The 72,089-nt window shown below is 39.7% G+C and overlaps 1 pseudogene; it reads left to right on the top strand.

The window, feature by feature from the left end:
* Positions 1-22,281: 22,281 nt before the first annotated feature.
* LOC128636501 (4-galactosyl-N-acetylglucosaminide 3-alpha-L-fucosyltransferase FUT5-like) lies at positions 22,282-63,089 on the top strand (annotated as a pseudogene).
* The last annotated feature ends 9,000 nt before the right edge of the window (positions 63,090-72,089 follow it).

The following is a 72,089-nucleotide window of genomic DNA, read 5'->3' as shown; positions in this document are numbered from 1 at the left end:
GAAATCCAATCAGTTACTATACGAGCGAGAAAACTAAGATTGTATAATCTTATATCAGGTAGCGCAAGTTCTCCATATTCCTTCGGTGCTGAAAGTTTGGTAAGAGAGATCTTTTATCTTTTCTCCTGCCAGAGAAATTGTATAAGTGAGCTGTTAATTGAGCGAATATCTTTTTCTAATAAAATTATCGGGGTGTTTTGAAGGATGTATAGCAGCTTTGGAAGAAGAGCCATTTTAAATAACGTGATTCGACCAAAAATCGATAGAGGTAGATTTTGCCATATCTTAAGTTTTTCTTTAATATGTTTCAATATTGGGGAAATGTTAAGATTATATAAATCTGCAGGTTTAACTGGGATGTAAATCCCTAAGTATTTAAAGGAATCCGTGACCTCACGAAAAGGAATACTTGAAATAGAGTTGCTATTTTTCCTAAGCCAAAATATTTCAGATTTCATCATATTCACTTTATATCCAGAGAAGGAGCCAAAATGGTCCATTATCTGTAACAACTTAGGGATATTTGATTTGGTGTTGGCCAGGTAAAGAAGTAGATTGTCCGCATATAGCCCAATTTTTATCTCGTGATTGCGGATTTTTATGCCATCAAGGCATTACCTTATCTTGATTGCCAAGGGTTCAATGGTGATATTGAAAAGGAGCGGGGAGAGAGGGCATCCCTGACGCGTCCCTCTGTCCAATGAGATAGGGAGAGAGACATTGTTGTTCACTATCAATCTTGTAGATGTTTGACTGTATAAATTCCCTACAAATTCAGAGAACTTGCCTCTGATGCCAAATTGCATTAATGAGGTATTTATATGTTTGTGGAAAATTGAATCGAAAGCCTTTTTGGCATCAATAGATAGAATGGCGAGATCAGGGAGACCCTCTCCCCCGTCATCTGAACCTGACAAGTTCCCAAAATATTCCGTCACCACCAGGACCTCTCTAATTTTTGCTGCAGAGTTGCGTTTTTTTAGAAACCCTGCTTGATCAGTGTGAGCGATTTTTACGTGTGCTCCCTGTAGCCTAGAAGCTAAGATTGCAGTTAAGATTTTGTAGTCTGAGTTCAGGAGGGCTATTGGTCTATATGATTCCTTGCAGGTGGGATCTTTCCCTCCTTTAAGTATTAAGGTCATGAAGGAAGAAGAAAAGAAGGTTGGAACCGATTTGCTGTTTATATAGAAATCGTTGAAAAGAGTACATAAGTGGGGGGAAATTTCCGTAGATAATATCTTATAAAGCTCACTGGGAAATCCATCAGGGCCAGCTGCTTTATTTGAAGGTAGTTTAGAAATTGTTTTCTCGATCTCTTCAATGGTAATAGGAGAGTTGAGGTTGTCGGACGCTTCTGATGTCAGTATAGGATACGTAATTTTGTTCCAGAAATCTATAGATTTCTCTGTGTGATATATTTTAGATGCATAAAGCTCTTGAAAATATTCAAAAAATGCACCCGAAATATCATCGGGTTTGAGCAGTTGCTTCCCTTTATACTGGAGTTTTTCTATAACTGATTGCTTTTTCTCACTCTTGACTAATTTAGCCAACATTCTGCAGGATTTATTGCCGTATCTATACATTTTGGCTTGGATTTCAGCTCTTTTTGTGATTCTTGGAGCAATACAAAAGTATCCCTTTCATTTTTGGCACGGACATATTTTGCCCAATTTAAGGGAGTTTTGTCCAATAGATATTGATTATAGGAATTGATAAAAAATGTGCATGTTTCCCTTTCTCTTGACCTCATCTTCTTAAGTAATAAAGCACTACTAAAGCAAGTTTTTCCCCTCTCAACGCTGCTTTCGCAGCTGCCCAGAATATTTCAGGGCGATCCAAGTGTTCGCCATTAAAGTGTAAATATTCCTCAAATTTATTTTTAAGCCATCTTTTAAATTTTAAATCAGACGCCATATAGTAAGGAAAAAGAAAACGTGATGGGGTAAATTGTGAATGCGTATGCTGGAGCTCAAGGAAGATAGGTCCGTGGTCTGATAATAGGATCAGCAATATTCCAGATTTCACCCGCGTTGTAGATAAACGTTCATCAATCAGGAATATATCGATCCTTGAGAGCGTTTTATGGGCTTTGGAGAGACAGGTAAAATTCTGAACAGCAGGATTCTGAACTCTCCATATATCTAGTAGTGCTAAATTTTGCATGATTTTTTTGAACATCTTAGATTCCAAATTATCTTTTTTTTGTTTCAGCTGTTTAGTGTTCCGTCTTAGCCTGTCTTTTGGGCATTGTGGCGCCATATTAAAATCTCTGCCGATGATCAGGTGGCCTACAGTATAAAGAAGAAGTTTAGACTGGAGGGTATTCCAAAATTCTGGATCAAGCACATTAGGGCCATATGTATTGCAGAGTGTGTAGATTTTTTGGGCAATTTTGACCTTCAGCAGGACATATCTCCCCCTGGGGTCAGCCTCGAAGTGAATGATTTCCAGATTGATCCTTTTCCCTATTAATATGGCTACCCCCCTCTTTCTCCTTACACTAGGCGCAAAATATACTTCTTTTACCCACGATGCTTTCAATTTTAAAGATTCCTCTGCAGTTAGGTGAGTTTCCTGAATAAAGCCTATGTCAGTTTGGGCTTTCCATAGCTGGGCAAGAATTGCCTTTCTTTTAATGGGTGTTGAGATGCCCCCTACATTCCAGGACACTATCTTGCATTTATCTACCCTTGTGGCCATTTATGTGGAGGAGGGGAAGGGGAGGAGGAATGAGAAGAGTAAAGAGGGGGAAAAAAAAAAAAAAAAAAAAAGGGGAGCCCGTATAGGGGGAAAGTTAAACCCTGGCCCTGTGCTTCGCAGCTGTCGAAGATTACGGGGCTGCCCTACATTCAAGACCTGCATTTTATTACTCATGTTATTTACATAATTCAGATATCCTGTTACTGAGCTGGTAAGTCTAGTGTATTAAAAAAAAATTCAGCCCTTTGGGCTTCATCAAACCAATGTGTTACCTCCTTCACTGTAACTTTAAGCTTAGAGGGATAAATTATAGTGGCTCAATAGCCGTGTTGTATAAGCTTAGAACAAATAGGGGCCAACTCCCTTCTATTTGACGCTGTATCAGCCGAGAAATCTTGGAATATGAGAATTGTGGCCCCTTCAATACTAATTGGCTGGTGTTTGCGATAGTGTTGGATTAGAGTGGTCTTATCTTGATAATTTAATAACCTTGCTATTACAGGTCTAGGCCTGCTTCTGCCTTTGTTATCTGCGCGAGGTGGGCCGAGCCTATGTGCTCTTTCAACTAGAATAGGTTGGTAGGCGGATGGGATCTTAAGAATTTTTGGTAATGTTTCTGCTATAAAGGAAGAAAGGTTTTCATATTGTTGTTCTTCTGGAAGACCTACAATTCTAATATTGTTTCTCCTGGAACGATTTTCTAGGTCTTCTAATTTACTTTGGATTTTTTTAATATTAATATTTGAAGCTTCCATTTTAGAACTGTATGATAGTGTTAAATCTTCCAGGTCCGACACTCTTTGTTCGACTTCTTGTAATCTATTAGAAAACTGTCGGACCTCCTGGGTTAATGAAAGAATATCTTGCTTGATTTCAGCTCTAAGGGCATCGAATTTAGGAGAGAGGGCATCCGAAATACTAGCAACCAAATTCTGAATGTTGGTTGCTTCCTGCATTGCTGATATATTGAGTATAGTTGGTTGAATATCAGTGACTGCCTCTGGAGTACTCTTGGGTTTCCTATCCCTGTGTCTAGCTGCCATGGCTGGAGAGGGAGTCTTGGATAGGTTGTGAAGAAATGTGTCCATGTGCTGGAGGAGAGTTGAGGCGCCATGGCGTGTGAGGAAAATCAAATAAAAATATAATAGTAGGGTTGTGAAAAGTGAAGAAAGTGGATCAGAGCCCCCGGAGGGGGGATAGCCAGAAAATAAAAAGTGGGGGTAGGGATGTGACAAGTGAGGACCGTGCGTGGAGTGCTGGAACAATGGGGGAGGGGAGGAAAAAAAAAAAAAGGGGGGGGGGAAGGAAGAGGGAGTGATTTAATTAATTATGTGCGAGTCCAGCCAAGGAAGCAAAGAACAGGGAATATTCTTTGATTAAGTTTATGTAGGCGGTGAATGCAGGAGTACGCGAGTAGGTCAACGAATAGATACTTAGAACTCACCTAAGTGATCCTTCTAAGATAGGCTTAATAGGTTGAAAGGTTAAATTTTTAAGAGAGTCTGGAGATATTATATTTACAATTTTAGTTTTAAGTTTGCTGTAATAGTTTTCTTTCTCTTCCTTCTCCCGTTTCTTCCCTCCCTTTCCTCCTTTTGATTATTTGTTTTTTTATATTTGTAAGGAGCTATGTCTCAATGGAATTGTATATTTAGATATATTTAAAAAATATTTTATTTACCTGCGCAGCTGGTGCAAAGCATCTATATAATAAATAGAATGCTAAGCTACATAGGGCATGGCTCTGCAAACTCCATAGGCTATGTTTTAATTGCCTGTTCCTTTATATAGGACATATCCTAATATGTTCTGGAGAAAGGCTATTTCTAGGATACAATATTAATTCAGTGACACCCTGAGAAAGGATGGGTTAGGTTATAGCAATGTCCTTGAAATGCCTAAATATTTTCACATGTAACAAATCTTAATCATTTAACATCATGATATAGTACATTTCAGTGTTCTCTATTAAATATGAAGAAAACTTCTTGGATTTAGTCTGTATAGAGGGTGTAGCACTGGAATGCGTGAATGGGCCTGCAATTGAGAGTTTACAATTCACCTATGGTATCGTTTATATATAAAAAATAAAAAATAAAAAAAAAAGTTTAGCAAGTTAGGTTTTTTTAACAAAGTCTGGGAAGTTTTTCAATTACAGTTCTACGTTAGATAAACTACATTAATTAAAAACTATGTCTCAGAAATGTAGATATTGGGGGAATGTTTTAGAGATATTTGGTTTGTCTTATCAAATGCTAAAAAAAATCTATACAATATATCCCTTCAGACGGAGCATAGCACACTGCAATATACTTAGGTGAATTTTTGTATAGTATATTCTTACATATTTGATTTTTTCCCAGAGGTAAGGAAAGACAGATTCTCTTAGCAATACAGAAGCAGTCACCGCCACTGCAAATTTTTGCTCATAAATAACAGGGAAAGGGACAGTGTAAAAAGTTCAACAAAGCAAAAAGAGGATAAATTATAGCATATCTATCTCCTCAGAAAACACAAATATTTTCAAGTGCAAGAAATCATAAATATTTAACAACTGACATAGTGTGTTTGCAAAAAAAAAAAAAAAAATCTTTTTCTTTTTAGTAATAAAGAGGAAAAAAATAGAAGATAAACCAAAAAAAAAAGTTCCCAAACAGTTGTAGTGTGGATAGACAGGCAGTTAAGTTCAGCTTACAACTGTATCCTTTTAGGTGCTGTTTGAGGAAAAAAAAAAAAAAAAAAGGTTCAGCTGGCATCCAAATGCTACTTTGTATTTAAATGCTTTGAGGAAGGGGAAGAAGCAAGTTGGAGGATACAATGGCCTCTATTTATCAAGCGGTCAACCGCAAATACGCTGGAATTCCGCAGCGTATTTGTGGCGAGCCTGATTCGCCTTAGTTATCAAACCCTACAGACCGGCAAAAGTAGAATATAGTGACGTAACATACGATCCGCTGGACTCAGTCCGACACAGATCCTTGCTTACATCACTATAGATGACTACTTTTGCTAGTTATCAAATAACTAGCAGGTACGCTCGCCACTTTTCCGGCTCAGCGTACCTGGTTTTCAATCCGCCGCCCTAGAGGCTGCGGATACCATAGGAATCAATGGGAGTCGGAAAGCAACGAAAGCTCATGTTCGCTGCTGCCCGATATCCCATTGATTTCTATGGGAATGTCTACACCTAACACCCTAACATGTACCCCGAGCCTAAACACCCCTAATCAGCCCCCCCCACACCGCCGCACCTACATTAAATTTATTAACCCCTAAACCGCCGCTCACGGCCCCATCCACAACTAAATAAAGTGTTTAACCCCTAAACCACCGCTCCCGGAGCCCACCGCCACCTACATTATATTTATTAACCCCTAATCTTCCCCCCCTACACCGCTGCCACCTACATTATACATATTAACCCCTAATCTGCCCCCCTACACTGCCGCCACTATAATAAACATATTAACCCCTAAACCTAAGTCTAACCCTAAACCTAACACCCACTAACTTAAATATAATTTAAATAAATCTAAATAAATATTCCTATAATTAACTAAATAATTCCTATTTAAAACTAAATACTTACCTATAAAATAAACCCTAAACTAGCTACAATATAACTAATAATTACATTGTAGCTAGCTTAGGGTTTATTTTTATTTTACAGGCAAGTTTGTATTTATTTTAACTAGGTAGAATAGTTACTAAATAGTTATTAACTATTAAATAGCTACCTAGTTAAAATAAATACAAAAGTACCTGTAAAATAAAACCTAACCTAAGTTACAATTACACCTAACACTACACTATAATTAAATTAATTTCCTAAATTAACTACAATTAATTACAATTAAATTAAATTAACTAAAGTAAAAAAAGCAAACACTAAATTACAGAAAAAAATAAAATAATTACAAGAATTTTAAACTAATTACACCTAATCTAATCCCCCTAATAAAATAAAAAAGCCACCCAAAACAATAAAAAGCCCTACCCTGTACTAAATTACAAATAGCCCTTAAAAGGGCTTTTTGCGGGGCATTGCCCCAAATAATCAGCTCTTTTACCTGCAAAAAAATTACAATACCCCCCCAACATTAAAACCCACCACCCACACACCCAACCCTACTCTAAAACCCACCCAATCCCCCCTTAAAACAACCTAACACTAACCCCTTGAAGATCACCCTACCTTGTGAAGTCTTCACCCAACCGGGCCGAAGTCCTCAACGAACCCGGGCAGAAGTGGTCCTCCAGACGGGCAGAAGTCTTCATCCTATCCGGGCAGAAGAGGTCCTCCAGACAGGCAGAAGTCTTCATCTAGGTGGCATCTTCTATCTTCATCCATCTGGAGCGGAGCGGCTCCATCTTCAAGACATGCGACTCGGAGCATCCTTCCAGGCCGACGACTACCCAATGAATGAATATTCCTTTATATGACATCATCCAAGATGGCGTCCCTTGAATTCCGATTGGCTGATAGAATTCTATCAGCCAATCGGAATAAAGGTAGGAAAAATGCTATTGGCTGATGCAATCAGCCAATAGGATTGAGCTTGCATTCTATTGGCTGTTCCAATCAGCCAATAGAATGCGAGCTCAATCCTATTGGCTGATTGTATCAGCCAATAGGATTGAACTTCAATCTTATTGGCCGATTGCATCAGCCAATATGATTTTTCCTACCTTAATTCCGATTGGCTTATAGAATTCTATCAGCCAATCGGAATTTAAGGGACGCCATCTTGGATGACGTCATTTAAAGGAATATTCATACGTCGGGTAGTCGTCGGCCTGGAAGGATGCTCCACGTCGGATGTCTTGAAGATGGACCCACTCCGGATGGATGAAGATAGAAGATGCCGCCTGGATGAAGACTTCTGCCCATCTGGAGGACCTCTTCTGCCCGGATAGGATGAAGACTTCTGCCCATCGGGAGGACCACTTCTGCCCGGCTTCGTTGAGGACTTTGGCCCAGTTGGGTGAAGACTTCTCAAGGTAGGGTGATCTTCAAGGGGTTAGTGTTAGTTTTTTTTAGGGTAGGGCTTTTTATTATTTTGGGGGGCTTTTTTATTTTATTAGGGAGATTAGATTAGGTGTAATTAGTTTAAAAATCTTGTAATTATTTTATTATTTTCTGTAATTTAGTGGGGGGGGGGGTTTTGTACTTTAGTTCATTTTATTTTATTTAATTTTAATTGTAGTTAATTTAGGGAATTCATTTAATTATAGTGTAGTGTTAGGTGTAATTGTAACTTAGGTTAGGTTTTATTTTACAGGTACTTTTGTATTTATTTTAACTAGGTAGCTATTAAATAGTTAATAACTATTTAATAACTATTGTACCTAGTTAAAATAAATACAAACTTGCCTGCAAAATAAAAATAAACCCTAAGCTAGCTACAATGTAACTATTAGGTATGTTGTAGCTAGTTTAGTATTTATTTTATAGGTAAGTATTTAGTTTAAAATATGAATAATTTAGTTAATTATAGGAATATTTATTTAGATTTATTTAAATTATATTTAAAGTTAGTGGGTGTTAGGTTTAGGGTTAGACTTAGGTTTATGGGTTAATATGTTTATTATAGTGGCGGCGGTGTAGGGGGGCAGATTAGGGTTAATAAATATAATGTAGGTGGCGGTGGGCTCCGGGAGCGGCGGTTTAGGGGTTAACAACTTTATGTAGGTGGCGGCGGTATAGGGGGTTAATAAGTATAATATAGGTGGCGGTGGGCTCCATGAGCAGCGGTTTAGGGGTTAATACATTTATTAGAGTTGCGGCGGGGTCCGTGAGCGGCGGTTTAGGGATTAACAACTTTATTTAGTTGCGGGGGGGTCCGGGAGCGGCGGTTTAGGGGTTATTAACTTTATTTAGTTGCGGGGGGGTCCGGGAGCGGCGGTTTAGGGGGTAAAACAGTTAAGTATAGTGTGGATGCTTAGTGACATGGTAGGAAGAAAGCTGTGAAAAAGCCGAAGAGCAGCGAGATCGATGACTGTTAGTTAACAACAGTCTGCTGCTCATCGCACCGTACTTGGTGCGCAGCTTTTTGACAGCTTTTTTGATAATTTTGGAGAACGTATTCAGGTCCACGGCGGCGATGTTAGGCGATCTTAGGCGAGCGTATTGGTGCCGTCGAATGCAAGAAAGTCGATGGCTTGATACATAGAGGCCATTGTCTTAAGTCATCTTGTGTGAAAAGATAAAACTTTTTCTCTTTCCTGTGCTCCTTCCCTTCTCCTTCTATTATACCCCTGATGTTAAAGACAGAAAAAAAGGGGGTAGCTAAAGACTCACTGTACGATGGGAGAAGTCCAAGCAGCTCTGTTTGATCCCAGGTCTCAGGGATTACAGATGCAAGTAGATCAGTAAATTTATCAGCCTTATGCCGTAGCTGACAGGGGGTCTTTATCCGGTTATACTCATAGCGTTTCCCTCTTCTCTTACGACTCGGTACAGCCCAAGGTAGAACCAAGCAGATACAAGAGTACAGCTGACCTAAAGGGGCAGGAAGTTGCTGCTGCTTTACTCAAGCTGGAGATGAATGCCGCCAAAAGAAATGTGTCTGATAGACATTGTGGTTTAATCTTCTAAATTTGGTTCCTAGATAGAGGAGGATCTCCCAGGGCAGCCGTCGCTCCCGCTCGCTATTCAGCCCACCTTCCCAGGCTTTCCCTTCAAGGGGAGGCTGCTAACAGACTACCAGATGAGTGTCCAGGAGGGTCTAGGCGCCTGCCGCAGGACTCCAAAGATGTGTGAAGATAGTCTCTGCCTCCCATGCAGCACCGGTGGGGGAGGGAGAGGAGCTGTAGACCGCCTGTAAAATTCTCTCAGCTTCGGCGTAGGTATTCTGGCAGGGCTTCAATCTATGCCAGAAACTTCATAGGATGCCTGTCCCTCCTCTCACGCAGCATCGGGGGGAGAGGAGGTAATTACAAGTAAGATGTAGGAGAGAGTTCTTAGTAATTGCCGGGTGTTTGTAGATAGTTTAGATAGGAATACAGGTCCTTCATAGCTGACTGTGGTGTCAGCGCAGTGGGATGGGTGTCCACTGCAGGGTTCCAGGAGCGATATAACAGGTTGTCCAAGTAGCTGCCCTGAGTTCAGGGCACGGCACGGGAAAAAACTCCGCCAGCAGCTAAGGGACTGGAGAGTAGCCTCACAGCAAGATTGTGGTTAGCTCCTCCTCCGGAAACCCAGAGCATACACTTTTAAACAACTTTCTAATTTACTAATATTATCACATTTTCTTGTTGTGCAGGAAGGTAAGCTCAGGAGTGTGCACGTGTCTGCAGCACTATATGGAAGCAGTTTTGTAACAATGTTATACATTAGTAAGAGCACTAGAGGGCAGCTTTATGTCCTGTCATACAGTGCTGCAGACACGTGCACGCTACCTATCTAGATATCTCTTCAACAAAGAAAAGCATAAGAATAAAGCACATTTGATAATAGAAGTATATAATAATAATCCTATTAAAAACAGGGGCACTTTCATTCATTAAACTTTACATTTCACTGGTTTGGTTAAAATATCTTTTCTTCATTAAAGCCGCTCGAGCGCTTCCCCCGCCTGTCACAAGCCTCTTCCTATGCCAGAAATGACTATCCCGGGCCTTCCTCCAATCACGGCGTTGCTTTAGGCAATGATTCCCCCATGGGGGAAGCCGTGATCGGAGGATGCCGGAATCATCATTGTTGACGTATGAAGAGGCTTGCGACGGGAGGGGAAAGCGTTGTAGCGGCTTTCAAGAAGAAAAGGTAAGTATTTGAACAAAACCAGTGAAATGTAAAGTTTGGTGAATGAAAGTGCCCCAGTTTTTAATAGGATTTTTAAAAACCAGGCACTCATTCCACAAATTTTACATTCACTTTAACTTTCAGCAACCTTAGAAGCTGAGGAACATGAATAGTGCTGTTCAGTGTCACTATCTGTGTGCTGTCCATGGTTTAAATTCATGTTCCGACCTGCACACCCTGCAGCATGTATAACTCATAAGTGTCCAGGAAAACATGGCTGAGGTGGCAACCTTAACTGCACCACCTCCGAGTCCTGGGTCAGCAGCCATAATGAGTCCCTAGGGAGCTCAGCAGAACATAACCTCTCAGGTGTAAAACACAGGGAAAAGCAGGGAACACCCCTATGGAAGACAAACTGTTCTCAAACTAAAAGATGCCTTTAAAGAATTTAAAGGGACAGTATAGACCAATTTTCATTTAATTTCATAAAATAGACACTACTATAAAGAATAATATGCACAGATACCGATCTATAAATCCAGTATAAAACCATTTAAAAACTTACTTAGAAGCTTTAGCTATGTTTAAAAGGTTAGCTGGAACACCCACTGCAAGTGGTTCTATAGCAAAAAAGCAGACCCCCCCCTTCCTCTGCATATGAAATACTCTTTACACAAACAGGAGCAAGCTGGAGTAGGTATACACAGGGGCGGACCTACCAGTGGTGCAGATGGTGCCATTCCACCTGGGCCCAAGGGCTGGAAGGGGCCCACAGAAAGTTCTACTTTTTTTGTAATGTATTTATTTATTTTTCATCTCTAACCGCTCCTGGTCTGCTCCTCGCCCCGCCCACCTCTTAACTTCCATGCTATATTATCATGCCTAGTGTGCATGTGACTGAGCACTCTCACCCAAATGGACACACAGCCATATTGTTTAGACATTGCGGAACCCGCTCTGCTAACCACAAACATTTGCTTGACAGATGTTTAGACAGATTATTTCTGGAAGTGGTGGCACACACCCGGCTTGCTTACCTTACCTAAACTTGCTTGTTTAATATCACAGCTCACAGGGATTTACAGTGGGGAAGATGTTATACGTTTTGTGAGTTGGGCTGAGTTCAGAACCCGGAGTCACTAATAGCAGAATAATCACACAGAAAACCACCTTTTCTTACAGGGCAGAGAGCATTCAGGGGCCGTATGTATAACCCCTTTCCCCTATAACTCCAGCTCACTGACTAAAAAGGACAAAAGCTACTTGACATAGGACATACATTGTTTTGACTCTTTTCTCTCTCTGCCCTTGTGTCTCCTCATAAGTTTGCCTGTAATAAATCTCCTCCCTGCCCTTTACCCTAACGCTGAACTTGCACTGTGAGCATGAAGAATAAGCTGTGGGACAAACAGGAGCCCCAACAAGGTTAGGAGTAGGAGGGTCAGGAAGGTCTTGTGCTTGATTTGTGGTGCTTTGTAAGTGACCTTCCAGTCTGCACTGAGATATTATCTCTCTACTTATCAGCTCTGTCCAACTAATTATAATGTGACCAGTGCTCTCTCAGCCATGAAGTCCTAGCCGGTCCCTTAATCCTTTTAGTTTAAAAGGTCTGTTTTCTCATCAAATTTCATCCCTATTACTGCTAGATTTGTTGAACTGGCAACTACCACACTATTGAAGTAAACTTTTTATTGTATTGAATTTAATGCTAATAAATATGTGTATAATATATAGACATATACCTGACTGCTACCTAGATTTACTACAGAAAATGTGTATGTATATATATATTTATTTCCTGTAATAAATCTAGGAGCTGGGTATATGTTTATATATTATACACATATTTATTAGCATTAAATTTAATACAATAAAAAGTTTACTTCAATAATGTGATATATATATATATATATACTGTATATATATATATATCGTATTTTCCGGCGTATAAGACGAATGGGCGTATAAGACGACCCCCTACTTTTCCTGTTAAAAATATAGGGTTTGTGCTATACTCGCCGTATAAGACTACTCCCTTACCCCCTCAATGAATGCAGCAAGCACACCAAATAAAAATTAAAAACATCTGAACCTACTGCCATCAGATTTAATCTATTTACCCCTCTCACCCACCTGAGCCTACTGCTCTCAGCTTTAATCTATTTACCCCTCTCACCCCGATCCTACTACCCTCAGATTTAATCTATTTACCCCTCTCACCCACCTGAGCCTACTGCTCTCAGCTTTAATCTATTTACCCCTCTCACCCCAATCCTACTACCCTCAGATTTAATCTATTTACCCCTCTCACCCACCTGAGCCTACTGCTCTCAGCTTTAATCTATTTACTCCTCTCACCCCGATCCTACTACCCTCAGATTTAATCTATTTACCCCTCTCACCCACCTGAGCCTACTGCTCTCAGCTTTAATCTACTTACCCCTCTCACCCTGATCCTTCTGCCCTCAGATTTAATCTATTTACTAGATTAAATCTGAGGGCAGTAGGATCAATATTCAGAGAGGAACTTATTGGATGTAAACTATCATCATCACTACTTACTCCAAGAGGTGGAAAAGCACATTAAGACATCCTCTTTTATATTGGATACATCTGCTTCATTACCCACAACCCCTTGCAGTGCGGCTACTTATCTCATTAGATTAAGGTCAATTCTGGTAAGGGGATTCACATTGCCACTATTACTACAGTGGACTAATTATATTTATAATTTTATTTATTTTCATCTTTAAGATATTATTTTTGTCCCAATTCATTACCATCTATGTTCTATGTTAGTTTACAAATTTATGGCTAGATTTAGAGTTCTGCGGCCAAAGGGGTGCATTAGCTACGCCGGCTTTTTTTCTCCCGCACCTTTTAAATACCGCTGGTATTTAGAGTTCACAGAATGGCTGCGTTAGGCTCCAAAAAAGGAGCGTAGAGCATATTTACCGCCACTGCAACTCTAAATACCAGCGTTGCTTACGGACGCGGCCAGCTTCAAAAACGTGCTCGTGCACGATTTCCCCATAGGAAACAATGGGGCAGTTTGAGCTGAAAAAAAACCTAACACCTGCAAAAAAGCAGCGTTCAGCTCCTAACGCAGCCCCATTGTTTCCTATGGGGAAACACTTCCTACGTCTGCACCTAACACCCTAACATGTACCCCGAGTCTAAACACCCCTAACCTTACACTTATTAACCCCTAATCTGCCGACCCCGCTATCGCTGACACCTGCATATTTTTTAACCCCTAATCTGCCGCTCTGTATACCGCCGCAACCTACATTATACCTATGTACCCCTAATCTGCTGCCCCTAACACCGCCGACCCCAATATTATATTTATTAACCCCTAATCTGCCCCCCACAACGTCGCCGCCAGCTACCTACAATAATTAACCCCTAATCTGCCGATCGGATCTCGCCGCTAGTCTAATAAATGGATTAACCCCTAAAGCTAAGTCTAACCCTAACACTAACACCCCCCTAACTTAAATATAATTTAAATCTAACGAAATAAATTAACTCTTATTATATAAATTATGCTATTTAAAGCTAAATACTTACCTGTAAAATAAACCCTAATATAGCTACAATATAAATTATAATTATATTGTAGCTATTTTAGGATTAATATTTATTTTACAGGCAACTTTGTAATTATTTTAAACAGGTACAATAGCTATTAAATAGTTCATAACTATTTAATAGCTAAAATAGTTAAAATAATTACAAAATTACCTGTAAAATAAATCCTAACCTAAGTTACAATTAAACCTAACACTACACTATCAATAAATTAATTAAATAAACTACCTACAATTACCTACAATTAAACCTAACACTACACTATCAATAAATTAATTAAATAAAATACCTACAAATAACTACAATGAAATAAACTAACTAAAGTACAAAAAATAAAAAAGAACTAAGTTACAAAAAATAAAAAAATATTTACAAACATTAGAAAAATATTACAACAATTTTAAACTAATTACACCTACTCTAAGCCCCCTAATAAAATAACAAAGACCCCCAAAATAAAAAAATGCTCTACCCTATTCTAAATTAAAAAAGTTCAAAGCTCTTTTACCTTACCAGCCCTGAAAATGGCCCTTTGCGGGGCATGCCCCAAAGAATTCAGCTCTTTTGCCTGTAAAAAAAAACATACAATACGCCCCCCCCCCCCCACATTACAAACCACCACCCACATACCCCTAATCTAACCCAAACCCCCCTTAAATAATCCTAACACTAAGCCCTTGAAGATCTCCCTACCTTGTCTTCACCTCACCGGGTTCAGCGATCTGTCCAGAAGAAGGTCCAAATAACCCAAATAAGGGTTTGGGTTAGATTAGGGGTATGTGGGTGGTGGGTTGTAATGTTGGGGGGGGGGGCGTATTGTATGTTTTTTTTTACAGGCAAAAGAGCTGAATTCTTTGGGGCATGCCCCGCAAAGGGCCCTTTTGAGGGCTGGTAAGGTAAAAGAGCTTTGAACTTTTTTAATTTAGAATAGGGTAGGGCATTTTTTTATTTTGAGGGTCTTTGTTATTTTATTAGGGGGCTTAGAGTAGGTGTAATTAGTTTAAAATTGTTGTAATATTTTTCTAATGTTTGTAAATATTTTTTTATTTTTTGTAACTTAGTTCTTTTTTATTTTTGTACTTTAGTTAGTTTATTTAATTGTATTTATTTGTAGGTATTTTATTTATTTATTTATTGCTAGTGTAGTGTTAGGTTTAATTGTAACTTAGGTTAGGATTTATTTTACAGGTAATTTTGTAATTATTTTAACTAGGTAACTATTAAATAGTTATGAACTATTTAATAGCTATTGTACCTGGTTAAAATAATTACAAAGTTGCCTGTAAAATAAATATTAATCCTAAAATAGCTACAATATAATTATTATTTATATTGTAGCTATATTAGGGTTTATTTTACAGGTAAGTATTTAGCTTTAAATATGAATAATTTATTTAATAAGAGTTAATTTATTTCGTTAGATTTAAATTATATTTAACTTAGGGGGGTGTTAGTGTTAGGGTTAGACTTAGCTTTAGGGGTTAAAAAATTTATTATAGTAGCGGTGAGCTCCGGTCGGCAGATTAGGGGTTAATGCTTGAAGTTAGGTGTCGGCGATGTTAGGGAGGGCAGATTAGGGGTTAATACTATTTATTATAGGGTTATTGAGGCGGGAGTGAGGCGGATTAGGGGTTAATAACTTTATTATAATAGCGGCGCGGTCCGGTCGGCAGATTAGGGGTTAATAAGTGTAGGCAGGTGGAGGCGACGTTGAGGGGGGTAGATTAGGGGTTAACAAATATAATATAGGGGTCGGCGGTGTTAGGAGCAGCAGATTAGGGGTACATAAGTATAACGTAGCTTGCGGCGGCGTGCAGACGGCATATTAGGGGTTAAAAAATTTAATTAGAGTGGCGGCGATGTGGGGGGACCTCGATTTAGGGGTACATAGGTAGTTTATGGGTGTTAGTGTACTTTAGAACACAGTAGTTAAGAGCTTTATAAACCGGCGTTATCCCAAAAGGCTCTTAACTACTGACTTTTTTCTGCGGCTGGAGTTTTGTCGTTAGATTTCTAACGCTCACTTCAGCCACGACTCTAAATACCGGCGTTAGAAAGATCCCATTGAAAACATAGGATACGCAATTGACGTAAGGGGATCTGCGGTATGGAAAAGTCGCGGCTGCAAAGTGAGCGTTAGACCCTTTCCTGACTGACTCCAAATACCAGAGGGCGGTAAAAACCAGCGTTAGGAGCCTCTAACGCTGGTTTTCACGGCTGCCGCCCAACTCTAAATCTAGCCATAAGAAACTGGCACAAGAAATAGTTAAATTAGGAATAGATAGATATGTAATCCGGTGCTGACCCTAAATACATATACATACACTGGGGGATAGGTAAGAGAACCAAAAAAGGTATAGGGTTTAAATAGCACTCATCCCTAAATAAGTATGCGTTAAAAAATTGAATTTTTGATAAAGACCAAAGTTAAAACAAGGATATACCTTGATAGAGTACCCACACTAAAACTGTACACCTAGCCCCCCTGTTTCCTGGCCGATAGCAGCTCCCTCGGCTTCAGGTGTCAGGGACTAGGGACAGTGTTAAAACCAACAAATTGTGCACAAAAATGTGCTTACTGCAAGCACAAACGCATTTCGGCTGTATTATTCAGCCTTTCTCAATGTGATCGTTCAAGCCGAGGCCCAGGTGCCACCCTCTTAAGTAGTGCATGTGTGTAAGTTCTTAGCCAATCCCTATCCTGTGTGACAAACCGCCCAGTCAATAGCCAATGTGAAGCGGTATGTAATGGGCGTAATGGCCGGTTGCGGTCTGATTGGATGTAACTACTGCTTCAAACACCAATCGTAAGCCAGCAATGTTAGAGAAGGGCTCACTGAAATATTGTGAATCAGTTTCTTGTAAATCACAAACCGTTAAGTGACATAAACATAGCAGATCGCTGTTAACGATCGGTTACTGAATTGTATGTAGACCTCTAACATTCATTGCATCATATGCACACTTCCGATTAGTCCGTTGCAATCTGAGGTTCACAACTTTTATCACATTGTGTGTCAAGCTCAAGTGTGTTCTCTACATCTTGTGTGTGCCGCAATCAAGTGGCTAAAAGGCTACACCAAATTACTGCAATAAAAACCACCTTGCGAATCATGCGTCAACTTTTATGTGTGATCCCGATGTGGAGGCTTACTAACATATTGTCATATGGTTCATAAGAACCTGACTCTCGCTATGTTAATCTTGTTCAGTGTCCGTTGCGTTAGCACGCTGTGTGTTACATTTGGGCTCACCTTCAATTGTCATATATTTGCCGTCGATAACAGTTGGATGATTGATATGAGATCCTGTCTCCAAACACATTTTACAATCACTCTCATTGGTCACCATATCTTAATAGGATTTATATGAACATTAAGGTGTTTATATTAGCCCAATATGTGATAGCAAAAAGTATTGTATGGGCAGTGTATTCACTTATAAGCAGTTATGTCATATCCATTTAGTTCATAGTTTGTATTTCTTTCAAAAAGTATAATATGACATATTTTTCTGCTCAAATGAACTCCAGGGTCGTTACTCACAAAATGAAATTACACAGGGCACTGTGTAAGTTACGTATATTGCACCCTATGTGATCACATTGATTATTAACCCATGTGAGTACACTACTTGGAACACTTGTAAGTGGTAGCTATAAAAATGCATCTCCACATTAATATTTTTTGTATTTCATGCAAGTTGATATTTCATGCAAGTTAATATTACAAATGTTAAAGCTCAATAGTATCCTATAGTTAAGAGTGTGGTGTGTTATGCATTACTATGCCATTGATTCATTATATGAACCTGATATTCATAATCTATACTCTAATCTTCTGGCTTGAGCCTAGTTAGGCAAGTCTCATGGTAGAGTGTTGCTCATTTTATTGCATTAGTATGAAAATACATATGCATTAATTATGAAAACATTATGTATAATTTATGGTATATGGTATATACCTGAGGTTAGTGATGTGTATGGGAGTCAATAAAAGTTAGAATCCAATTTTAGCTAGCATAGGAAATGGCAACAGGAACCTATTAAAAATAGCACTACGGGCGGCACTTCAGACAATGAGCTGTCATTGTGTTTTGATTCAAAGATAAATATTGATAAATATAAGGATAGAGCCCCTATGTGATTAAGACTTCTAAATATTATCAAACATTTATTCCTTGATATTTGCAACCTAAAATGTTGCCTATCATAGATAACACAAATTAAATCATTATCAGAGACTCACTCAATTCTGATTTATTTACTTATATTAAAGGAATACCCAATAATTATTAGCTTCATTCATTCCGTGTGGCATGACTGAATTTAGTGTAAATATCCAGCCTGTTTCCTTTTGTAACAGAACATTTTCGGTGTTACCACCTCTAATACCTGGTTTAACTCTTTCAATGCCCCAATATGTGTTTTGATTTTCCACTTTTTGCTCATAAATTGGCAGGTTTTACAATGACCACAGGGTGTGGAGCCTTGATAGATTGGTTTTTTATTCCTGTTTCTGTCAAAGTGACTTTGTGATAAGCTGTCATTAATATTCCTGGCACGCCTAAAGGTGAAAGATGGCTTGTCAGGTAGTAATCCCTTTAAACTTTCATCACTTTGAAGAATATGCCAGTGTCTTTTCACTATTGAGCTTACATGTTCACTTTGATTGCTATAAGTATAAATAAATCTTAGAGTGTTTTCCTCTGATACACATTTTTTGTTTTTAGGTATAAGAAGATCAGACCTATCTTTGTTTAGGGCTTTTTGATATGCCCTTGCTAACAGTTTGTTTGAGTAGCCCCGTTGGAGGAGTATATCACGTAGTTCTGATGCTGCCTTTTTGAAATAATTTATATCTGTACAGTTTCTCCTTATTCTAAGGTATTCACCGTATGGGAGGCTATTAATTGTGGAAGGATGGTGATTGCTCTGTGCATGTAAGATATTATTAGTAGCAGTTGCTTTCCTATATGTGTCCGTTACTAATCTATCATTACTTTTTGAGATTGTCAGATCCAGGAATTCAACTTTATTATAACTTACACTGTGTGTTAAATATAATCCAAAGGGATTAGTGTTAAGTAGTTTAATTAATTCTTCCCAAATTTCTAACGGGCCTTCCCATATCAGGAGAATGTCATCTATATACCTGGACCAGTGGGAGATGAATTTGGTGTACTGGTTCATGTGATTATTGAACACTATCATCTCTTCCCACCAGCCCAGGTATATATTGGCATATGTGGGCACGCAGGATGTGCCCATTGCGGTGCCACAAATCTGTAAGAAAAACTTATCATCAAACACAAAATAGTTATGTGTAAGCACAAATTTTAATAATTTGAGGATAAATTCTTTTGTGTAGTAGATCCATATTGGTGTCCTTTTCCAAGAAATGAGCTACAGCTTTAATGCCCCAGTCGGTTTTAATGCTTGTATAGAGGGAATCTACATCACATGTTATTAAGATAGACTGTTCTGTTATGGAAATATTTTGCATCTTATTTAAGATGTGCATTGTGTCTCTGGTATGTGACGGTAGGGCGTCTACAATTTTCCTTAGTCTCGCGTCAACATATCTGCTGGCTCATTCTGTAAGTGATCCTAGCCCTGACACTATTGGTCTCCCAGGAGGATAAGAAATATTTTTTTATGGATCTTAGGCAGTAAATACATAGTGGCTACTTTAGGATTAGTAACTGTTAGATATTTGTACTCTTTTTGGTCAATAATATTATCTTTGAAAGCTGTGTCAATAAGTTTCTTATACATTTCAAAAAAATTCTCTGTGGGGTTCCCTAAGAGTTTTTTATAATTAGAGTGATTGGACAGTTGTTTCATGGCTTCTGAGATGTACATTGTATTTGGCCATACCACTACATTGCCCCCCTTATCACTATTTTTTATTTGGACATCTGTCCATTGTATAATTTCACTCATAGCATCACTTTCTGCTTTGGTCATGTTTCTCAGGCACCTTACATCCTCATACAGGGATATTATGTCTTGACAGACTAAATTTAAAAATGTGACTGCTTGAGGGGATATAGTGCTTGGGGGGACAAATTGTGACTTTGTTTTTAAAATATCACGCCAATCTTCATGCTGGTTGGAGCTCCGGTTACAAGTGAACGGCAACTACAATTCAGAGTTGCATACAGCAATCACGTCATAGAGAGTCGACATACACAAGGAGCTATGCATCGTCAAGCACAGAGCGCTCAGAGCCGCATGAGTGGCGTCCCGGAAGTGTTCGGGGAGGTAACTGAGTGCCGAGGAGATGGCGGTTGTTCAAACACAACACACACTGGAGGTAAAGACGGATCCGTAGCGAACTGGCCTGGGACCAGAACTACCAGTTTATGGTAAGAATCGCTTATGTCTAAAAGGACCGCTTTATGAAGACAAATATTATGTGTTGTAGTAACTTGAACATTTACTATCTCTCAGTAAACGGAACTCTAAGAGACTGACATAATTGGTTTACAGAAAGCCTTGAGACCACGAGCAGGGGCATTGTTTGTTTTATGATCAACTAATCAACATTTCATTAGTAGTTATATCGTTATCTTCAAGTAAAGATATTAAGTCATTTAGGGCTGTTCTGTCTATTGTGTCAATGGTAGACAGATTATCAGGTTCATTAGTATTAGAGAAATATTTCTTGAGTAACACCTTTCTTACAAATAAATGTGTGTCTTTGATTGCCTCGAACTTATCGATGCGGTTGGAGGGTACAAAAGATAAACCTTTTTTGAGCGCTGATATATGAACAGGGGTTAGTGTTTTGTCAGAAAGATTGATGATATTGAGATTATCATCTCTATTAATATCATCTATTTCTGTTTGTGTGGTTGACTCTTGTGGTGCTGTTGTTTCTGATTGAACCGAACATGTCGTCTGGTTTGGGGATACCTTGCCTCGCCCTCTGCAGGTTTTCCGCCTAAAGGGATGTGTTTGATATTTATGTGTGGTTTGGTTGCTTAGTGAGTATTGATCTGGTAGCTATTTCATTGTCTGATGTTTCAGCATCACCAGATTCATATTCTATGTCTGTACCCTCTGAGTCAGAGATTAAATTAACACTTTTTTTCCAGGAGTATACTTTCCCTTGAGAGTAATCATTTAAATCTCTATCAATCTTTTTTTTCTTTTTCTCAGACACAAACTTAGCAAACCTTTCCACATCAGTTTTAATTTTATTGTATGATTTCTGAAAATCATCCCTGGTTTCATACACTTTCAGACTGTCACTTAGCTTATTAATTTCAAGTGTTACAGAATTCAGTTTATCTGTTTCATGTTCTATGAGATAGCTAATCAATTTTAATGAACAGTCAGTTAGGGCTTGTTCATATTTCGTCATCAGTTCAGGTTTAAGGTTGTAAAAAGAGGGAAACATTTTCAGGCGTAGGCCCCTGGGTATGATACTATTCTTTTGATAAAAGTCATACATACCCAGGTTCCACTGGCCTCTAATTTGTTTTTTTCTAATCTTTTTAAGACCTTTTAATGATTGTGACCACTCTCCCACAACTTCCCCTTCTACAGAGTTTTTATTTTTAAGATCAGATGTAAGTTTGTAAATGTCATCTGACCATCTTTGCATTTCAGCGCTTAAATCAAAGGAAGCCATATTAATAACTGTGCTCTAGTTTCAAATAGAAAAAGAAGTAGTTAAAGCTACTTCAAAAAAGTTATAAGTTAGTTTACAAATTAAGAAACTGGCACTAGAAATAGTTATATTAGGAATAGATAGATACTGTATGTAATCCGGTGCTGACCCTAAATATATATACATACACTGGGGGATAGGTAAGAGAACCAAAAAAGGTATAGGGTTTAAATAGCACTCATCCCTAAATAAGTATGCGTTAAAAAATTGAATTTTTAATAAAGACCAAAGTTAAAACAAGGATATACCTTGATAGAGTACCCACACTAAAACTGTACACCTAGCCCCCCTGTTTCCTGGCCGATAGCAGCTCCCTCGGCTTCAGGTGTCAGGGACTAGGGACAGTGTTAAAACCAACAAATTGTGCACAAAAATGTGCTTACTGCAAGCACAAACGCGTTTCGGCTGTATTATTCAGCCTTTCTCAATGTGATAGTTCAAGCCGAGGCCCAGGTGCCACCCTCTTAAGTAGTGCATGTGTGTAAGTTCTTAGCCAATCCCTATCCTGTGTGACAAACCGCCCAGTCAATAGCCAATGTGAAGCGGTATGTAATGGGCGTAATGGCCGGTTGCGGTCTGATTGGATCTAACTACTGCTTCAAACACCAATCGTAAGCCAGCAATGTTAGAGAAGGGCTCGCCGAAATATTGTGAATCAGTTTCTTGTAAATCACAAACCGTTAAGTGACATAAACATAGCAGATCGCTGTTAACGATCGGTTTCTGAATTGTTCTATGTTCTATGTCTTGTATTATGAATTTTTGAGTGCTGTTTACCCTTGTACCTATATATATATATATATATATATATAAATATAATAATATACCATAAAAAGAAAGGACTAATGCAGATTTATAACAAAAGCCAAAGTGTGACACAGGCTGCACCAAAAATATATACTAGAGAGATAGAGAGATAGAGAGTATATGATTGTGTATGTAAATAAATATGAGTGTGTATGTTTTTATAATAATTATTATAATTTTATTAATGTTATAGTATAACATTTTTAATAAACTAAATAATAGTAATATATGTGTGTTTGTGCATATCCTTGTGAGCGTATATATGCATGTGTATGTTTGTGTGTGCTTGCATCGTGGGTATGCTGTTGCACCATTGAGTTACCTTTTTTTATAGGGTTGAACGAAAAAAAATTCTTGCAACAGGGCCCGGTGTTCATTAGGTCTGCCACTGGGTATACATCAGTATTCTCCTAAAACTTTGGGGCTTGGTTAGGAGTCTGAAAATCAGCACAATGTTATTTAAAAATAACCAAAACTATACTTTTTTAGCTGTATGGGCTATATAAATGGATCATCTACAAAACATTTATGCAAAGAAAAATCTAGTGTATAATGTCCCTTTAAGCAGGGGCTTCATAATACTGGTAAGATTTCTTACACAATCTCAAAAGCTCAGAGAAAGTTGTATAATCTTGCCCTATAAGTTTAGTCCCAGCGAGAGGAAAAACACAAAGGTAAAGTACAGCTCAGGATCTACACTGCATTACTGGTCCAGAACAGGACACAACTAATGAGCAAATAAAGAGAAGCACCAATCACATACCAATACTGGCAGGCAGTTCTCTACTATCCGACCTCCAGATGTTAAAATGCCTGAGGCTTTCACTTGGGCACTACTATTTTACTTTCAACTTGTAATCTGAGTGGATAAATAAACCTATTTGTTAGACTACATTGTGATAATAATATAACACCAATATTCAGCTTGTTAATATTGCATTTTGGGGTTGGGTTTATTATATTTTGTAGCTGTTTTAACTCTAGGAAATGCCGTGGGGACTCTTCGAAAGCATTTTTGCATATTATCTAAATACTTCATTTTGTTTATAGATTAAAGTTATGAAATGTATGTAAATAAAGGTTATGTTTCTCTTCCTCATAATGTCTGTACTATTGTCTAATACATTTGTATTTGTTATGTGACTCAGACATTCTGAGGTGGCGGACTGCAGTAATCCCGATCTACAGCGAGTCATGTCCGCCCACCATATAATAAATCGGCCCTATAGTATTAAATCTTGCAACACATGTAATCCACAGCTCAGTCTGGTATTTCTTGTCTATTTAAAGTGACTATAAAGTCAAAATATCATTTTTATAACTTAAATAGAGCATGCAATTTTAAGCAACTTTCCAATGTACTTGTTATCAAACTTACTTTATTCTATTAACATCCTTTGTTGAAAAGCATAACTATGTTGGCTCTCGAGCAGCAAACCACATATATGCCACAATGCATATAGGTCACTTGTCATTGGCTCACCAGATAGTAACATAGTAACATAGTAACATAGTAGATAAGGTTGAAAAAAGACTGAAGTCCATCGAGTTCAACCTATACAAATCTAAAATACTTACAAAAAGCTCCAGTTAAGCTTAAATAACCCCATTAAAATGTGACCCATTTAATACTAGCAATCATATCCATGAATTTTGTTTATATACAGAAATTTATCCAGACTATTTTTAAATGTATCTATGGTATTGGCATTCACTACCTCCTTTGGTAATGAGTTCCACAATTTTATTGCTCTTACAGTGAAAAAACGTTTCCGTTGCAGGAGATTAAATCTCCTTTCCTCCAACCTTAAATTATGACCTCTTGTCAGAACCAATTTTCTTGGAATAAAAAGAGCTTCTGCCATCTCTGTATATGGGCCTTGAATATATTTATATAAAGTAATCATGTCACCTCTCAAGCGCCTTTTTTCTAAAGAGAACAGACCCAGTTTGGCTAGCCTCTCCTCATAGGTTAATTTCTCCAATCCCCTTATTAGCTTTGTGGCCCTTCTCTGAACTTTTTCTAGTTCTGCAATATCTTTTTTAGCAATCGGTCCCCAGAACTGCACTCCAAACTCAATAGATGTGCTCAGCTAGCTCCCAGTAGTGCATTGCTGCTTCTGAGTCTACACAGTTTTACACTTTAAACAAGGATACAAAGAAAACAAAGCAAATTTGTAAGCAGAATTTAATTGGGAAGCTGTTTAAATTGCATGGTCTATCTGAATCATAAAGGAATCATTTAGACTCTGCTTTTCATTTAAATTACATCCATTGAAGACAAATAGTAATTGGGATGATATTAACTATAAAGTCATAAATGATTCAGACAAACCACACACAAGTCAGGAACACTCAGTGACAGATCTCTCTGTAATCTTTAAGCATCACTAGATACAGAAGGTAAGTGGTCTTCAAGCATTACTGTTTGATGATAGAAAAGAGTTTATTGCTGTGCAGGAGAGAGACAAAGGAAGAGATAGGGAGGTAGAAAAACAGAACTATAAAAAATAAGAAAATCTATAGTCTGGAATTAAGGTTTTAACAGGGAAGAATGTCTGTATCTATCTAACTATCTATCTATCTATCTATCTAACTATCTATCTATCTATCTAAATCTATCTGTTAATATCTATCTATTTCTCTATCTAAATCTGTTTATCTCTATCTATCTATCTATCTATCTATCTTATCTGTTTATCTCTCTGTCTATATCTCTCTCTATATCTATCTGAATCTTTCTTTCTATTTCTATTTATCTATATATCTATCTGTCTATAATCTATCTATCTCTATCTACCTCTCTATCTGTGTATATCTATCTGTTTATCTCTATTTATCTATCTATCCCATCTAACAGCCCTGCTTATAGCATGATATTGTAGTGTTTTCTGCGTGAATGAAATACCTGCATATTAACAGGCCCATTTATCAAGCTCCGTACGGAGCTTGAAGGGCCGTGTTTCTGGCGAGTCTTCAGACTCGCCAGAAACACAACTTATGAAGCAGCGGTCTAAAGACCGCTGCTCCATAACCCTGTCCGCCTGCTCTGAACAGGCGGACAGGAATCGCCGGACATCAACCCGATCGAATACGATCGGGTTGATTGACAGCTCCCTGCTGGCGGCCGGTTGGCCGCGAGTCAGCAGGGGGCGGCGTTGCACCAGCAGCTCTTGTGAGCTGCTGGTGCAATGTTAAATGCGGAGAGCGTATTGCTCTCCGCATTTAGCGAGGTCTTGCGGACCTGATCCGCAGTGTCGGATCAGGTCCGCAAGCCCTTTGATAAATGGGCCTGTAAATGTTTCTTGCGTGTAAGAATAAATCAAACCCTTATTTCAGGAAAACCCACCCTTTCTAATTAATGCTACATACTGTCAATAATTTTGCTTCATCCATCTTATTAACTCTCTCTTAAACATCAGCATCATTTTGCTTTAATTGACAATAATCTATGTATCAATCAATCCGTCTTTTTCTATCTATCTTATTTTTTTTATTTTTTTTTATTTACAAAATAACGTAGCATAGGTGTAAAACCTAGTACATTACCTCTTGTAGCTTGTTCCATTCACCAAAAAAAAAACAATATACAAAAAAATCAATCTTTCTAAATAACAATCATTTCTAAATAACAATGATACATAACTTTCATGATTCAGACAGGGCATGCAATTTTAAACAACTTACCAATTTACTTTTATCATCAAATTTGCTTTGTTCCCTTGGTGGTATTTTTGAAAAGCTAAACCTAGGTAGGCTCAAACTGATATCTAAACCGTTGAAAACCGCCTCTTGAAAGTTTAGACAGTTAGACAGTACTAGTTCATGTGTGTCATATAGATAACATTGTGCATCCTCCCGTGGAGTTATTTAGGAGTCTGCAATGATTGGCTAAACTGCATGTCTGTCAAAAGCACTGAGATAAGGGGCAGTCTGCAGAGGCTTAGATATATATTTATATAACTGTGTTGGTTATGCAAAACTGGGCAATGGGTAATAAAGGAATTATCTATCTTTTTAAACAATAAAAATGCTGGTGTAGACTGTCCCTTTAACTTCAATAACAAAGAGATAATCTCCTCAAATTGCTAAAATATGAGCAACCACTCTAGAAAAAAAAAGATCTTTGAAAGCAATCCCAATAAAATAAACTTTTCGGTACTGAGCTTTGGCGCGCGCAAGCATTTGTACTGTGTAAGAGAGCATTAACTTGTATTATAATTAGTGATGTTGCGAACAGTTCGCTGGAGAACAGTTCCCGGCGATCATAGCTTGTTCGCGTTCGCCGCGGCACATTTCAGCCAATCAGCAGCAGACACTCCCTCCCAGACCCTCCCAGCTCCTGGGCAGCAGCCATTTTAGATTCATTCTGATCCTGCATTCTTAGTGAGAGGAGGGATAGTGCTGCTGCTGCTGCTGATGATGATGATGATGATGATGATGATGATTTTATAGGGAAATTGATAGCTAGGCTAGTGTATTCAGTGTCCACTACAGTCCTGAAGGACTCATCTGATCTCTGCTGTAAGGAAAGCACCCCAAAAATCATATTTGTTATAACAGTAGTGTAAATATTTAAAAAAAAAACTTTTTTGACTGTGAAACATCAGTCTGCTAGTGTAATCTAATTGCAGTTGCCTGCCTGCCTGCCAGCGTGTGTGCCAGGCCCACTTGCCAACTAGTGCCACCAATCATATTTGTTGTAACAGTAGTGTAAATATTTAAAAAAAAACTTTTTTGACTGTGAAACAACAGTCTGCTAGTGTAATCTAATTTCATTTGCCTGCCTGCCAGCGTGTGTGCCAGGCCCACTTGCCAACTAGTAACACCAATCATATTTGTTGTAACAGTAGTGTAAATATTTAAAAAAAAAACTTTTTTGACTGTGAAACATCCGTCTGCTAGTGTAATCTTATTGCAGTTGCCTGCCTGCCAGCGTGTGTGCCAGGCCCACTTGCCAAGTTCTCATATTTGTTGTAACAGTAGTGTAAATATTTTTTTAAAAAACCTTTTTGACTGTGAAACATCAGTCTGCTAGTGTAATCTAATTGCAGTTGCCTGCCTGCCAGCGTGTGTGCCAGGCCCACTTGCCAACTAGTGCCAGCAATCATATTTGTTATAACAGTAGTGTAAATATTTTTTTAAAAAAACTTTTTTGACTGTGAAACATCAGTCTGCTAGTGTAATCTAATTGCAGTTGCCTGCCTGCCAGCGTGTGTGCCAGGCCCACTTGCCAAGTTAGTGGCACCACTCATATTTGTTGTAACAATAGTGTAAATATTTAATAAAAAAACTTTTTTGACTGTGAAACATCAGCCTGCTATTGTAATCTAATTGCAGTTGCCTGCCTGCCAGTCTGTGTGCCTGGCCCACTTGCCACCAAGTTAGTGGCACCACTCATATTTGTTGTAACAGTAGTGTAAATATTTAAAAAAAAAAAAATTTTGACTGTGAAACATCAGTCTGCTAGTGTAATCTAATTGCAGTTGCCTGCCTGCCAGCGTGTGTGCCAGGCCCACTTGCCAACTAGTGCCACCAATCATATTTGTTATAACAGTAGTGTAAATATTTTAAAAAAAACTTTTTTGACTGTGAAACATCAGTCTGCTAGTGTAATCTAATTGCAGTTGCCTGCCTGCCAGCGTGTGTGCCAGGCCCACTTGCCAAGTTAGTGGCACCACTCATATTTGTTGTAACAGTAGTGTAAATATTTTTAAAAAAAACTTTTTTGACTGTGAAACATCAGTCTGCTAGTGTAATCTAATTGCAGTTGCCTGCCTGCCAGCATGTGTGCCAGGCCCACTTGCCAAGTTAGTGGCACCACTCATATTTGTTGTAACAATAGTGTAAATATTTAATAAAAAAACTTTTTTGACTGTGAAACATCAGTCTGCTATTGTAATCTAATTGCAGTTGCCTACCTGCCAGTGTGTGTGCCAGGCCCACTTGCCACCAAGTTAGTGGCACCACTCATATTTGTTGTAACAGTAGTGTAAATATTTAAAAAAAAATCTTTTTTGACTGTGAAACATCAGTCTGCTAGTGTAATCTAATTGCAGTTGCCTGCCTGCCAGCGTGTGTGCCAGGCCCACTTGCCAACTAGTGCCACCAATCATATTTGTTATAACAGTAGTGTAAATATTTTAAAAAAAACTTTTTTGACTGTGAAACATCAGTCTGCTATTGTAATCTAATTGCAGTTGCCTGCCTGCCAGCGTGTGTGCCAGGCCCACTTGCCAAGTTAGTGGCACCACTCATATTTGTTGTAACAGTAGTGTAAATATTTTAAAAAAACTTTTTTGACTGTGAAACATCAGTCTGCTAGTGTAATCTAATTGCAGTTGCCTGCCTGCCAGCGTGTGTGCCAGGCCCACTTGCCAAGTTAGTGGCACCACTCATATTTGTTGTAACAGTAGTGTAAATATTTTTTTAAAAACTTTTTTGACTGTGAAACATCAATCTGCTAGTGTAATCTAATTGCAGTTGCCTGCCTGCCAGCGTGTATGCCAGGCCCACTTGCCAAGTTAGTGGCACCACTCATATTTGTTGTAACAGTAGTGTAAATATTTAATAAAAAAACTTTTTTGACTGTGAAACATCAGTCTGCTATTGTAATCTAATTGCAGTTGCCTGTCTGCCAGCGTGTGTGTGCCAGGCCCACTTGCCACCAAGTTAGTGGCACCACTCATATTTGTTGTAACAGTAGTGTAAATATTTTAAAAAAATACTTTTTTGACTGTGAAACATCAGTCTGCTAGTGTAATCTAATTGCAGTTGCCTGCCTACCAGCGTGTGTGCCAGGCCCACTTGCCAAGTTAGTGGCACCACTCATATTTGTTGTAACAGTAGTGTAAATATTTAATAAAAAACTTTTTTGACTGTGAAACATCAGTCTGCTATTGTAATCTAATTGCAGTTGCCTGCCTGCCTGCCAGCGTGTGTGCCAGGCCCACTTGCCAAGTTAGTGGCACCATTCATATTTGTTGTAACAGTAGTGTAAATATTTAAAAAAAAAACTTTTTTGACTGAAACATCAGTCTGCTAGTGTAATCTAATTGCAGTTGCCTGCCTGCCAGCGTGTGTGCCAGGCCCACTTGCCAACTAGTGCCACCAATCATATTTGTTATAACAGTAGTGTAAATATTTAATAAAAAAACTTTTTTGACTGTGAAACATCAGTCTGCTATTGTAATCTAATTGCAGTTGCCTACCTGCCAGTGTGTGTGCCAGGCCCACTTGCCACCAAGTTAGTGGCACCACTCATATTTGTTGTAACAGTAGTGTAAATATTTAAAAAAAAATCTTTTTTGACTGTGAAACATCAGTCTGCTAGTGTAATCTAATTGCAGTTGCCTGCCTGCCAGCGTGTGTGCCAGGCCCACTTGCCAACTAGTGCCACCAATCATATTTGTTATAACAGTAGTGTAAATATTTAAAAAAAAAACTTTTTTGACTGTGAAACATCAGTCTGCTATTGTAATCTAATTGCAGTTGCCTGCCTGCCAGCGTGTGTGCCAGGCCCACTTGCCAAGTTAGTGGCACCACTCATATTTGTTGTAACAGTAGTGTAAATATTTTAAAAAAACTTTTTTGACTGTGAAACATCAGTCTGCTAGTGTAATCTAATTGCAGTTGCCTGCCTGCCAGCGTGTATGCCAGGCCCACTTGCCAAGTTAGTGGCACCACTCATATTTGTTGTAACAGTAGTGTAAATATTTAATAAAAAAACTTTTTTGACTGTGAAACATCAGTCTGCTATTGTAATCTAATTGCAGTTGCCTGCCTACCAGCGTGTGTGCCAGGCCCACTTGCCAAGTTAGTGGCACCACTCATATTTGTTGTAACAGTAGTGTAAATATTTAATAAAAAACTTTTTTGACTGTGAAACATCAGTCTGCTATTGTAATCTAATTGCAGTTGCCTGCCTGCCTGCCAGCGTGTGTGCCAGGCCCACTTGCCAAGTTAGTGGCACCATTCATATTTGTTGTAACAGTAGTGTAAATATTTAAAAAAAAAACTTTTTTGACTGAAACATCAGTCTGCTAGTGTAATCTAATTGCAGTTGCCTGCCTGCCAGCGTGTGTGCCAGGCCCACTTGCCAACTAGTGCCACCAATCATATTTGTTATAACAGTAGTGTAAATATTTAATAAAAAAACTTTTTTGACTGTGAAACATCAGTCTGCTATTGTAATCTAATTGCAGTTGCCTACCTGCCAGTGTGTGTGCCAGGCCCACTTGCCACCAAGTTAGTGGCACCACTCATATTTGTTGTAACAGTAGTGTAAATATTTAAAAAAAAATCTTTTTTGACTGTGAAACATCAGTCTGCTAGTGTAATCTAATTGCAGTTGCCTGCCTGCCAGCGTGTGTGCCAGGCCCACTTGCCAACTAGTGCCACCAATCATATTTGTTATAACAGTAGTGTAAATATTTTAAAAAAAACTTTTTTGACTGTGAAACATCAGTCTGCTATTGTAATCTAATTGCAGTTGCCTGCCTGCCAGCGTGTGTGCCAGGCCCACTTGCCAAGTTAGTGGCACCACTCATATTTGTTGTAACAGTAGTGTAAATATTTTAAAAAAACTTTTTTGACTGTGAAACATCAGTCTGCTAGTGTAATCTAATTGCAGTTGCCTGCCTGCCAGCGTGTGTGCCAGGCCCACTTGCCAAGTTAGTGGCACCACTCATATTTGTTGTAACAGTAGTGTAAATATTTTTTTAAAAACTTTTTTGACTGTGAAACATCAATCTGCTAGTGTAATCTAATTGCAGTTGCCTGCCTGCCAGCGTGTATGCCAGGCCCACTTGCCAAGTTAGTGGCACCACTCATATTTGTTGTAACAGTAGTGTAAATATTTAATAAAAAAACTTTTTTGACTGTGAAACATCAGTCTGCTATTGTAATCTAATTGCAGTTGCCTGTCTGCCAGCGTGTGTGTGCCAGGCCCACTTGCCACCAAGTTAGTGGCACCACTCATATTTGTTGTAACAGTAGTGTAAATATTTTAAAAAAATACTTTTTTGACTGTGAAACATCAGTCTGCTAGTGTAATCTAATTGCAGTTGCCTGCCTACCAGCGTGTGTGCCAGGCCCACTTGCCAAGTTAGTGGCACCACTCATATTTGTTGTAACAGTAGTGTAAATATTTAATAAAAAACTTTTTTGACTGTGAAACATCAGTCTGCTATTGTAATCTAATTGCAGTTGCCTGCCTGCCTGCCAGCGTGTGTGCCAGGCCCACTTGCCAAGTTAGTGGCACCATTCATATTTGTTGTAACAGTAGTGTAAATATTTAAAAAAAAAACTTTTTTGACTGAAACATCAGTCTGCTAGTGTAATCTAATTGCAGTTGCCTGCCTGCCAGCGTGTGTGCCAGGCCCACTTGCCAACTAGTGCCACCAATCATATTTGTTATAACAGTAGTGTAAATATTTAATAAAAAAACTTTTTTGACTGTGAAACATCAGTCTGCTAGTGTAATCTAATTGCAGTTGCCTGCCTGCCAGCGTGTGTGCCAGGCCCACTTGCCAAGTTAGTGGCACCACTCATATTTGTTGTTACAGTATTGTAAATATTTAAAAAAAAAACTTTTTTGACTGTGAAACATCAGTCTGCTAGTGTAATCTTATTGCAGTTGCCTGCCTGCCAGCGCGTGTGCCAGTCCCACTTGCCAAGTTAGTGGCACCACTCATATTTGTTGTAACAGTAGTGTAAATATTTTTTTAAAAAACATTTTTGACTGTGAAACATCAGTCTGCTAGTGTAATCTAATTTCAGTTGCCAGGCCAGCCTGCCACTGCCAGCCTGTGTGTCAGGCTCACAGCATATACTGTGTCTACTTCCTCAGTGCCACCACTCATATCTGGTGTAACATTAGTGTAAAAATTTTTTAAAAAAACTTTTACATCAGTCTGCTAGTGTAATCTAATTGCAGTTGCCTGGCCCACTTGCCAACTATTGCCACCACTCATATTTGTTATAACAGTAGTGTAAATATTTAAAAAAAAAACTTTTTTGACTGTGAAACATCAGTCTGCTAGTGTAATCTAATTGCAGTTGCCTGCCTGCCAGCGTGTGTGCCAGGCCCACTTGCCAACTAGTGCCACCAATCATATTTGTTATAACAATAGTGTAAATATTTAAAAAAAAAAAAACTTTTTTGACTGTGAAAAATCAGTCTGCTTTTTTGTGTCAGGCTCACAGCGTATACTGTGCCCACTTGCCCAGTGCCACCACTCATATCTTGTTTAATAGTAGTGTAAGTGTACATTTAAAAAAAATAAACTTTTTGGATTGTGAAACATCAGTCTGCTTTTTTGTGTCAGGCTCACAGAGTATACTGTGCCCACTTGCCCAGTGGCACCACTCATATTTTGTTTAATAGTAGTGTAAGTCTACATTTACAAAAGAAATGACAGGCAGAGGCAGGCCACCCCTCAGGTGCCGTCGTGGTCGTGGTGCTGTGATTCCCTTTGGCCATAGAATAATGCCCAGTGTTAGGCCACGTACCATGAACACAAAAAGTTCTGATGAAATAGTTGACTTTATAACACAGGACACCCAATCTTCTACAGCTTCCGCTCGTAAACCTTGACGCACCATCCACCTCCAGCTTAGCTTCGGGCACCTCTCAAGTGACCAGTGCCACTCGCCCGCCTGCCGCCACCACCAACACTAGCACCACAGCCACTTCACTTGATCGGTCAGAGGAGTTATTGACACATCAGTTGGAAGAAATGAGTGATGCGCAACCATCATTGACAGAGAATGTAGATAACAGTGATATGTCTGCTGCTTCCTTTGTTGATTTGTCAGATACAAGTGAAGCTGTTGATGATGACGCGTCCATGGATGTCACGTGGGTGCCCGCTAGAAGAGAAGAAGAAGAGGGGGAAAATTCAGATGGGGAGACAGAGAGGAGGAGACAAGTTGGAAGCAGGGGGAGGTCATCACAAGGAGATAGTGGCACAGTCAGACAGCATGCATCGGCCCCCGGGGTCAGCCAGACAGCACGCCAATCAACGCATGCTGTTGCCACCACCAGAATGCCATCATCGCAGAGCTCAGCAGTGTGGCATTTTTTGTGTGTGTCTGCCTCTGACAACAGAGATGCCATTTGCAACCTGTGCCAAAAGAAACTGAGTCATGGGAAGTCCAACACCCACCTAGGTACAACTGCTTTGCGAAGGCACATGATCTCACATCACAAACACCGATGGGATGAACACATGAGTAGAAGCAGCACACAAACTCAAAGCCGCCATCCTCCTCCTTGTCCAGCATCTTCAGCCACGTCAACCACTGCTGTCCTCCTTGCCCCCTCTCAACCATCCGCCACTCAGTCTCTCTTCCGTAGCAGTTCCTGCTCATCTGCCCACAGTCAGGTGTCTGTCAAGGACATGTTTGAGCGTAAGAAGCCAATGTCCCAAAGTTACCCCCTTGCCCGGCATCTGACAGCTGGCTTGTCTGAACTCTTAGCCCGCCAGCTTTTAACATACAAGCTTTTGGAGTCTGAGGCGTTCAAAAAATTTGTATCTATTGGGACACCACAGTGGAAGGTACCCGGCCAAAATTACTTTTCACAAAAGGCAATCCCCAACCTGTACTCGATTGTGTGAAAGGAAGTAATGGCATGTCTGGCATACAGCGTCCATCTGACCACTGATAGCTGGTCTGCAAAGCATGGTCAGGGCAGGTATATCACCTACACTGCACATTGGTAAACCTGCTGATGGCTGACAAGCATGGAATGCGTGGCTCTGCAGAGGAGTTGGTGACTCCGCCACAACTTGCAGGCAGGCCTGCTGCTACCTCCTCTACTCCTCCTACTCCATCCTCTTCCATAACCTCTTCCTCGGCTGAGTCCTCTTCTGCTGCTGCATCTTGCTCCACATCAACGGCACCTGCCCAGCTCCCCAGGTACTATTCAACATCCCGGATACGGCAGTGTCACGCTGTCTTGGGGTTGACTTGCCTGAAAGCAGAGAGTCACACCGCACCAGCACTCCTGTCCGCCCTGAATGCACAGGTGGGTCATTGGCTGACTCTGCACCAACTGGAGATTGGCAAAGTTGTTTCTGACAATGGAAGTAATTTGGTGGTGGCATTGAAATTGGGCAAGTTGACACATGTGCCGTGCATGGCACATGTGTGTAATCTGATTGTACAACGCTTTGTGCATAAGTACCCAGCCTTACAGGATGTCCTAAAGCAGGCCAGGAAGGTGTGTGGCCATTTCAGGCGTTCCTAAATGGCCATGGCACACTTGTCAGATATCCTGCGGCGAAACAACCTGCCAGTGAGGCACTTGATTTGCGACAGCCCGTCACGGTGGAATTCAACACTCCTAATGTTTGACCGCCTTCTCCAACAAGAAAAAGCTGTTAACGAGTATTTGTATGACCGGGGTGCTAGGACAGCCTCTGGGGAGCTGGGGATTTTTTTTGCCACGATACTGGATGCTCATGCGCAATGCCTGTAGGCTCAAGCGTCCTTTTGTGGAGGTGACAAACCTAGTCAGTCGCACCGAAGGCACCATCAGCGACATCATACCATTTGTTTTCTTCCTGGAGCGTGCCCTGTGAAGAGTGCTGGATCAGGCAGTAGATGAGCGTGAAGAGGAAGAGTTGTGGTCTCCATTACCACCAGAAACAGCCTTATCAGCATTGCTTTCTGGACCAGCGGCAACGCAGGAAGAGTATTGTGAGGAAGAGGAGTCAGAGGAGGAATGTGGCTTTGAGGAGGAGGAGGAAGACCAAGCACAACAGGCATCCCAGGGTGCTCGTTGTCGTCACCTATCTGGTACCCGTGGTGTTGTACGTGGCTGGGGGGAAGAAGATACCTTCAGTGAGATCAGTGAGGACGAGGAACGGGACATGAGTAGCTCGGCATCCAACCTTGTGCAAATGGGGTCTTTCATGCTGTCGTGCCTGTTGAGGGACACTCGTATAAAAAAGCTGAAGGAGAACGAACTGTACTGGGTGTCCACGCTACTAGACCCCCGGTATAAGCATAAAGTGACTGAAATGTTACCAAATTCCTGCAAGTCGGAAAGGATGGAGCAGTTACAAAATAAATTAAAAAGTATGCTTTACACAGCGTATAAGGGTGATGTCACAGCACAACGGGAATCTAACAGGGGAAGAGATGAAAGTAATACTCCTCCTCCCACGACCATGCTGGCAAGGACAGGATGCTTTCCAGACGTGTTGTTGATGGAGGACATGCAGATCTTTTTAACTCCTATGCATTGCCACAGCCCTTCGGGATCCAGCCTCAGAGAATGACTCAACCGACAGGTAGCAGACTACCTCGCATTAACTGCGGATCTCGACACTCTGAGGAGCGATGAACCCCTTGAACACTGGGTGTGCAGGCTTGACCTGTGGCCTGAGCTATCCCAATTTGCAATCAAACTTCTGGCCTGCCCCGCTTCAAGTGTCCTGTCAGAAAGAACCTTCAGTGCAGCAGGAGAAGAGAAGTCGCCTAGGTCAAAAAAGTCTTGATTATCTCACCTTTATTAAAATGAATGAGGGATGGATCCCGAAGGGACTGACATTGGGTGATACATTAGAGTAAAAAAGGCCTGATCAGCTGCCTTGGGCTAAAAATGGTCCACACGCTGCTGTATTTTATCTTCAAATGCCGGATGACTTGCGTGACATCCGCCAACAGCTAGGGTTCAAGCCGCAATGTTTTAGGGCACTTTCTAACTGTCAAACAAATATCAATTTTTCTGGCCGCTGCTACAGCAGCGGCTGCAACAATACCTAATTTTTCAGGCATGTGTACATGCCTAATTTTTCTGGCCTCTGGTGCTGCACTGTGGCTTCAAAACCCAAACCAAAAAAAAAGACACATAACAGGGATTAAACTGCTAAGAATAGTATTACTTAACACACCACTCATATCCCCTGACAGGGGACACAGCAGTGGAAGGTACCCAGCCACAATTTCTTTGCACAAAAGGCAATCCCGGACCCCAACCTGTACTCGATTGTGCAAAAGGAAGTAACCTTACCATGGGTCCCAGACTGCACGTCTTGTAATTCTCTTTCTGGGAAATTATATATCTATCTATCTATTTATCTATCAAATCTATCTAACTATCAATCGTATCTATCAAATGTATATTGCATCTATTGATCTATGTAATTCGTATCTATCAAATGCATATTGCATCTATTGATCTATGTAATTCATATCTATCAAATGTATATTGCATCTATTGATCTATGTAATTCGTATCTATCAAATGTATATTGCATCTATTGATCTAAGTAATTCGTATCTATCAAATGTATATTGCATCTATTGATCTATGTAATTCGTATCTATCAAATGTATATTGCATCTATTGATCTATGTAATTCGTATCTATCAAATGTATATTGCATCTATTGATCTATGTAATTCGTATCTAGCAAATGTATATTGCATCTATTGATCTATGTAATTCGTATCTATCATGTGTGTAATGCATCTATTGATCTATGTAATTCGTATCTATAAAATGTATATTGCATCTATTGATCTATGTAATTTGTATCTATCAAATGTATATTGCATCTATTGATCTATGTAATTTGTATCAATCAAATGTATATTGCATCTATTGATCTATGTAATCTATGTATCTATCTATCTATCTATCTATCTATCAAATCTATCTATCTCGTGGCCGGACTGTTTTGTGACAGCCACTTGTGTTTCGGCCAAATTTGAAGTAGGAGGACCGACCAAGCATCTTTTTCCATCTCCCGGTTCCTAAAATCAATGCCATATAGACCTCCCCCGATAGGGGGAGTAACAGGTATTAAACTGCTAAGAATAGTACTACTTAACACACCACTCATATCTGGTGGCACAATAGATTGCACGCGCAGTGCCCCAAATTTGAAGCAGGAGGACCGACCAAGCATCTTTTTCCATCTCCCGGTTCCTAAAATCCATGCCATATACACGTCCCCTGGCGCCACAACTGCCTCTGGGAACCTTACCATGGGTCCCAGACTGCACGTCTTTTAATTCTCTGTCTATGAAATTATATATCTATCAAATTTTTCTCTTTATCTATCAAATCTATCTAACTATCAATCGTATCTATCAAATGTATATTGCATCTATTGATCTATGTAATTTGTATCTATCAAATGTATATTGCATCTATTGATCTATGTAATTCGTATCTATCAAATGTATATTGCATCTATTGATCTATGTAATTTGTATCTATCAAATGTATATTGCATCTATTGATCTATGTAATTTGTATCTATCAAACCTATATTGCATCTATTGAGCTATGTAATTCGTATCTATCAAATGTATATTGCATCTATTGATCTATGTAATTCGTATCTATCAAATGTATATTGCATCTATTGATCTATGTAATTTGTATCTATCAAATGTATATTGCATCTATTGATCTATGTAATTCGTATCTATCTAATGTATATTGCATCTATTGAGCTATGTAATTCGTATCTATCAAATGTATATTGCATCTATTGATCTATGTAATTCGGATCTATCAAATGTATATTGCATCTATTGATCTATGTAATTCGGATCTATCAAATGTATATTGCATCTATTGATCTATGTAAATCGTATCTATCAAATGTATATTGCATCTATTGAGCTATGTAATTCGTATCTATCAAATGTATATTGCATCTATTGATCTATGTAATTCGTATCTATCAAATGTATATTGCATCTATTGATCTATGTAATTCGTATCTATCAAATGTATATTGCATCTATTGATCTATGTAATTCGCATCTATCAAATGTATATTGCATCTATTGATCTATGTAATTCGTATCTATCAAATGTATATTGCATCTATTGATCTATGTAATTTTTATCTATCAAATGTATATTGCATCTATTGATCTATGTAATCTATGTATCTATCTATCAAATCTATCTATCTCGTGGTTGTGCAAATGGACTGTTTGCGGTTGTTTGCGGTGCGTTACACTGGAAGTTTGGTCTGTCACTGTGAAGCGGGCGTAACCCTTACACTACCTGATCGATACAACATCATACCTGATGTTTTAAAGCACGTTATTCCAAACAATTTAGGAATGTTAGGTGATTTATGCCCTTTATGGATTAAAACCAGACTCTGCATCAACTATGTAATTTTCCATGGGAGTTTTGCCATGGATCCCCCTCCGGCATGCCACAGTCCAGGTGTTAGTCCCCTTGAAACAACTTTCCATCACTATTGTGGCCAGAAAGAGTCCCTGTGGGTTTTAAAGTTTGCCTGCCTATTGAAGTCAATGGCGGTTCGCCCGGTTCGCCGGTTTGCGAAGAGTTGCGGAAGTTCGAGTCCGCCGTTTGCGAAACGAAATTTTTAGGTTTGCGACATCACTAATTATAATCTGATTGTGTAGATCACTTATTAAAGGGACATGAAACCCAACATTTTCTGTCATGATTTAGGTAGAACAAACAATTTTAAACAACTTTCCATTTTACTTCTTTTATCAAATTTGTTTCAATCTCTTGATATCATTTGTTGAATGAGCAGCAATGCACTACTGGTTTCTAACTGATCACATGGGTCAGTCAATCCCCACTTAGGTTCTTAGCTGCTCCTGTGCTTACTAGATAAACCATTCAGCAAAGGAATAAATCATAAAAGACAAATTTTGGGTTTCATATAGCATTAAGTTACCTAGTAATGGGCCGTTTCGAGACTTCTATAATTTTAGGATTATCTTTCTACCAGTTTATATAGACAGATTTGTACATTTAGTCACTTCTTTATACATTGAGCTATCAAGTAAAAATAAAATATCCTGTATATATATATATGTATTCTGATCTGGCATATTTTACTTAGCCAGTAGCACGCTTTAACCCTTTGAGTGCTTTCCCACCTGGGTGCTAAGATTTTTTAATGTTTTTTTATTTTATTTATTTTTTGAACAATTTTTTTTAACTTTTTTTTTTAATTTGTTTTTTTTCAGACCTCCAAGACTTACACTATTGGAAAGGCTAGGCGATTACCTTTCCAACAGTAGGTCTTGGCGGTCTGTAGCTGCTTAGATGCCTGAGATACAGGCTTCTAAGCAGCATGCCCCCTGCTCCTATACTTAACATTGTTAAGCATAAATAAAGTTGTGCAGTGACGTCATCACGTTATTGCACGTGACGTCACCCCGCAAAACGGGAAGCCCCGGGCGATGCCTGTCACTCTACAGGCACGATCGCCTGGGTAGGAGCGGGTGGGAGCCCCCAGATCTCCCTCAAGGTGGGAGAGTGATAGCGACGGCTCTGAGCCGCCATTAGCACCAGAGTGGGAAACTCTGTGATGGCTCAGAGCCGTCATTAGCACTCAAAGGGTTAAACCAAAATGTCTTATCTTGCAGCAGTACCAGAAACAATGTAATGCATTTGCATAGCTATAACCACATTTTATACACATAGCTTCCATATCCCTAGTAAACTTAGCCCATCAATTTGGAGGTAAATATACCATGTGAATTAATCTAATCTGAGCTTTCTGATAATATAACGCCAAAGATGTTTTGTCAGCTCTTTTAAAACTCATAGGGATAGATTAAAAGTGAGGCGCAAACGGTTTTACACAAGCGATATCGTGCTGTGGTTAACTGTTTTGCAAAACTAAAAAGTTACATAAAACTTTTAAAATACATTACAAAGTACAGTTACAATCATAAGTGAAAAAACAACGGTAACTAAAAGCGCTATACTTTAACCCTTAAAGTGAAGGTAAACTTTGGTGAATGAAAGTCCGTTTTTTTTTTTAAATACTATTTAAAACAGGGGCACTTTCATTCATCAAAGTTTACAAAGCAGCCGTTTTGTTAAAAAAAATACTCTTTTTTTCTTTTCACAGCAAGAGCAGCTTCCCCCACCTAGATATCCTCTATTCACACGTCAACCATGACTTATCCGGCTTCCTCCAATCACAGCATGGCCTCAGGCAATGACTACCCTGGGGGGAAAGCTGTGATTGGAAGAAGCCAGATTAGTCATTGCTGACGTGTGAATAGAGGATCTCTAGGTGGGGGAAGCTGCTGTAGCAGTGAAAAGAAAAAAAAACAGGCTTTCATTCACCAAAGTTTACCTTCACATTAAGGAGCTATTTGTGGGACTTGTCTCACTACCAGAACAAAGGGAAGAGGTGAACAAAGTGAAATTTACAAAAGCGCTAAAAAGTACTCAAAGGTACTGCAAAGCTAAGGGTTAAGCATCAAACAAGGCAACATGATTTAAAAAAATGAAATACAATAATAAAAAAATTTAAAAAAATACCTGACTACTGCTGTCAGTGTTACATGAATACTATTTAATAAAACTATAAAACTATAAACTTAAAAGAATTGGAGAATTATCAAACAATGCTAAAGCAATAGTAATCAGACAAACTTATATAGTGAGGACGTCTCCTCTAAAAACATGTATCCGGATATTTGTCCTGGTCACCTGAAGTATGCAATATCCAATGGGCTGAATACCACATTAAAATTGTGTATAGTCCATAAACAGATGGAAATACAATCACTTGGACTATATTCAAAAGTTACAATCATAATAACACTGTCTAATAATAATTATTAAAAAAAAAAATATTGCACAAAAATGGTATAAGATCTCAGGTGTTAGAAAAAAAAGCCGCAAACGGACTGTAACATAGAGATATATACAGATAAATTGCATACACATATATATATATATATATATATATATATATATATATATGTCCCCAACCTTATGTCTCTGCACCCCAAACCTGTAGACTGTAAGCTCTCCGGAGCAGGGCCCTCTTCCTCCTGTACTAGATTTGTTTAGTTTTGTTATGTTTTGTATTTTATCACAAATCCTTGTCATTGTATACCCCTACCCAGCGCTACGGAATTTGGCGGCGCTTTACATATAAATGATAATAAGATATGTTTAACTGTAAATAGTGCATATTCCAATGCTCTGTACATAGATATGTTCTATGTATTTATAGATATTCATATATCTATATGTATTGTATTGGGTACTTGTAAAGCATGACCCGTAAGGGTCTCAAGGCTCTGCTCATTTTATCGACCTCGGAAGGATGAAATGCTGAGTGGACCTTGCTGGGGATCGAACCTGCAACCATTGGGTTGCTACTGTGCTCAGCCACAGTGTGTGTGTGTGCGTGTATGTATATCTCCATACCTATATATAATCATCTATATATGTAGGTACAAATATATATTTAAAAAAGAACCCCAGATATTTGTAGAAATATTTATTTATAAATAATTAGAACATATTCCATTATTTAACCCTTTGAGTGCTAAGCACTTTCCCACCTGGGTGCTAAGCTTTTTTTAAGGCTTTTATTTATTTTTTTATTTTTTGAAAACATTTTTAAAATTTTTTGTTTTATTTCTTTCAGATCCCCAAGACTTACACTGTTGGAAAGGTTAGGTGATTACCTTTCCAACGGTGGATCTTGGGGGTCTGTAGCTGCTTAGATGCCTGAGATACAGGTTTCTAAGCAGCATGCCCCCTGAGCCTATACGTAACATTGTTAAGTATAAATAAAGTTGAGCGGTGACGTCATCACGTCATTGTGCGTGACGTCACTGCACATAACGTGAAGCCCTGGAGATCGGGCCTGCATAGTGACAAGAGCGGGTGGGAGCCCCCAGATCTCCCTCAAGGTGGGAGAGTGCTAGTGACGGCTATGTGCTGTCATTAGCACCAGAGTGGGAAATTCTGTGACAGCTCAGAGCCGTCATTAGCACTCAAGGGGAACATTGAAAAATGAAATAATATTTTCGTGTCAGATTTGCGCTAATGAGAATATGTCACGTTGTTTGTGCGAGAAAGTCGGTGTTAGCTTTTTTTAAAAACATTTTTTGCTCCATTGGCCTCTATAGGGGAATCTGAAAACACGATTGTGATTTTTTGATTTATGACTTTAAGTGCGATTTGTGATATCGCTAGCACAAAATACGTTTTTTTGGAACTTGTAATACAAATACAACTGGACTAGCACAAAAAGTTTAACTCCAATAGAGATTTTGTGATCGTGAAAAAGAAATATAAGTTATTAATATAAAAGAAAAAAAGAAAAAAAAGAGGGGGAGGTGAAAAAATACATAGAAAAGAAAAAAGTTAGTTAGAAAAAAGGGTACCTTATCCAGTAGCTTCCCATTGGTTAACAATTAAATCCACATAAGATCTCAAAAGGGGGGAGAGAAAAGAGGCACATAACAGTCTCAAAGTGCAATAATCTAATTTATTGTCAATACAAAATTTTCTTCATAAACCCTTAACAAAAAGATCCACCTAAAAAAATAAAATAGACTAGTGGCCAATAGAAAAATAATATAGCATGTTAGTAGTGGATTCATGAAGAAATCGTTATAGCTCTTTACTGAAGAATAACTATAACGTCACTCTATATCCTTGGAATAAGGTTGATGAACATGGATGAGAGAGAGTGACATGTTTCTCTTCTGAAATTAATGTCATACAAGTTAGAACCCTTTAAGTATAATCCACCTATAACATCTTAGACAGAGGCAGCAAGCAAACACATTGTATCCTGTATGTAAGAAGGTAGTTAATAAACTTACTGTCGGAGTCTAAAATCAACATATTGGGGTAGATTTATTAATAGTTGAGCAGGCATGATTCACTGTAGCAGCATATACTGTCAGCAATTAACATTGCACAAGCATTTCTGGTGAAATTCTTGTGCAATGCCTCCCCTGCACACTGGCGGCAAAACGGCCGCTAGCAGGGGCTGCCAATCATTCTGATCGGATTGGGATGATTTTAATGCCTGAGGAGATTACGTGTTAGCCAAGAAACGCGTTGCATAAGGGGATTACACCATTTGTTTACCCCTGCACTTGTTGGTCGTAATGACCATTTTATCTATGTTTTAATAAATTCACATGTGCTTTTAAACTAAGCCTGATTTTTCTACCGAATTGCTGAACTGCTTTTAGGAGATCCTGCTAGCATGGAAGCAGTGAGCTGAAGCACTGGAAATCTTCACCGTGTCTCTATTAGCACATCAGGGTGCTGCTACCAAATGTGAGTACCCTGTGTTTATATACCACGGTAAACAAATTTGAAGGAACTACTGATATACACATGAGGCACCCTCTTATTTGCTTATATTTGCAGAGTTTTGGACAAGTTATGGAACAGGGGCTGTCAATCATCCCAATCGGATTGGATCAGGGTCATTTCAAACCTAAAAGATGGCGGACAAGTTAAGGAGCAGCAGTCTTACGACTGCTGCTTCTTAACTTCTGTTTCAGGTGAGCCTTAAACGATGGGGCTCTGAAGCAGCATCCACTGCTTAATAAATGGAGCCCATTGATTCACCTTCTCGGACAAGTAGCCTATGCCAGAGACATTGGCCTCTAGTTATCAAGCCGTCAACCGCAAATACGCTGGAATTCCGCAGCGTATTTGTGGTGAGGCTGATTCGCCTTAGTTATCAACCCCTACTGCCCGGCAAAAGTAGAATATAGTGACGTAAGCTTCGATCTGCCGGACTCAGTCCGACACAGATCGATGCTTACGTCACTACAGATGTTCCGAACCCAAGTTCGGCACAATCTGACTACTTTTGGTAGTTATTAAACTACTAGCAGGTACGCTCACCACTATTCCGGCCCAGCGTACCTGGATTTCAATCCGCAACCCTGGAGGCGGCGGATCCCATATGAATCAATGGGAGTCTGACCATAGCGAAAGCTCATGTTCCCTGCTGCCCGATATCCCATTGATACCTATGGGAAACGTCTGCACCTAACACCCTAACATGTACCCCGAGTCTAAACACCCCTAATCTGCCCCCCCCTACACCGCCGCAACTAAATAAATTTATTACCCTCTAAACCGCCGCTCCCTGACCTGCCACCACCTACCTACCCTGCTCCCCCTATACCGCCGCCACCTATATTAAAATTATTAACCCCTAAACCTAAGTCTAACACTAACCCTAACCCCCCTAATTAAATATTATTAAATATTATTTTAATAAATCTAAATAAAAATTACTATTATTAACTAAATTATTCCTATTTAAAATTATATACTTACCTATAAAATAAAACCTAATATAGCTTCAATATATCTAATAACTATATTTCAGCTATTTTAGGATTTATTTTTATTTTACAGGCAACTTTGTATTTATTTTAACTAGGTACAATAGCTATTAAATAGTTATTAACTATTTAATTGCTACCTAGTTAAAATACTTACAAAATTACCTGTAAAATAAATCCTAACCTAAGTTACAATTAAACCTAACACTACACTATCATTAAATTAATTAAATAAATTACCTACAATTACCTACAATTAAATTAAATAAACTAAACTATAGTACAAAAAAACAAACACTAAATTACAGAAAATAAAAAAGAATTACAAGAAGTTTAATCTAATTACACCTAATCTAAGCCCCCTAATAAAATAATAAAGCCCTCCCCCCAAAAAAATGCCCTACCCTATTCTAAATTACCAAGTAACCAGCTCTTTTACCAGCCCTTAAAGGGCTTTTTGCGGGGCATTGCCTCAAAGTAATCAGCTCTTTTACCTGTAAAAAAAAATACAAACCCCCCCCAACATTAAAACCCACCACCCACATACCCCTACTCTAACCCACCCAAACCCCCCTTAAATAAACCTAACACTAACCCCCTGAAGATCTCCCTACCTTGAGTCGTCTTCACCCAGCCGGGCCGAAGTCTTCATCCAATGGGGCAGAAGAGGACATCCAGACCGGCAGAAGTCTTCATCCTATCCGGGCAGAAGAGGACATCCGGACCGGCAGACATCTTCATCCAAGCATCATCCAAGATTGCGTTCCTCGAATTCCGTCATTTAAAGGACTAGGCATTCGTCGTTAGTCCGTCGGCCAGGAGGGATGCTCCGCGCCGGAGGTCTTGAAGATGGAGCTGCTCCTCGTCAGATGGATGAAGATAGAAGATGCCGCTTGGATGAAGATGTCTGCTGGTCCAGATGTCCTCTTCTGCCCGGATAGGATGAAGACTTCTGCCGGTCCGGATGTCCTCTTCTGCCTGGATAGGATGAAGACTTCTGCCGGTCTTGATGTCCTCTTCTGCCCCATCAGATGAAGACTTCGGCCCGGCTGGGTGAAGATGACTCAAGGTAGGGAGATCTTCAGGGGGTTAGTGTTAGGTTTATTTAAGGGGGGTTTGAGTGGGTTAGAGTAGGGGTATGTGGGTGGTGGGTTTTAATGTTGGGGGGGGTTTGTATTTTTTTTTTTACAGGTAAAAGAGCTGATTACTTTGGGGCAATGCCCCGCAAAAAGCCCTTTTAAGGGCTGGTAAAAGAGCTGGTTACTTGGTAATTTTGAATAGGGTAGGGCATTTTTTTTTGGGGGGGGGGCTTTATTATTTTATTAGGGGGCTTAGATTAGGTGTAATTAGTTTAATGTTCTTGTAATATTTTTTTATTTTCTGTAATTTAGTGTTTGGTTTTTTTGTACTATAGTTTAGTTTATTTAATTTAATTGTAGGTAATTGTATGTAATTTATTTAATTTATTTAATGATAGTGTAGTGTTAGGTATAATTGTAACTTAGGTTAGGATTTATTTTACAGGTAATTTTGTAAGTATTTTAACTAGGGAGCCATTAAATAGTTAATAACTATTTAATAACTATTGTACCTAGTTAAAATAAATACAAAGTTGCCTGTAAAATAACAATAAATCCTAAAATAGCTACAATATAATTATTAGTTATATTGTAGCTATCTTAGGGTTTATTTTACAGGTAAGTATTTAGTTTTAAATAGGAATAATTTAGTTAATAATAGTAAGTTTTATTTAGATTTATTAAAATAATATTAAAGTTAGGGGGGTGTTAGTGTTAGACTTAGGTTTAGGGGTTAATAAGTTTAATATAGGTGGCGGCGGGGTCCGGGAGCGGTGGTTTAGGGGTTAATGACTATAATGTAGATTGCGGCTGTGTAGTAGGGGGCAGGATAGGGGTTAATAACTTTAATATAGGTGGCGGTGGGCTCTGGCAGCGGCGGTTTAGGGGTTAAACAATTATTTATTTGCGGCGGGGTCAGGGATCCACAGGATAGTGGTTAATAACTGGAATATAGGTGGCGGCGGTGTAGTGGGGGGCAGGATAGGGGTTAATAACTTTAATATAGGTGGCAGTGGGCTCCGGTAGCGGCGGTTTAGGGGTTAATACATTTATTTTAGTTGCGGCGGGGTCCAGGAGCGGCGGTTTAGGGGGTAATAAGTTTATTTAGGTGCTGGGGGCTCCGGGAGCGGCGGTTTAGGGGGTAAAACAGTGTAGTTTAGTGTGGGTGCTTAGTGACAGGCTATCAAAAAAGCTGCGAAGAAGCCGATGAGCAGCGAGATCGATGACTGTCAGTTAACAACAGTCCGCTGCTCATCGCTCCGTACTTGATGCGCGGCTTCTTTTATAACAGCTTTTTTTATAACTTTGGAGAGCGTATTCAGGTCCGCGGCGGCGATGGTAGGCGAGCTTAGGCAAGCGTATTGGGCCGGCGAATGCAGGAAAATAGACGGCTTCATAACTAGAGGCCAATGGGTCTTCTTGGTGGATTATGTTGGTTCTTGAATATTTTACTTATTAAATAAAAGGTTGCCACTTTGGGATTCATGACTCATTTTTTCTTTTTCTGTTATTACTTGTTCATCAGATATTCTTGTTATCATGTTATTGTTTATTTTCTGATAACCCATCGTAGGATTGTGTAACAATCTGGTATAGCAACTTTTATCTTTTATTTGCTTATTAGCCTCTTTTAAATACATCTCCATGGTGCCATATTACAATATTTCCTCCTTTATTAGAATTCCTTATCACCACTAGTGATGTCGCGAACCTAAAAATTTGGGTTCGCGAATTGCAAACGCGAACCGGGCGAACCCCCATAGACTTCAATGGGCAGGAGAATTTTAAAACCCACAGGGACTATTTCTGGCCACAATAGTGATGGGAAAGTTGTTTCAAGGGGACTAACACCTGGACTGTGGCATGCCGGAGGGGGATCCATGGCAAAACTCCCATGGAAAATTACATAGTTGATGCAGAGTCTGGTTTTAATCCATAAAGGGCATAAATCACCTAACATTGCTAAATTGTGCTTTAAAACATCAGGTATGACATGATATGAGTGGTGGCACTGGGCAAGTGGGCACAGTATACGCTGTGAGCCTGACACAAAAAAGCAGACTGATGTTTCACAGTCCAAAAAGTTTTTATTTGTTTTTAAATGTACACTACTGTTACACCAGATATGAGTGGTGGCACTGGGCAAGTGGGCACAGTATACGCTGTGAGCCTGGCACACACGCTGGCAGGCAACTGCAATTAGATTACACAAGCAGACTGATGTTTCACAGTCAAAAAAGTTTTTTTTTTTAAATTTACACTAGTTACATAAGATATGAGTGGGGCCACTGGGCAAGTGGGCACAGTATACGCTGTGAGCCTGGCACACACGCTGGCAGGCAGGCAACTGCAATTAGATTACACTAGCAGACTGATGTTTCACAGTCAAAAAAGTTTTTTTTTTTTTTAATTTACACTACTGTTACACCAGATATGAGTGGTGGCACTGGGCAAGTGGGCCTGGCACACACGCTGGCAGGCAGGCAACTGCAATTAGATTACACAAGCAGACTGATGTTTCACAGTCAAAAAAGTTATTTTTTTTTTACATTTGCACTACTGTTACACCAGATATGAGTGGTGGCACTGGGCAAGTGGGCCTGGCACACACGCTGGCAGGCAGGCAGGCAACTGCAATTAGATTACACTAGCAGACTGATGTTTCACAGTCAAAAAAGTTTTTTTGTTTTTTTAAATTTACACTACTTTTACACCAGATATGAGTGGTGGCACTGGGCAAGTGGCTTGGCAGGCAGGCAACTGCAATTAGATTACACAGGGGAAAAAAATGATGTTCTAGCCCTAAAAAGGGCTTTTTGGGGTGCTGTCCTTACAGCAGAGATCAGATGAGTCCTTAACTGTAGTGGATACTGAATACACTAGCCTAGCTATCAATTTCCCTATTAAATCAGCAGCAGCTACACTGTCCCTCCTCTCACTAACAATGCAGCTTCCAAATGAATCTAAAATGGCTGCTGTCCAGGAGCTGGGAGGGTCTGGGAGGGAGGGTCTGCTACTGATTGGCTGGAAGGTGTCTGCAGACTGTGAGATACAGGGTCAAAGTTTACTTAATGATGACGAATAGGGGACGGATCGAACATCTCATATGTTCGCCCTCCGTGGCGAACGCGAACATGCTATGTTCGCCGGGAAGTATTCACCGGCGAACTATTCGCAACATCACTAATCACCACCTCATTCCATTCTATAATTTCCTGAAGTGCCCTTCATTCTTCAAATTATTCTCTTTAGGATATCATTTTAAAGTTGAAATATCATTGCAGACCAATTAATTCAATACCTCTAGAGAGGATTTATGTTTTTTGGTATAGATTAGGATCTTTTTTTTATTCTGCTTCTCCAATTATTATTAATTGGTGTATCGTTATCTACAATAGGCTCTCCAGGTCTTGTGTAGTTTTAAACTCATCATCACTCCATCCCCTTTGATTCTGTTCATGTGAAAAATTACCTCAAATGTATCTACGTTGCTAGATGCACAAAAAGTCAGGCCCTTGGATATAAGAGATATATGCTCTTTTGAAAGAAGTTTATCTGATAGATTTATCACTCCTTATGATTTTACTGATCTTTTACTGGATCTGAGAGAATGGGCTTGGGGGTCTCTTATGTTGTCTGCAATTGTGTTTTTGTTCTGTCTGCAATTTGTTGAAATTCCTGATGGATCTTTTGCTTGTCCCCCTCTGTGCTTCTTTCTTTGTTTTATGCCAGATCTAAAAAATATATTCTTTTATTAAGGTTGGATGTTCTAGTAATATTTAAGATATTAGGTGTGCTAGATGAGTCGGTGTCATGACACAGTGATTATTTGTACATACATCTCCTTTTTCTATCTCATTTTGTGCTACAGCTTTAAGGGGCGTTTTTTACTTTTCACAACCAGTTGCTATTTAAAGGTAAGAGCCTAATTCATTGCTTGGTAATGCATACTCTAATCACAGTCTTATTCCAGACTGCTTCATTATATTACCCAGCTTATTGCACCTACTATTCCACTGCTGTTGTATCCAGTTCTCCCTGGGACTTGCCGTGTAGACATACCTACTTTCGCTTTACCAGTATCCGGATCTTGGATATCCCTCCGCTGTGACGTCACACACCGGAGAAGGACCCGCTCTGACTTCCATCTGTTCCCGGGTTTGAGACATTGTATTCCGGACCGCTTCTAATTGTCTCTGTTTCCAGCCTGATATTAATCTACTCACAGTAAGGCTTATAGCATATCTACTTTATATTATTTTGGTACCAATTTTTTTCTCTTGTTTTGTAGCTCCGGTGCTCATATTTGTAACCGCTGCTTCTTTTGCTGCCTTACTGAAAGCTATAGAGGATTTTTACATTCACACAGCACCTATATCATTTGCAAGCTTTATGCTCCTGATATGTGTTATACAGCACATCTGCTGCCATTCCCTACTAAAGCAGCATAAAGCTTCCAACATATATCCATATATTTATATATACAAATTCTTGCTAGAATACATGAGTGCCACAGTTGGATTTTACAGCTTAACATAGCATTTCTCCTTCTTTCCAGGAACTTGCTATACTTCCTAAAAAGCGTTATTACAGTCGGTACTGGTGGAACCCCCTTTCTCTCTGTCAGTATCAGATGTATCACTATGTATGATAATTACTTTATTATGTATAGTTGGATAATTATAGAAGTTATGTTTTCTCCATAATCTTGTGGAAAGCCTTTCAAGAAAAGTTACAGCTGTTATAGCAAAAAAGGGGAGTCCAACTGTACATTAATGCCTATGGTAAACTGGTATATGGTCTAAAACTTACAAGCTCTCATAACAAACATCATTTGGAGTTCATTATTTTATTGATGCTTCTTGTGTGTATCATCACTTTTACATGGAGGATGGACCTTATTATTAACATTATCAGCTTTAAGACAACAGATATTGTACATGAAAATCTGACAGAGATGCTAGCTTGTCCAAAAAATGAAAAAGAACTGCTTATCTGGATTTGGGTCTGGCCTTTTAGGGAATGCTTCCCGTTAGTTGATTGTCAAAGACTTTACAACATCACTGGATTGACATTGACAGCAAACCGTAGTCTTTATGCTACTGCTAATGCCCTGGTTATCCATCATGTAGATATAATGTATAACAGACAGGCCTTGCCTTAATAAACCAAAACCACACTTCCAAGGTTGGGTTTGGTTTAGCAGGGAACTTTAATTGATCATTAAAAACCTGCATTTTTGGTGGGCGGAGCCAACCTCTGTGCGGGACAGATGCATTGAGATATAGCTCCTATTAAGAATATTGATAAAAGAAGTCTAGATACCCCAAAAAAACTCAAAGTTGGACTTACATTAGAGTCGGGACACAGCTAGACATAGACTAGAGTCTTGGGGAGACTTTTAAAAGTGCTTGGGTCCGGCCGGTGGGAAATATAGGTGGAGGCCTACATGTGAACTTTCAACAACCCTTACGATCGGGGGGTTGGAGTAGCACTGTTTTGATCATGGAGACCTACTTTTCTGCGCTGCAAACACTTCTTATAAATCTGAATGTGCAGATGCAAAGTAATTTTGATGACCTCAAGTACACCATTAAAGTTTCACTGGGGAGAGGATTTAGTGACACTTTTAAGATGGCGGAATGCAGAGAAAACTTATCTAACCAGATAGACGTGGAGCGGAACTTTACCCTACCCAAGAGCGACTATGATATCTCACAGGCTGTGACTTATCCTACCCTCGTAGCATTGCAGGAGAGACCCCAAATAGAACTCCTATTTAATGGCTCACAGGAAGATGCGCCCGACCTCCTGATAGTGATGTCGCAAACCTAAAATGTTGCGTTCGCGAACAGCGAACCGCCATTGACTTCAATAGGCAGGCAAATTTTAAAACCCACAGGGACTCTTTCTGGCCACAAAGTGATGGAAAAGTTGTTTCAAGGGGACTAACACCTTGACTGTGGCATGCCGGAGGGGGATCCATGGCAAAACTCCCATGGAAAATTACATAGTTGATGCAGAGTCTGTTTTTAATCCATAAAGGGCATAAATCACCTAAAATTCCTAAATTGTTTGGAATAACGTGCTTTAAAACATCAGGTATGATGTTGTATCGTTCATGGAGTGTAAGGGTTACGCCTGCTTAACAGTGACAGACCAAACTCCCCGTTTAACGCACCGCAAACAACCGCAAACAGTCCATTTGCACAACCGCAAACTCCCCATTTGCACAAGGTTGGATACCAAGCTAGCCATGTCCCGTTCCTTGTCCTAACTGATGTCACTGTGCGTGCAATCACTTCCTGGGGTAACAGAAAATGCTCCACCCACAAGATGCTCCTATTGTATTACTGCACTGAGGATGCTGCCTGTATCTGTGTGTCCTGCTCCCTGGCCGGAGAGCACAGGGGACACCAGGTCGAGCTGCTGAATGAGGCTTCTGAGAAGAAGAAAAAGAAACTGAGAAATGTTCTGCAGAAACTGACCACAAAGAGAGAGGAGACTGAGAAAAGAGTCCAGAGTCTGCAGAAGCACTGGAGAGGGGTACAAGAGAAAGCAGCTGGTGTAACAGAGAGATTCACTGCCCTGATTAGGGACATCAGGAAACAGCTGAAAGACCTAGAGAAGCGAGTCCTGAGTGAGATCACCCGGCAGCAGGAGCAGGTTTTACTCACAATCTCTGATCTGATCCAGCAGCTGGGAAAAAGAGAATGACAAGCTAACCAGGAAGATTTGTCACATTGAGGAGCTCTGCAACATGACTGACCCATTAACTGTCCTACAAGAACAGGAATCACACAAAGATGAGATGCTTGGTCGGTCCTCCTACTTCCAAGTTCCAATTTGGGGCACTGCGCGTGCAATCTAATATGCCACCAGATAGGAGTGGTGTGTCAACTAGTACTATTCTTATCAGTTTAATCCCTGTTAAGTGCCCTATCAGGGGACGTGTGTATGGCATCAATTTTAGGAACCGGGAGATGGAAAAAGATGCTTGGACACCCAGTACAGGTCGTTCTCCTTGAGCCTTGTTATACGAGGGTCCCACCCTCAACAGGCCAGACAGTTTGAAAGACCCCATATGCCATGACTTCCTTTTGCACAATTGAGTACAGGTATGGCATCGATTTTAGGAACCCGGAGATAATTTTTAGGAACCGGGAGATGGAAAAAGATGCTTGGACACCCAGTACAGGTCGTTCTCCTTCAGCCTTTATATACGAGGGTCCCCGACCCTCAACAGGCACGACAGCATGAAATACCCCATATGCCATTACTTCCTTTTGCACAATCGAGTACAGGTATGGCATCATTTTTAGGATTTGATAGGTAAATAGATAGATTTGATAGATAATTTCCCAGACAGAGAATTTTACAAGACGTGCGGTCTGGAACCCATGGTAAGGTTACTTCCTTTTGCACAATCGAGTACAGGTTGGGGATTGCCTTTTGTGCAAAGAAATTTCAGCCGTGTACCTTCCACTGCGGTGTCCCCTATCAGGGGACGTGTATATGGCATGGATTTTAGGAACCGGGAGATGGAAAAAGATGCTTGGTCGGTCCTCCTACTTCAAATTTGAGGCACTGCGCGTGCAATCTACTGTGCCACCAGATATGAGTGGTGTGTTAAGTAGTACTATTCTTAGCAGTTTAATTCCTGTTATGTGCCTTTTTTTGGTTTGGGTTTTGAAGCCACAGTTCAGCACCAGAGGCCAGAAAAATTAGGCATGTACACATGCCTGAAAAATTAGGTATGGTTGCAGCCTCTGCTGTAGCAGCGGCCAGAAAAATTGATGTTTGTTTGACAGTTAGAAAGTGCCCTAAAACATTGCGGCTTGAACCATAGCTGTTGGGGGATAAGTCACGCAAGTCATCCGGCATTCGAAGATAAAATACAGCAGCGTGTGGACCATTTTTAGCCCAAGGCAGCTCATCTCATCACGCATTTTTTACTTAAATGTATCGCCCAATGTCAGTCCCTTCGGGATCCATCCCTCATTCATTTTAATAAAGGTGAGATAATCAAGACTTTTTTGACCTAGGTGACTTCTCTTCTCAGTGACAATACCTCCTGCTGCCCTGAAGGTCCTTTCTGACAGGACACTTGAAGCGGGGCAGGCCAGAAGTTCGATTGCAAATTAGGATAGCTCAGGCCACAGGTCAAGCCTGCACACCCAGTAGTCAAGGGGTTCATCGCTCCTCAGAGTGTCGAGATCAGCAGTTAATGCGAGGTAGTCTGCTACCTGTCGGTTGAGTCGTTCTCTGAGGCTGGATCCCAAAGGGCTGTGGCGATGCATAGGAGTTAAAAAGGTCAACATGTCCTCCATCAACAACACGTTTGGAAAGCATCCTGTCCTTGCCGTCGTGGTTGTGGGAGGAGGAGTATTACTTTCATCTCTTGCCCTGTTAGATTCCCGTTGTGCTGTGACATCACCCTTATATGCTGTGTAAAGCATTCTTTTTAATTTATTTTTGAACTGCTCCATCCTTTCCGACTTGCGGGAATTCGGTAACATTTCAGTCACTTTATGCTTATACCGGGACACTATAGCGTGGACACTTAGTACAGTTCGTTCTCCTTCAGCTTTTTTATACAAGTGTCCCTCAACAGGCACTACAGCATGAAAGACCCCATTTGCACAAGGTTGGATGCCGAGCTACTCATGTCCCGTTCCTTGTCCTCACTGATCTCACTGAAGGTATCTTCTTCCCCCCAGCCACGTACAACACCACGGGTACCAGATAGGTGACAACAACGAGCACTCTGGGATGCCTGTTGTGCTTGGTCTTCCTCCTCCTCCTCAAAGCCACATTCCTCCTCTGACTCCTCTTCCTCACAATCATCTTCCTGCATTGCCGCTGGTCCAGCAAGCGATGCTGATAAGGCTGTTTCTGGTGGTGATGGAGACCACAAGTCTTCCTCTTCACGCTCATCTACGGCCTGATCCAGCACTCTTCGCAGGGCACGCTCGCGACTGACTAGGTTTGTCACCTCCTCAAAAGGACCCATGAGCCTACAGGCATTGCGCATGAGCGTCCAGTAACATGGCAAAAAAATCCCCAGCTCCCCAGAGGCTGTCCTAGCACCCCGGTCATACAAATACTCATTAACAGCTTTTTCTTGTTGGAGCAGGCGGTCGAACATTAGGAGTGTTGAATTCCAACGTGTCGGGCTGTCGCAAATCAAGCGCCTCACTGGCAGGTTGTTTCGCCGCTGGATATCTGACAAGTGCGCCATGGCCATGTAGGAATGCCTGAAATGGCCACACACCTTCCTGGCCTGCTTCAGGACGTCCTGTAAGCCTGGGTACTTATGCACAAAGCGTTGTACAATCAGATTACACACATGTGCCATGCACGGCACATGTGTCAACTTGCCCAATTTCAATGCCGCCACCAAATTACTTCCATTGTCAGAAACCACTTTGCCGATCTCCAGTTAGTGCGGAGTCAGCCAATGATCCACCTGTGCGTTCAGGGTGGACAGGAGTGCTGCTGCGGTGTGACTCTCTGCTTTCAGGCAAGTCAACCCCAAGACGGCGTGACACTGCCGTATCCGGGATGTGGAATAGTACCTGGGGAGCTGGGGGGTGCCGTTGATGTGGAGCAAGACGCAGCAGCAGAAGAGGACTCAGCCGAGGAGGTTATGGAAGAGGATGGAGTAGGAGGAGTAGAGGAGGTGGCAGCAGGCCTGCCTGCAAGTCGTGGCGGTGTCATTAACTCCTCTGCAGAGCCAGGCATTCCATGCTTGGCAGCCGTCAGCAGGTTTACCCAATGCACAGTGTAGGTGATATACCTGCCCTGACCATGCTTTGCAGACCAGCTATCAGTGGTCAGATGGACCCTTGCCCCAACACTGTGTGCCAGACATGCCATTACTTCCTTTCGCACAATCAAGTACAGGTTGGGGATTGCCTTTTGTGCAAAGAAATTTCGCCCGGGTACCTTCCACTGCGGTGTCTCAATAGCTACAAATTTTTTGAACGCCTCAGACTCCACCAGCTTGTATGGTAAAAGCTGGCGGGCTAACAGGTCAGACAAGCCAGCAGTCAGACGCTGGGCAAGGGGGTGACTTGGTGACATTGGCTTCTTACGCTCAAACATGTCATTGACAGACACCTGACTGTGGGCAGATGAGCAGGAACTGCTCCGGAAGAGAGACGGATTTGCGGATGGTTGAGAGGGGGCAAGGAGCACAGCAGTGGTTGACGTGGCTGAAGATGCTGGACCAGGAGGAGGATGGCGACTTTGAGTTTGTGTGCTGCTTCTACTCATGTGTTCATCCCATAGGCGTTTGTGATGTGAGATCATGTGCCTTCGCAAAGCAGTTGTACCTAGGTGGGTGTTGGACTTCCCACAACTCAGTTTCTTTTGGCACAGGTTGCAAATGGCATTGCTGTTGTCAGAGGCAGACACATAAAAAATGCTACACTGCGGAGCTCTGCGATGACGGCATTCTGGTGGTGGCAACAGCATGCGTTGATTGGCGTGCTGTGTGGCTGACCCTGTGTGCCGGTACATGCTGTCTGACTGTGCCACTAGCTCCTTGCGACGACCTCCCCCTGCTTCCAACTCATCTCCTCCTCCTGCTCCTCTCTGTCTCCCCATCTGAACTTTCCACCTGTTCTTCTTCTCTTCTACCGGGCACCCACGTGACATCCACGGACGCATCGTCATCATCAACCCCTTCACTTGTATCTGACAATTCAACAACGGAAGCAACAGCGGGTACAACATCATCATCACACCATGCGTCGTCCATGTCTGTAATACTGCCTGACTGAGACATATCACAGTTATCTACATCCTCTGTCAATGATGGTTGCGCATCACTCATTTCTTCACACTGAGGTGTACATAACTCCTCTGACAGATCAAGTGAGGCGGCTGTGGTGCTAGTGTCGGTGGTGGCGGCAGGCGGGCGAGTGGTAAGTTGAGAGGTGCCCGAAGCTAAGCTAGAGGAGAAGGATGGTGCGTCAAGGTTACGAGCGGAAGCTGTAGAAGATTGGGTGTCCTGTGTTATAAAGTCAACTATGTCATCAGAACTTTTTGTGTTCATGGTACGTGGCCTAACACTGGGCATTATTCTATGGCCAAAGGGAATCACAGCACCACGACCACGACGGCCCCTGCAGGTTGGCCTGCCTCTGCCTGTCATTTTTTTTTTCAATTAGTGCTACTATGCGTGCAAGCTACTGTGAGTGGGCACAGTATACGCTGTGAGCCTGACACAAAAAACCAGACTGATGTTTCACAGTCAAAATAGTTTTTTTTATTTTTAAAATGTACACTTACACTACTATTAAACAAGATAATATGAGTGGTGGCACTGGACAAGTGGGCACAGTATACGCTGTGAGCCTGACACAAAAAAGCAGACTGATGATTCACAGTCAAAATAGTTATTTTAGTTTTAAAATGTACACTTACATTACTATTACACAAGATAATATGAGTGGTGGCACTGGGCAAGTGGGCACAGTATACGCTGTGAGCCTGACACAAAAAAACAGACTGATGTTTCACAGTCAAAATAGTTTTTTTATTTTTAAATGTACACTTACACTACTATTAAACAAGATAATATGAGTGGTGGCACTGGGCAAGTGGGCACAGTATACGCTGTGAGCCTGACACAAAAAAGCAGACTGATGTTTCACAGTCAAAATAGTTATTTTAGTTTTAAAATGTACACTTACACTACTATTACACAAGATAATATGAGTGATGGCACTGGGCAAGTGGGCACATTATACACTGTGAGCCTGACACAAAAAAGCAGACTGATGTTTCACAGTCAAAATAGTTTTTTTATTTTTAAAATGTACACTTACACTACTATAAAACAAGATAATATGAGTGATGGCACTGGACCAGTGGGCACAGTATACGCTGTGAGCCTGACACAAAAAGCAGACTGATGTTTCACAGTCAAAATAGTTTTTTTATTTTTAAATGTACACTTACACTACTATTAAACAAGATAATATGAGTGGTGGCACTGGGCAAGTGGGCACAGTATACGCTGTGAGCCTGACACAAAAAAGCAGACTGATGTTTCACAGTCAAAACAGTTTTTTTATTTTTAAATGTACACTTACACTACTATTAAACAAGATAATATGAGTGGTGGCACTGGGCAAGTGGGCACAGTATACGCTGTGAGCCTGACACACACGCTGGCAGTGGCAGGCTGGCCTGGCAACTGCAATTAGATTACACTAGCAGACTGATATAAAAGTTTTTTGTTTTTTTAATTTACACTACTGTTACACCAGATATGACTGGTGGTGGCACTGAGAAAAAAGGCACAGTATATGCTGTGAGCCTGACACACAGGCTGGAAGTGGCAGGCTGGCCTGGCAACTGAAATTAGATTACACTAGCAGACTGATATAAAAGTTTTTTTTAAAAAAATTTGCACTACTGTTACACCAGATATGACTGGTGGTGGCACTGAGCAAGTAGGCACAGTATATGCTGTGAGCCTGACACACAGGCTGGCAGTGGCAGGATGGCCTGGCAACTGAAATTAGATTACACTAGCAGACTGATGTAAAAGTTTTTTTTTTAAATTTACACTAATGTTACACCAGATATGAGTAGTGGCACTGAGCAAGTAGGCACAGTATATGCTGTGAGCCTGACACACAGGCTGGCAGTGGCAGGCGGGCAACTGCTATTAGATTACACTAGCAAACTGATGTAAAAGTTTTTTTTTTTAAATTTACACTACTGTTACACCAGATATGAGTGGTGGCACTGAGCAAGTAGGCACAGTATATGCTGTGAGCCTGACACACAGGCTGGCAGTGGCAGGCTGGCCTAGCAACTGAAATAAGATTACAATAGCAGACTGATGTAAAAGTTTTTTTTTTTTAAATTTACACTAATGTTACACCAGATATGAGTGGTGGCACTGAGCAAGTAGGCACAGTATATCCTGTGAGCCTGACACACAGGCTGGCAGTGGCAGGCGGGCAACTGCTATTAGATTACACTAGCAAACTGATGTAAAAGTTGTTTTTTTTAAATTTACACTACTGTTACACCAGATATGACTGGTGGCAATGAGCAAGTAGGCACAGTATATGCTGTGAGCCTGACACACAGGCTGGCAGTGGCAGGCTGGCCTGGCAACTGAAATTAGATTACACTAGCAGACTGATGTAAAAGTTTTTTTTTTTTAAATTGACACTAATGTTACACCAGATATGACTGGTGGTGGCACTGAGCAAGTAGGCACAGTATATGCTGTGAGCCTGACACACAGGCTGGCAGTGGCAGGCAGGCAACTGCTATTAGATTACACTAGCAAACTGATGTAAATTTTTTTTTTTTTTAATTTACACTACTGTTACACCAGATATGAGTGGTGGCACTGAGCAAGTAGGCACAGTATATGCTGTGAGTTTGACAGACAGACTGGCAGTGGCAGGCTGGCCTGGCAACTGAAATTAGATTACACTAGCAGACTGATGTAAAAGTTTTTTTAAAAAAATTTAAACTATTGTTACACCAGATATGAGTGGTGGCACTGAGCAAGTAGGCACAGTATATGCTGTGAGCCTGACACACAGGCTGGCAGTGGCAGGCTGGCCTGGCAACTGAAATTAGATTACACTAGCAGACTGATGTAAAAGTTTTTTTAAAAAAATTTACACTATTGTTACACCAGATATGAGTGGTGGCACTGAGCAAGTAGGCACAGTATATGCTGTGAGCCTGACACACAGGCTGGCAGTGGCAGACGGGCAACTGCTATTAGATTACACTAGCAAACTGATGTAAAAGTTTGTTTTTTTTAAATTTACACTACTGTTACACCAGATATGACTGGTGGCACTGAGCAAGTAGGCACAGTATATGCTGTGAGCCTGACACACAGACTGGCAGTGGCAGGCTGGCCTGGCAACTGAAATTAGATTACACTAGCAGACTGATGTAAAAGTTTTTTTTTTTTTAAATTTACACTATTGTTACACCAGATATGAGTGGTGGCACTGAGCAAGTATGCACAGTATATGCTGTGAGCCTGACACACAGGCTGGCAGTGGCAGGCTGGCCTGGCAACTGAAATTAGATTACACTAGCAGACTGATGTAAAAGTTTTTTTTTTTTAAATTTACACTAATGTTACACCAAATATGACTGGTGGTGGCACTGAGCAAGTAGGCACAGTATATGCTGTGAGCCTGACACACAGGCTGACAGTGGCAGGCAGGCAACTGCTATAAGATTACAAAGAAAAAAAAACAAAAAACGACTGATATAGCCCTAAAAAGGTTTTTTTTGGGGTTCTGTCCTTACAGCAGAGATCAGATGAGTTCTTCAGGACTGTAGTGGACACTGAATACACTAGCCTAGCTATCAATTTCCCTATTAAATTAGCAGCAGCTACACTGTCCCTCCTCTCACTAGCAATGCAGCTTCCGAATGAATCTAAAATGGCTGTTGTCCATGAGATGTAAGGGTCTGGGAAGAGGGTCTGCTGCTGATTGGCTGGAATGTGCCTGCTGACTGTGAGATACAGGGTCAAAGTTTAGGCAATGATGACGAATAGGGGGCAGATCGAACATCGCATATGTTCGCCCGCCGCTGCAAACGCAAACAAGCTATGTTCACCGGGAACTGTTCTCCGGCGAACTGTTCGCGACATCACTACCTCCTGACAAGTAACCCTGATAAAATCGAAATCCAGGGCATTGGAAGTCGGATCATAGCAGAGAGTGGAAGCTGGGGAGAGTCTTGACACTGCTTGCGCATTGCTGGGTGGCAGGACATCACAAGACATGGATCGCCTAGCGGCTTATATCTGTTCCCTAGCAATATCCCCAGTCAATCATATGTGCCGATCTGGTGGTGGTTTCTGTACCTCCCGAGTCAGACTCCGTCGCATAGCAACTTTTCACAAAGTGTGGGTCAGAATGATGTGACTGGAATTGGTTGAGCGGAGACTGCTCTGGCGCTCATATGGGTCGAATGTCCCCTCATGGAGCTATGGTCATTTCTACTGTGATGAGAGACTGTATTAACATTAGCTGTCTTACGCTGCATAGTCTATTTTTGTTTATATTTGAGTGTTGCAATGTTGAGTTATGCTGTTTTTGTGCTGGCTCAATTTGGGAGTTCAGAGGTTTATAATGTTGCATGTTCTGTTCGTGTCTGTCCCCTACAGATCAACATATACCTGCTGCAGTTGTGCCTTATCACATATTCCATATAACTTTCAGGAGCTAATACTTATAACTCTTCATACGCACCTCTTGGTATAGTGCTGAGCAAGTGGTATCTCCTGGAAGGTACAGTATTTTGTGTATATAGTTTGCTGGTGCCAAGATGACAGGATGACACATGGGGTTGGGGAAACTTTATGTATTATTCCCACCTCATATAATGGGGTGATCCTTTAGTGTAACCTTCTATTTTCACAATTTTGTACAGAGGTAGGTGCCAGCTCCAGCACTTAAACATCTGGACTTTTCATAATCTTTATAAATGCCCTTTGCTCTTCACTGCCCCTGGGTATGGGGAGGAGACTTCTATGCTTATTTTGCAGCATTCTAATTCTTTTCCTTCTTAACTTAGCGGCAATATACTTTAACTTAAGCCAAATCACTAGCTCATGGAGGCTATCTTAATACGCAAAAAATCTAGATTGTTGCCTATATTGCATTAGTCAATAGGACAGTACTAGAACATTGTGAGTAGAAATACCTCCCAAGATTGATAATGCTCTTTTTAAGAGTTAACAAATAATAATATACCTATCTGTCAACCTCTCAGGTTTTTGGTTAAACACTCAAAGACGAAGGAAAAATGACAGCTGTTAGTGCAGGATACATAATCCCAAGGCTTAGCAACAGACATATTGAAAGTTAGATGTTATATTTCTAATAGTGAGCCTTAATATCATTGTAACCCAGATAAGTTTATAGCCAATAATGGCTTTTCTGACAGCACAACCTGGAATTGTGGACATACTTCTTTTGGGTATTATTATATACATATATTTGTTATCTTTAGCTTACATTTTTTCTTTTCCCACTGATAACTTGAAAACATATACCTAGAAATGGGTACATAAATGGTCTTACTTTCAGCATAATATTATATTGAGAGTATATTGCTCTCTGCACCTCCCCCCCTCCCTCATACCCACATCTAATGTTATATTTAGTAGCATAATCGTTATTCCATGTATAGGTGGGGGTTGCATACCCAGCAGTTAGGCTGGGTTTTATAAAGAGCGGCTTTGGTCCGCTATTTTGAGCTATGTTTTGATTTTCTATAGATTTGTGAATATTCATTATATTTTTGTTGATAACTGTGTTATAGCTAACATACACTATTCTGTATTCATATTTCAGATGTATTTATCAGTTGTGAATCTTATTCAAATTTACCATTGGTCCAAGAGAGACCATTTTCATCATTTTACTCCCCCTAGATAATATTTTAGGTTACATGAGCCTAAGAGAGGCTTAATATAACAGGAGAGGGAGTTTCATGAAGGTAAAAAATGAGGTTTCAGTTTAGCATGTTAAGTATAATTATAGAGATATTACTTTAGGTCTTATCCATTGAAGAGAATATCTCTTTCTGGTGTACTTTTATGTGATAGCTTATGTTAAGAGAATGTCTCTGATTGTCTATTGTAACTTGTTTATTTGATGATGTTTTGCCAATGACCTCAATAAAAAACTATTAAAATTAAAAAAAAAACTGCATTTTCTGGACAATCTTTTTAACATGACAATGACTTTCCATCAAGATTCTGATATTCACAGGCCCTACGGATGTATTGAAGCTGTCAGGAAACCACAAAATGTCATTAATCCCCCAAGTCCAAGCTGGTATCTTGCGTTATAAGTAATTGGAGCCTGGTATGCGCGTAATGAGTATTATGAGATGCTGAAAAAGCACATTTCTATAGATAATTATGGACAAAGACAAAAGAAGTTGTGCCTAGGAGATTTCCAAAAAATCATCTCACAGTACAAATTTAACTTGACTTTTGAGAATTCAGATTATAAGGATTAAATTACTGAGAAACTTTGGTCAAATGCATTTGAGTCTTGGGCTGTGCTTGTCGTTCTAGTGTCATCTCGCAAGAATTATGATCCCCAGTGATGCATTTATTCATGTTGATGACTTCTCCAGCCCAAAGTAACTGGCTGATTTCCTATTAGAGTTGGACAAAGATGATGAAAGATATAGGAAATACTTTAATTGGAGGTCTCATTAGAAAGTGAGGAGATAGACTGGGTGGGCTTATCATTATTGCATAGCTTGCTGTGCTTTAAGACTCCATATTACCAAGTTATTCCTAGTATTGCTAAATGGTTTCTAGAGGAAGCTGATTTCTAGGATATATCAGTACTAATACAATAAATTACATGTTTCAGCTTTGAGATAATTTACTTCTCTCACTTTCCTTAAAGGGGCAGTGTGCTATAAAATTGGTTTCCCCTTAATGTGTTTACAATGACTTGCTATACCAGCTATAGGGGCCGATTTATTAAGGCCTGAATGCACCTGTTTCCATGCGAGCCTTCAGTCTTGCCGGAAACAGGAGTTAAGAAGCAACGGTCTTAAAGGGACAGTTCACTGTAAAATTGTTTTTCTATTAATGTGTTTTCAATGACTTGTTATACCCGCTGCAGAGTATAAAATGTATGGGAAATTTTATTTTCAGGTTTATTTGTGTATATAAAGTAGCTGGTTTTGTGCTTTTAAGCCACAGCCTATTACAATGGGTTGAACTTCAGGTAATATCATATCTCATTATGTTATCACTTTGTGTACACACAGGCTTCCTCATCTTATATGTGTCTGGAAACCTAAAGCTCAATACATAGAGAGAACAATAGAAAATTATCATGTTATTACTTAGTTATCCTTCACCCCACTGTGAGTTTAATTTCTTCTGCTGGCTGTGTTTACTTAGGCTATACAATAGCTAAGACTCCAGTATCAAATCTTTCACTATAGGTTGGGAAGCCACAAGCTAAATCAGATATTTCAAAAGCCAAATATGGGTAAAGGAGCTATTTGTAAACAATTTAATACACTCCAGCAGGTAAAATGGATCATTGGGAACAATTTAAATGGGAGAGCATTTTTGGGTGAACTGCTCCTTAACTCCTCTGCCACCTCTGAGGCGGAGGACAGCAATCATTTAGATCAGATACAATCGGGTTGATTGACACCCCGTGCCAACGGACGATTGGCCAAGAATGTGCAGGGGGCGGTAATGCACAAGAATTTTACTAGAAATGCTTGTGCAATGATAAATGCCAGCAGTGTTAAAAATGTATAGAAAAATTGCAATTTTAGGTATATTTTTGTGCATTAAATAGCTGTATCTGCTAATTGAAAGTGTAACCCAATGAAATGGCTGAACTTGCAGTTAGAGCAGATCTCATTATCTTATTTATCTAATTATTTACATAAAGTGTTCCTTATCTTATTTATCAGTACTTACTCAAAGAATATATTCATAGATAGAACATTGGAAAATTACCATTTCAGTACCTCTCAGCCACACACCCCTCTGGGAGTGTGATTTTATCCAAGCCTTCTAGTTATATCCAGTGCTTAAAAAGATATATGATATATGTTGTAATGGAAAAAAACACTAATCATTGCAATATTTATTATTCATTATTTTAAAAAGATGTTATTTTTAATTTCTTTCTTTAATGTATGCAAGGTCCATTACTTCTTGTCAGAGCCTTACAAAAGGGGTGGGGTCTCTACAGTAAAGCATATCTAGCTTAAACCTTGTAGAGTAACATGAGCTGGTTTACTATTCAGTTGATACTAGAAAAAAACAAAGTCAGTTTTGCCCATGCTCAGAGGAGGCAGAATGCAACATAAGATGCCAACATATTAGAACACATTTGCTGTTTTTACACACTCTTGTGAGGGATCTCGCAGTGCTGGAGGATAACTTTGGATCATCTCATCTGAGATGAGAGCTTTAGTACATTGAGCCCTTGGTGAGTTCTCAAAAGATATGATGCTTATTAAATGTCTGCATCAACTAACAAAGAGTAAGGATGGGCAAATGTTTCTAAAAATTCAAAATTTAAAACTAATTTCAATACATTTGTTCATTCGAATCGAGTTTCGAATGTTTACATAGCATTCTAACATTCTATTTTTGAATTTTTTAATAACATTCAAAAATATTTTTTCTAGTATAATACTGTGTTTTATAAATCTAATATTCAAATTTGAATTTAAAATAGTATATCTATTCCACAACTGTGTTTTATAAATGTAATATTCTAATTTAAAATAGTTTTCCTAGTCTACAACTGTGTTTTATAAATGTAATATTCAAATTCCAACGGTTATAATAAATTGAATATACACATTCGATTTTTGAATGTGTGTATTAGATCTAATATGAACATTCAAAAAACTGTAAATAACATTAGATTATAGAATTTGTAAGAATATTCATTCTTACCAACATTGGATTATGCAAATCGAATTTCTACAATAAAATTTGTTCTAACATTCTAATTCTAATATAAACACATTTTCCCATCCATAACTGAGAGACTAAGGGCCAATGATCTAAATCTCTCCACTCTGGTGAGATTATCTAAGGATTCTTGTCAGTACTGTGAGATCCCTCAAATCATTTTATAAAGGACAGATTTTAGCTTGAGAATTGTTCATCTCAATATGCAGGATTCTAGATGTGAAAGAGAGACATTTACTTTGCAATATATTGTGAAAAGAATACAATACTTTTCTTTCCATGCCAGCAAGTCTGGGATCATCAGGTCTTCAGAGTCCAGTGATGAAATGATGCTTTTGTATGCATTATACTGTAATGTAAGTGTCTGGGTGTCTTTCATATCCACAACCCTGCATAGCAAAATCAACAACTCGCAATCTAAAACATGAGGGACATTGACAAGATAATCCAAGATGTGAACAGCTATGACCTAATGAGGGCTTCATCTACACACACACACGCACACACACACATAAATATATATATAGTCATGCGAAAAAGAAAGAACACCCTCTATGAATTCTATGGTTTTACATCTTAGGACATAATAAAAATTATCTGGTCCTTAGCAGGTCTTAAAATTAGGTAAATACAACCTCAGATGAACAACAACATATTACATATTACACTGTGTCATGATTAATTTAACAAAAATAAAGCCAAAAGGGAGAAGCCATGTGTGAAATACTAAGTACACCCTTACTGCTTTCATAGGCCTAAATTTAGAGTTTGGCGGTAGCCGTCAAAACCAGCGTTAGAGGCTCCTAACGCTGGTTTTAGGCTACCGCCGGTATTTGGAGTCAGTCAGGAAAGGGTCTAACGCTCACTTTGCAGCCGCAACTTTTCCATACCGCAGATCCCCTTACGTCAATTGCGTATCCTATCTTTTCAATGGGATCTTTCTAACGCCGATATTTAGAGTCGTAGCTGAAGTGAGCGTTAGAAATCTAACGACAAAACTCCAGCCACAGAAAAAAGTCAGTAGTTAAGAGCTTTCTGGGCTAACGCCGGTTTATAAAGCTCTTAACTACTGTGCTCTAAAGTACACTAACACCCATAAACTACCTATGTACCCCTAAACCGAGGTCCCCCCACATCGCCGCCACTCGATTACATTTTTTTAACCCCTAATCTGCCGACCGCCACCTACGTTATACTTATGTACCCCTAATCTGCTGCCCCTAACACCGCCGACCCCTATATTATATTTATTAACCCCTAACCTGCCCCCCACAACGTCGCCGCCAGCTACCTACAATAATTAACCCCTAATCTGCCAACCGCAAAGCGCTACCAGCTACATTATAGCTATGTACCCCTAATCTGCTGCCCCTAACACCGCCGACCCCTATATTATATTTATTAACCCCTAATCTGCCCCCTCAACGTCGCCTCCACCTGCCTACACTTATTAACCCCTAATCTGCCGAGCGGATCTCACCGCTACTATAATAAAGTTATTAACCCCTAATCCGCCTCACTCCCGCCTCAATAACCCTATAATAAATAGTATTAACCCCTAATCTGCCCTCCCTAACATCGCCGACACCTAACTTCAAGTATTAACCCCTAATCTGCCGATCGGAGCTCACCGCTACTCTAATAAATGTATTAACCCCTAAAGCTAAGTCTAACCCTAACACTAACACCCCCCTAAATTAAATATAATTTAAATCTAACGAAATAAATTAACTCTTATTAAATAAATTATTCCTATTTAAAGCTAAATACTTACCTGTAAAATAAACACTAATATAGCTACAATATAAATTATAATTATATTATAGCTATTTTAGGATTAATATTTATTTTACAGGCAACTTTGTATTTATTTTAACCAGGTACAATAGCTATTAAATAGTTAAGAACTATTTAATAGCTTAAATAGTTAAAATAATTACAAAATTACCTGTAAAATAAATCCTAACCTAAGTTACAATTAAACCTAACACTACACTTTCAATAAATTATTTAAATACAATATCTACAATTATCTACAATTAAACCTAACACTACACTATCAATAAATGAATTAATTACAATACCTACAAATAACTACAATTAAATAAACTAACTAAAGTACAAAAAATAAAAAAGAACTAAGTTACAAAAAATAAAAAAATATTTACAAACATTAGAAAAATATTACAACAATTTTAAACTAATTACACCTACTCTAAGCCCCCTAATAAAATAACAAAGCCCCCCAAAATAAAAAATGCCCTACCCTATTCTAAATTAAAAAAGTTCAAAGCTCTTTTACCTTACCAGCCCTGAACAGGGCCCTTTGCGGGGCATGCCCCAAAGAATTCAGCTCTTTTGCCTGTAAAAAAAACACATACAATAACCCCCCCCCAACATTACAACCCACCACCCACATACCCCTAATCTAACCCAAACCCCCCTTAAATAAACCTAACACTAAGCCCCTGAAGATCTTCCTACCTTATCTTCACCATACCAGGTTCACCTATCGGTCCTCGGAAGTCTTGATCCAAGCCCAAGCGGGGGGCTGAAGAGTGACGTCCATCTTCGGGCTGAAGTCTGGATCCAAGCGGCAGCTGAAGAAATCCATCATCGGGCTGAAGTCGGAAGTCAATCATCGGGATGAAGTCTTCTATCAAGCCGCATCTATAATCTTCTTTCTTCTGGAGCGGAGCGGAGCCATCTTCTTCCAAGCCGACGCGGAACATCCTCTTCAAGCGACGCCTACTCGAGGAATGACGATTCCTTTAAATGACGTCATCCAAGATGGCGTCCCTCGAATTCCGATTGGCTGATAGGATTCTATCAGCCAATCGGAATTAAGGTAGGAATATTCTGATTGGCTGATGGAATCAGCCTATCAGAATCAAGTTCAATCCGATTGGCTGATCCGATCAGCCAATCAGATTGAGCTCGCATTCTATTGGCTGTTCCGATCAGCCAATAGAATGCAAGCTCAATCTGATTGGCTGATCGGATCGGCCAATCGAATTGAACTTGATTCTGATTGGCTGATTCCATCAGCAAATCAGAATATTCCTACCTTAATTCTGATTGGCTGATAGAATCCTATCAGCCAATCGGAATTCGAGGGACGCCATCTTGGATGACGTCATTTAAAGGAACCGTCATTCGGCGAGTAGGTGTTGCTTGAAGAGGATGTTCCGCGTCGGCTTGGAAGAAGAGGGGTCCGCTCCGCTCCAGAAGAAAGAAGATTGAAGATGCGGCTTGATAGAAGACTTCATCCCGATGATGGACTTCCGACTTCAGCCCGATGATGGATTTCTTCAGCCGCCGCTTGGATCCAGACTTCAGCCCGAGGATGGACGTCACTCTTCAGCCCCCCGCTTGGGCTTGGATCAAGACTTCCGAGGACCGATCGGTGAACCTGGTATGGTGAAGATAAGGTAGGAAGATCTTCAGGGGCTTAGTGTTAGGTTTATTTAAGGGGGGTTTGGGTTAGATTAGGGGTATGTGGGTGGTGGGTTGTAATGTTGGGGGGGGGGTATTGTATGTGTTTTTTTACAGGCAAAAGAGCTGAATTCTTTGGGGCATGCCCCGCAAAGGGCCCTGTTCAGGGCTGGTAAGGTAAAAGAGCTTTGAACTTTTTTAATTTAGAATAGGGTAGGGCATTTTTTTATTTTGGTGGGCTTTTTTATTTTATTAGGGGGCTTAGAGTAGGTGTAATTAGTTTAAAATTGTTGTAATATTTTTCTAATGTTTGTAAATATTGATACTGTTAAATCTATTCCTAGAGATGTTCTGCTAAAACCAAGTACAAATAAGAAAGTTCAGAACCCTAGAACCATTTTTGTGTCAAAGTATAATGCTCAGAGTTCAGCTATTCAATGTATCATTCGGAAACATTGGAATATTTTGTCCAACTGTAACCCAGACATTAGGGAGTTTCAAGAATATCCTATGCCGGCTTTTAAAAAAGGTATGAACTTACAAGAGAAATTAGTTAAGGCTGACAAAAGGTTCTATATTTTATCACCCTCATACCGGGAAAAAATATAACATAAAGGGTTACTTTACCTGTCTTACTACTTTCATCATATATATGGTTAATTGCCCATGTGGGAGTGTCTATATAGGTGAATCGACTCACAGCGCAAGAGACCGTATAACTGAACACAAAAGTAATATTCGCACTAAAAATTTAAAAGCCCCTCTTGCATATAATTTTTAACTACTGGTTATTCATTTAGTCAGCTTACATTTAAAATCATTGACCATATTGCATTACCATGCAGAGGTGGTGATAGGGAATTACTGCTGAAGCAAAAAGAATCCTTCTGGATTTATGAATTAGGGACTCTTTCTCCTAAAGGTATGAATAAGGATTGGGACCTATCTATTTTCCTTTAAAATATTTAACTTGCTATGTTGTATATAAGGATAAATAATTTAAATGCTATATACGTTTGATGTAATATTTAAAAATGTTTAAAAATGTTTAAAAATATTTAACAGTTACATGCTGAAATGTAGCCACTGGCATAATATGAGAAATAGTATTGAATTGTTACATTTAGAAATAGCTATGTCTCTTTATCACAATCTAGTGGTGTATAGTTGTGATTTATTGTAAATATTGTGTTTAGTAAGGGTTAATTACTCTTTATCACCACCTATAGGTGTATGGGTATATAAGGATGCATTAGTTGTTTGTTTGGCATGGCATGAATAAGGGATAATACCTGAAACGTCGCCAATTTTTCTGTCTTATTATAAATAAATTCAAGATTTTTTGCTGTCACCTGCTTCCTCTTTCTTGATTAATTGATCATCATCATCAAGTGTGTCCACCTCTATAAAAGTCAAAGTGTTAGCAGTTTTGCTGGTCTGGATCATTCAGGTTTATGTTAACACAATGCAAAGAAGGAGAGACTTCAGTAATGATCTTTGAGAATCATTTGTTGCTGCCCATCAATCTGGAAAGGGTTATAAGGTAATTTACAAACAATTTAAAGTCCATCATTCTACAGTGAGAACGATTTTTCACAAGTGGAAAACATTCAAGACAGTTGCCAATCTTCCCAGGAGTGGACGTCCCAGCAAATTCACCCCAAAGTCAGTCCATGCAATGCCCAGAGAAATCGCAAAAAAAAAAAAATTACATCTCAGACTCTAGATGCCTCAGTTAGCATGTTAATGTGCATGACAGTACAATTAGAAAAAAACTGAACAAGTATGGTTTGTATGGAAGGGTTGCCAGGAGAAAGCCTCTTCTCTTTAAAAAGAACATGGCAGCCCGGCTTAGGTTTGCAAAGTTGCATCTGAACAAACCACAATGTCATGTTCCACTGTATAATTACTCAGGAGACAGACCCTCAGGGCAGTTGTAGGGAATTGGAGACAATGACCTCTGATGTGGAGAAGAGTACCCTGGATGTGGATAGATGATATTCTGTAATTCATAGTTGCAAGGAGTTATAGTAGAATTCATGAAGAGTGAAACATATGTATGCAATATATTCTGGCTACAAAGGAAACATAATTGATAATGTGACTCATAGTTTATAGGAGTAGATGCAGGATTCATGAATGAAAAACATAACAATACAAGATATTCAGCCCCCCTTGAGGCACAAGCTCTCTTCTAGCAGACAATCTACATCCACAAAGCAAGAAGGAGAAGAGGTAAATGACAGTAGGAATTAAATGGGGATGTAGGGGAGGAAAACAGGTTAAAAAAGTACAAGTAAAAAAAAGGGAATTAGAACAGGCAAAAAAGGACTGGTATAATCTGTCCAGTAAAGAGCTAACTAGTTTGGCTGGTAGTCTCTTAAATAAAATATTACATTTGCACCCCCAACAACATCCCAACAAGTTTAAAATATATTTAGACTTACAAAAGTGTATTAGAAAAATGACCCTCAAACGATACTATGTAAAGGAACAGCTAAACACAAAAAAAGAAACTGATGAACTGTTTTAAATTTTGAGGATTATACAGCCATCGGTTCTTTAAATTGCCTGTTGAGTGACGATTCTTCAAATTCTGAACATAACACAGAGATGGAGGAGCTACTAAATTTAAGTGTCCATGATTTCATTGTTTTACAACACAGTTGTTTTAAAAAAATAATCAAAAAAGCAAGTACAGCAGCACTTAGGCAAAGGAGTAATAGGGCAATCAAATAGTTAAAAAATATAACTTTTATTTAAACATTTCTTTTATGAGATATGCATATATTTGTATTTTATGTATGTGTTGTTTCATTTAATTGTATACAGGTGTATTGGTCCCTTTAAATAGAGGTACTATCACCTGACAAACTTACCCTATGATTAAGTGCCTAATAGGGCACGAAACTAGTCAGGGAGTTTGGAGCTGTGTATTTTTTTTTAGCACATGTTTAAATAAAAGTTAGATTTTTTAACTATTTGATTGCCCTATTACTCCTTTGCCTAAGTGCTGCTGTACTTGCTTTTTTGAATCTTATATTTTCGGCTACACCGGCCGTTTCTACACAGCCTAGCACCCCTGTTACCTGTCAGCTGCCTGGATCTGCCTCTGCACATTGATTGCACCGGAACTCCTTGCCTGTAGCAGCTTGGTATTGTTTGTTTGTTAAAAAAATCATCCACTTTTTATCTATTACATGCATGGTGATTATTTTCCTATTTTTAATAAATTAATTGATGAAGAACTGGATAAAATGTTTGAGAAAAGAACAAATAGTCTCATAACGAAATACAATCATAATCTTTCTACAGTGGAAAGATAACATAGTAACATAGTAGATGAGGATGAAAAAAGACCAAGTCCATCAAGCTCAACCTATACAAATATAAAATACTTACAAAAAGCTCTAGTTAAACTTAAATAATCCCACTAA

The sequence above is a fragment of the Bombina bombina genome, chromosome 7 (assembly GCF_027579735.1).
Source record: "Bombina bombina isolate aBomBom1 chromosome 7, aBomBom1.pri, whole genome shotgun sequence".
In the NCBI taxonomy this organism is placed as follows: Eukaryota; Metazoa; Chordata; class Amphibia; order Anura; family Bombinatoridae; genus Bombina; species Bombina bombina.
This window is presented reverse-complemented; position numbering and strand designations above follow the sequence as displayed.